This window comes from Oncorhynchus masou, chromosome 19 (genome assembly GCF_036934945.1).
Source record: "Oncorhynchus masou masou isolate Uvic2021 chromosome 19, UVic_Omas_1.1, whole genome shotgun sequence".
Lineage (NCBI taxonomy): Eukaryota > Metazoa > Chordata > Actinopteri > Salmoniformes > Salmonidae > Oncorhynchus > Oncorhynchus masou.
In genome coordinates this window covers 26,839,885-26,911,973 of record NC_088230.1, presented here as the reverse complement: position 1 = coordinate 26,911,973, position 72,089 = coordinate 26,839,885, and the positions used below count along the sequence as shown (strand labels likewise).

The following is a 72,089-nucleotide window of genomic DNA, read 5'->3' as shown; positions in this document are numbered from 1 at the left end:
GTAAGGGACATGTTTTTTAATAAAGCTTTGAGTTTGCAGGTACCTAAAAAAGTGGGTATTGGGAATATCATGGTGAACCCTCAGAGTATAGAATGAGACGAATGTGTTATCAACAAATTGGTCACAAAAAAACACCAGACCGTTCCTATGCCAGAACTGGAATGTTGTGTCAATCTGCGACGCTGGGTAGAGATGATTAGATGTTCATGGAGAGAAGCTGCTTGCTTGTTTAAGGCTAAAGTGATTTTAGAATTGGGACCAGATTTTAAGGGAGTTGTTGACAATAGGGATTCAAAACATGGGTGCCAAGATTCATGGGCAGTGGGGAGCACAGAAGCGAGACAGGAGAAGTAGGATGGCTTGACTGTAACTCAATGATGGCCCAGGCTGGACCATCCTTGTTTACAAATGCAGAAACCCAATAAAGACATTTAGAAATATTTGTTGACCAGTAGTAGTGTAAAAAATGGGGAAGGCCCAGCCCGACAGCGAGCTTAGATCTCTCTAGATAGACAGTACAAGTCAAAAGTTTGGATACACCTATTCATTCATGGGTTTTTCTTTATTTTGACTATTTTCTACATTGCAGAATAATAGTGAAGATATCAAAACTATGAAATAACACATATGGAATCATGTAGTAACCAAAAAAGTGTTAAACAAATCTAAATATATTTTATATTTAAGATTCTTCAAATTAGCCATCCTTTGCCTTGATGACAGCTTTGCACACGCTTGGCATTCTCTCAACCAGCTTCACCTGGAATGCTTTTCTAACAGTCTTGAAGGAGTTCCCACATATGCTGAGCACTTTTTGACAGTTTTTCCTTCACTCTGTGGTCCAACTCATCCCAAACCATGTCAATTGGGATGAGGTCGGTTGATGTGCCTGGAGGTGTATTCGGTCATTGTCCTGTTGAAAAACAAATGATAGACCCACTAAGTGCAAACCAGATGGGATGGCGTATTGCTGCAGAATGCTGTGGTAGCCATGCTGGTTAAGTGTGCCTTGAATTCTAAATAAATCACTGATAGTGTCACCAGCAAAGCACCCCCACATAATCACACCTCCCCCATGCTTCATGGTGGGAACCACACATGCGGAGATCATCCGTTCACCTCCTCTGCGTCTCACAAAGACATGACGGTTGTAACCAAAAATCTCAAATTTGGACTCATCAGACCAAAGGACAGATTTCCATCAGTCTAATGTCCATTGCTCATGTTTCTTGGCCCAAGCAAGTCTCTTCTTATTATTGGTGTGCTTTAGTAGTGGTTTCTTTGAAGCAATTTGACCACAAACGCCTGATTCATGTAGTCTCCTCTGAACGGTTGATGTTGAGATGTGTCTGTTACTTGAAATCTGTGAAGCATTTATTTGGGCTGCAATTTCGGAGTCTGGTAACTCTAATGACCTTATCCTCTGCAGCAGAGGTAACTCTGGGTCTTCCTTTCCTGTGGCGGTCTTCATGAGAGCCAGTTTCATCGTAGTGCTTGGTGGTTTTTGCGACTGCACTTGAAGAAATGTTCAAAGTTCTTGAAATGTTCCAGATTGACTGACCTTCATGTCTTAAAGTAATGATGTAATGTAATTTTTCTTTGCTTATTTGAGCTGTTCTTGCTATAATATGGACTTGGTCTTTTACCAAATAGGGCTATCTTTTGTATAACAGCCCTACCAAGTCACAACACAACTGATTGGCTCAAACGCATAAAGAAGGAAAGAAATTCCACAAATGAACTTTTAACAAGGAACACCTGTTAATTGAAATGCATTCCAGGTGACTACTTCATGAAGCTGTTGAGAGAATGCAAGAGTGTGCAAAGTTGTGATCAAAGGCAAAGAATAGCTACTTTGACGAATTGCGCACGGTGTCCCCAGTTCACCTGCATAGCCCAGTGCGGGCTATTCCACCTCGCCGCACTTGCAGGGACGACCGGGAGTATTCAACCATGTAAGGTTGTGCAGGCTCTGTGCTCAAGAGCTCCAGTGCGCCTGCACGTTCCGGTCTACCCAGTACCACCTCCACGCACCAGCCCTCCGGTGGCAGCTCCCCGCACCAGGCTTCCTGTGCGTGTCCTCGGCCCAGTACCACCAGTGCCAGCACCACGCATCAGGCCTACAGTGCGCCTCGCCTCTCCAGCACTGTCGGAGTCTCCTACCTGTTCAGCGCAGTCAGAGCCTTCCTCCTCTACAGCGCTGCCGGAGTCTCCAGCCTGTTTAGCGCTGCCAGAGCCTTCCTCCTCTACAGCGCTGCTGGAGTCTCCTGCCTGTTCAGCACAGCCAGAGCTGCCAGTCTGCATGGAGCAGCCAGAGCTGCCAGTCTGCATGGAGCAGCCAGAGCTGCCAGTCTGCATGGAGCAGCTAGAGCTGTCAGTCTGCATGGAGCAGCCAGAGCTGCCAGTCTGCAAGAAGCCGCCAGAGCTGCCAGTCTGCAAGAAGCCGCCAGAGCTGCCAGTCTGCATGGAGCAGCCAGAGCGTCAGTCTGCATGGAGCAGCCAGAGCCGTCAGTCAGCATGGAGCAGCCAGAGCCGTCAGTCAGCATGGAGCAGCCAGAGCCGTCAGTCAGCACGGAGCAGCCAGAGCTGCCAGTCAGCACGGAGCAGCCAGAGCCATCAGTCTGCCAGGATCCGCCAGTCAGCCAGACTCTTCCAGATCCGCCAGTCAGCCAGGATCTTCCAGATCCGCCAGTCAGCCAGGATCTTCCAGACCCGCCAGTCAGCCAGGATCCGCCAGTCAGCCAGACTCTTCCAGATCCGCCAGTCAGCCAGGATCTTCCAGATCCGCCAGTCAGCCAGTCAGCCAGGATCTGCCAGTCAGCCAGACTCTTCCAGATCCGCCAGTCAGCCAGGATCTTCCAGATCCGCCAGTCATCCAGGATCCGCCAGTCAGCCAGGATCTGCCAGAACTGCCAGCCAGCCAGGATCTGCCAGAGCCAACTACCTGCCTGAGCTTCCTCTCAGTGCTGAGCTTCCTCTCAGTGCTGAGCTACCCCTCAGTCCCGAGCTACCCCTCAGTCCCGAGCTACCCCTCAGTCCCGAGCTACCCCTCAGTCTCGAGCTACCTCAGTCCCGAGCTCCCCCTCAGTCCCGAGCTCCCCCTCAGTCCAGTGGGGTCCTTGGTGAGGGCTAATAGGCCAAGGTCGGTGGCGAGGGTCGCCTATCTAAGGACGCGAGGAAGATGGACTAAGACTTTGTTGGAGTGGGGTCCACGTCCCGCGCCGGAGCCGCCACCGTGGACAGAAGCCCACCCGGACCCTCCCCTATGGGTTTTTGTGTGCGGCCGGGAGTCCGCACCTTGGGGGGGGAGGGGGGGTTCTGTCACGCCCTGGTCTTAGTGTTTTGTGTTTTCTTCCTTTATTTGGTCAGGCCAGGGCGTGACATGGGTTTTTGTATGTGGTGTGTTTTGTCTTGGGGTTTTTCGTAGGTATTGGGATTGTGGCTTAGTGGGGTTTTCTAGCTTAGTATATGGCTGTCTGAAGTGGTTCTCAATCAGAGGCAGGTGTTTATCGTTGTCTCTGATTGGGAACCATATGATGATTGTCCTTGTTACTGTCTATGTGTTACTTTGCACCAGTATAGGCTGTTTCGGTTTTCGTGTTACGTTTCTTGTTTTGTAGTGTTTGTGTTTAGTTGTTTTTTTTATTAAACATGAATCTCAATAGCCACGCCGCATTTTGGTCCGACTCTCTTTCACATGAAGAAAACCGTTACAAACAATGACATTCATTGTACTGTTGAATGGGATGGCCAATTTAGAGGACAAAACAAAACTTAACTCACACATACACAAAATAAAACAAAATCCTATTAGGTGGTACATGTATAAGAAGACAGCATATAGTCATTACAAGCAGTGTAGTTAAGCCAAAGATAAATATTGAGTGGAGTACAGCACAGAGTAGCAGCAGATCGTCAACCCAGTTATGAAGCGGGACTAGACCATTTATCCAGTATCGGCTGCCATATTTTGTAGAACATTGGACTTCTATTGGAGGTATTGTATTGAATATTTTCCATATGTATTACATTCCCTAAATCCCGTAACCACATTTCAAAGGTAGGTACAGTCTCCAGTTTCCAAAATTGCAATATGAGCCTTTTGGCTAATAGAGTACAAAGAGAGACAGCTTTCCCTTCGTGGTTATTCCCATCAACTGTACCAAACAGAGCGGTCAATGGGTCTGGGGCTAGAACTCTATCAAAGGCTCTAGAAAAGTAATCAAAAATGAGAGCCCAGTAAACATGTAACTTAGGACATGTCCAGAATAAGTGGGTCAACGTCAACTCATCCTGCTTGCACCTCTCACACAGTGGTGAGGTGTCCTGGGAATATTTTATGCAGTTTCACTTTTGAGTAATGTAACCTGTGTATCACCTTAAACTGTACAAGGTTGTGTCTGGCATTCACTGAACTGTGGTTTATATTCCTGAGAGCTTCTACCCAGTCCTCATCTGAGATTTCTGAACCAAGTTCTTGTTCCCAAGCCCTTTTAATGGTGTCTGTGGATACCTCTATGTGGGCCTGTAGCACATCATACAGTCTAGAGACCGACCCTTTTGAATGGGGTTTGACAAGGATCAAGCTATCTAATGTAGGACTATTTGGCTTCATGCCATACTGTGGGATATGTGTCCTTACGAAATTCCTGATTTGGGAGGTATCTGAAAAAATGTGTTGTTGGCATGTTGAACTTTTCCTGTAATTGTTGAAATGAAGCTAACTGACCATCTATGTATAGATTACCAATTGTTGTGAGCCCCTTCTCCCTCCACTGTGAAAACACCACATCATCCAATGCAGGGTGGAAAGCATGATTCAGGCAAATCGGGCTGTCAATGTATACAGTGGGTATGTTAAGAAAATACCTCATCTGTTTCCAGATCCTAAGCGTATGACAAATGACTGGGTTAGAGTCATAAGTGGATTTGTTCACGTATGATGGGCTATTAACAAGTGCAGGGAGTGAGGAGCGTTGACAGGAGGCCTGCTCAATCAAAAGCCAGAAAGACACAATGTTCAGATTAGCAGCCCAATAATACAGTTTAAAGTGAGGAAGGCCAAAGCCCCCCTCTATTTTGTACTTGCATAAATGCTTCTTTGAAATTCTGGCTGCCTTGTTATCCCATAAAAATGGAGTTACTATTGAATCCAGTTTCTTAAAATAGCTTTGTGGTATGAAATTGGGTAGACATTGGAAGAGGTATAGAAACCTGGGTAGGACAACCATTTTAATAGCGTTTATACGACCAACCAAGGAGATAGGCAGAGTTTTCCAAAAATCTATATTTTGTTTAAAACCTGTTAAGGAGCGTGTGAATTTTTTCAGCTTTTTGTTAAAAAACGCACAAAATTTCAACGTCCTGCTACTCATGCCAGGAATATAGTATATGCATATGATTAGTATGTGTGGATAGAAAAAACTCTGAAGTTTCTAAAACTGGTTAAATCATGTCAAATCAAATCAAATCAAATTTTATTTGTCACATACACATGGTTAGCAGATGTTAATGCGAGTGTAGCGAAATGCTTGTGCTTCCAGTTCCGACAATGCAGTAATAACCAACAAGTAATCTAACTAACAATTCCAAAACTAATTTCTTATACACAGTGTGTCAGGATTTGGCCAGGGTTGTTCCGGGTTTTGGTCACTAGATGCCCCCATTGTGCTTTTTGACCTTATGTTTTTTCCCTTGTTCCCCATTATTATTTGCACCTGTGCCTCGTTTTCCCCTGATTGTATTTAAACCCTTAGTTTCCCTCAGTTCTGTGCTCTGTGTTTGTATGTTAGCACCCAGCCCTAGTGTTCTGTGTATTCTTGTCGATTCCGGTGGATGCTCTTGTGGAATTCTGTTTTGTTTTTGAGTATCTCTTGAGGCTTTTTTGTGCTATTCCTACCACCTTTTGGATTTGCCATTTTTGTATTTAAGAACTTCTCCTTTTTTTTTAACTTTATTAAATACACCGTCTTAAGTACTGCTGTGTCTGCCTCATCTTCTGGGTTCTGCTGACTATTCGTGGCTCAGTTGGTTAAGTGACTGTTTCTCACTCCGGAGACCCAGGTTCGTAACCGGGTCCTGACACAGTGTAAGGGGATAAAGAATATGTACATAAAGATATGAATGAGTGATGGTGCAGAGCAGCATAGGCAAGATACAGTAGATGGTATCGAGTACAGTATATGCATATGAGATGAGTATGTAAAGTATGAGTATGTAAACAAAGTGGCATAGTTAAAGTGGCTAGTGATACATGTATTACATAAGGATGCAGTAGATGATAGAGTACAGTATATACGTATACATATGAGATTAATAATGTAGGGTATGTAAACATTATATTAGGTAGCATTGTTTAAAGTGGCTAGTGATATATTTTACATCCTTTCCCATCAATTCCCATTATTGAAGTGGCTGGAGTTGAGTCAGTGTGATGTCAGCAGCCACTCAATGTTAGTGGTTGCTGTTTACCAGTCTGATGGCCTTGAGATAGAAGCTGTTTTTCAGTCTCTCGGTCCCAGCTTTGATGCACCTGTACTGACCTCGCCTTCTGGATGATAGCGGGGTGAACAGGCAGTGGCTCGGGTGGGTGTTGTCCTTGATGATCTTTATGGCCTTCCTGTAACATCGGGTGGTGTAGGTGTCCTGGAGGGCAGGTAGTTTGCCCCCGGTGATACGTTGTGCAGACCTCACTATCCTCTGGAGAGCCTTACGGTTGTGGACGGAGCAGTTGCCGTACCAGGTGGTGATACAGCCCGCCAGGATGCTCTCGATTGTGCATCTGTAGAAGTTTGTGAGTGCTTTTGGTGACAAGCCGAATTTCTTCAGCCTCCTGAGGTTGAAGAGGTGCTGCTGCGCCTTCTTCACGATGCTGTCTGTGTGAGTGGACCAATTCAGTTTGTCTGTGATGTGTATGCCGAGGAACTTAAAACTTACTACCCTCTCCACTACTGTTCCATCGATGTGGATAGGGGGGTGTTCCCTCTGCTGTTTCCTGAAGTCCACAATCATCTCCTTAGTTTTGTTGACGTTGAGTGTGAGGTTATTGTCCTGACACCACACTCCGAGGGCCCTCACCTCCTCCCTGTAGGCCGTCTCGTCGTTGTTGGTAATCAAGCTTACCACTGTTGTGTCGTCCGCAAACTTGATGATTGAGTTGGAGGCGTGCGTTGCCGCGCAGTCATGGGTGAACAGGGAGTACAGGAGAGGGCTCAGAACGCACCCTTGCGGGGCCCCAGTGTTGAGGATCAGCGGGGTGGAGATGTTGTTGCCTACCCTCACCACCTGGGGGCGGCCCGTCAGGAAGTCCAGTAACCAGTTGCACAGGGCGGGGTCGAGACCCAGGGTCTCGAGCTTGATGACGAGCTTGGAGGGTACTAGGGTGTTAAATGCCGAGCTGTAGTCGATGAACAGCATTCTCACATAGGTATTCCTCTTGTCCAGATGGGTTAGGGCAGTGTGCAGTGTGGTTGAGATTGCATCGTCTGTGGACCTATTTGAGCGGTAAGCAAATTGGAGTGGGTCTAGGGTGTCAGGTAGGGTGGAGGTGATATGGTCCTTGACTAGTCTCTCAAAGCACTTCATGATGACGGAAGTGAGTGCTACGGGCGGTAGTCGTTTAGCTCAGTTACCTTAGCTTTCTTGGGAACAGTAACAATGGTGGCCCTCTTGAAGCATGTGGGAACAGCAGACTGGTATAGGGATTGATTGAATATGTCCGTAAACACACCAGCCAGCTGGTCTGCGCATGCTCTGAGGGCGCGGCTGGGGATGCCGTCTGGGCCTGCAGCCTTGCGAGGGTTAACACGTTTAAATGTTTTACTCACCTCGGCTGCAGTGAAGGAGAGACCGCATGTTTCAGTTGCAGGAGTGCTACGGGGCGGTAGTCGTTTAGCTATAACAGAAAGTCTGTTGCAGGCAAAACCCCAAGGAAATCTGTTCACAAAAAACACACAAAAAATATCACTCCGCAAGTCTCTGTATTGTCTATGGCAAGAGAAAATAGATAGGATCCAGTTTGCAGTTCCTACAGCTTCCGCACGTTGTCGCCAGTGTTGGGAATTGAGTTGAAGTTAATCCTTGGTGAAATGAGAAATAGGCACTTCCTGTCATCGAGTACACAACAGAAAGTTATGGAAGAGAGAAAATCGTCCATGATTTGTTGACTTGCTGCTATTGAATACAGATCGCTCCCTGATCAATTTGATCGATTATTAACGTTTACTAATACCTAAAGTTGGATTACAAAAGTAGTTTGAAGTGTTTTGTCAAAGTTTATAGGCAACTTTTTTAATTTTAAAAAATGACGTTGCGTTTTGAAACAGAGTTTTTTTCCTGGATCTGACGGTCTTCATAAATGGACATTTTGGGTATACATGGACCGATTTAATCGAAAAAAAAAACCAATTGTGATGTTTATGGGACATATAGGAGTGCCAACAAAGAAGCTCGTCAAAGGTAATGAATATTTTATATTTTATTTCTGCGTTTTGTGTAGCGTCAGCTACGCAAATTATTTTGTTTACGTCCCCTTCGTGTACACAGATTTCAGGTATGGTGCTGCTAGCAGCTGTCGTCTCTTTGGCTATGCCGGATTAAGTGATATGACATGCTATTCTATAAAATCTTTTCTCCGTAATTAATATTACCTGATTGAGCTAATCATGTAAATGTAATTAACTAGAAAGTCGGGGCACCACGAAATAATATTCATAGAGCTGTTATCTTCTGACTAAACTCTTAAAGACCTAGTAATATTTTACATCAATAGCAGTCAATATTAATCGTCACCTTAATTCAGTCTCGTCTGAAAGTTGTAAATTCTTGGTTATATTCACGAACCCTGGCTAACAAGTTGAATCAGCAATACAACATTGGGTTTAATTATTTATTTACTAAATACCAAACTTCACACAGAATTACATATACACCGAAAGAATCATACCTTGATTACAAATTACGTCATAAAGGAAAACGTCCCTGGCGGGCGGAACAGATATGACAGCTGGTTACACAAAGAAAAGGGGGATTGGTTTGAGTGAAAGAGCGGGAAGACTGAGGAACAAAGGGAGAAGCGATGTCTCTATCATAAATACAGTATCTTATGCATTCTAAATTACCACCCATTTGGAAAAGGAAAATGCAATAAATATTTACTCTGAGCTGCGCTTCGGTAGGTTGGTGGTAGATGAAAGGCTGTGTCCTTTGAAGAATGTTTCTGCTGGTAAATTGGATACGTTGTAGTAACAACGTTGTGTGGTAGATGGGATACTCTGTCTGTTCTTTCCTAGCCCAGGTTTGCAGCTGCTGTTGCTAACTCAACGGCTAGGAAGTATCACTTCTGTAGTGAATAAGAGTTCAAAGTACATACCATTTGCAACCAAAGCTCACGCTGAGGTTGGCTTTGTTCTGTAGTTGACTTCTGAACCATTCTGATATCGGATCATCATCCTAACATCCTCGGAACAGATAGTTATTTGCCCTTTTAACGCAGAGGCTGCAGACCTCACATACTTGGAACAGGAGGTTACATTTTCATCAAGGAGCGAGAAAGGTGTGTTTCAAAAGTTTTATAACCCATGTCTCTTCACAGGGGCAGGCCACTGATTGAGCAGAGCCCTAACCTTATGAAAACCCAAATCTCTCATTTGGAAGCTAAAATTAAATTTCATCTCTTTACTATTAATTTCATATTCAAACATTTAAATTGAACAACAATTCCATGTGAATCCGATAACTACAATGTGCAGACTTTCCACTGTAGAGTTTATGTAATCTTATCATTGATGAGAATGTCTCGGATGACAACCGAACTGACATCGTATTCATCAAGTACCACCGCATATGTTCAATTGGTCGGATTACCAGAATATAGTTCATTTCCCCCCACCTTCTGATGTTCCCAGAATCTCTATGTTAACCAATGAGTTTTCAAATGTCACATCAGTAGGTTAGAGAGAGGAAAAAGGGGTGAAGAGGTATTTATGACTGTCATAAATCTAACCCCAGGCCAACGTCATGACACAGCTGATTGCCGAAGCTGATGAAATAACAACTTGCCAGCTTTCTCTCCGTGTTCATAAAATATCTGCCTCGACTTAAACAGAAGCTGCTCCATTTGTTTAGTAGAAAGCTAGTCAAATTCCGATTGGTGTAGCAGTCTCTCTTTGTAGAGTTCAGGAGTTGGAGAAGAGGCATATCTGTTGTCCACATCTAGAATGAGTTGGGATAGCTCCAATAAGCGTTCAGTTCAATGTTGTTTGTTGTCATGCGCTGTGTATGAAATATTTTGGCCCCTTAGATATGCTTTTAGCGACTCCCACACAGTAGAGTGAGACACATCAGGGGTGCAGTTGATCTGTAAAAGACATCAATGAGAGATTATATGTATTTTTTAAAGGCACTACAGGATAATAGTAGTGGGTCAAGTCGCCACATGCGTTGTGACACAGTACTGTCCGGAAAGCGGATATCTAGCTGGACAGGGCTGTAGTCTGAGATAATGATGCTGTGATATTGGCTATAAGTTACAAAAGGAAGAATTATATTGTCCAGCAGGAAAAAGTAAATCCTAAAGTATGAGTGGTGGACTGGATAAAAAAAAGCAGTACTGTTTAGCAGTGGGATTCCTCCTCCTCCATGGATCAAACAAATGATATAATTCTAGAAATTAGTTGATTACTGCACCTGACTTTGAAATTATATTGTTGGGCTTCGGTCTGGATCTGACTAGACTTGGAAGTAATACACGATTGAAATCTCTGCCCAATATTAAATGATGAGAGTTGAGGTCAGGAAGTGTCGCATTGAGGTCATCCCAATTAGAACCATAGAGGTTAGCCAGAACAACCTGTGTCTTAAACAATTTCCCCATCAGTATAACATATCTGGCATTGGTATCTGAAATTACTTTGGAGGAGACAAACGGGGTGCCTTTTCTGATAATGATGGCTGCCCCTCTGGCCTTAGTAACACATTTGGAGTAAAATATTTGGTCGGCCCATCCTCTCTTTAGTTTATCATGGTCGCTGGACAGGAGATGGGTCTTTTGGAGAAAAACAATGTCCAGACTTAAAGACTTAAGATGAGCATACAGTCGGCTACGCTTAACCACATGGTTAATTCCTTCAAAATACTTCTTAGGGATTGGCCCCTTTTTTCTCCACTTCCTGTCTGAATGATGTGCCCAAAGTAAACTGCCTGTAGGTCAGGCCCTGAAGCCAGGATATGCATATAATTGGTACCATTGGAAAGAAAAAACTTTGAAGTTTGTAGAAATGTTAAAATAATGTAGGAGAATGTAACACAATCGATATGGTTGGAGAAAATCCAAAGAAAAACCAAACATAATTTTTTTAGGAGAGAGACCAACCATCCTCTTAGAAATGCAAGAGATATTGAAAATTATCTCCCTGGATACAATTCCTATGGTTTACACAGGGTGTCAGCAGTCTATGATCAAGGTTTCACGCTTGTAACTTCAAAAACAAATAAGAAATATCAGTTTTAGTAGAAAACACAGTCTTGGAAATTCGTGTTTGCGCGCGTCATGAAGACATTACGCACCTGCTAAAATCGGTTTCCTATTGAACATACATCTTTCCAATATAAATATTATAGTTTGATTACATTTTAGGGTAACTGAGGAGTAAATAGAAACGTATTTTGACTTGTTGAAACAAAGTTTAGGGGTAGATTTTCGGATTCCTTTCTCTGCAAGTTGAACGAGTGGATTACTCAAATCGATGGCCCCAACTAAACAGACTTTTTTGGGATATAAAGAAGGATTTTATCTAACAAAACGACACTACATGTTATAGCTGGGACCTTTTGGATGACAAATCAGAGGAAGATTTTCAAAAAGTAAGTGAATATTTCATTATTATATGTGAATGTATGAAACCTGTGCCGGTGGAAAACAATTTTGATGTGGGGCGCCGTCCTCAAACAATTGCATAGCATGTTTTCGCTGTAATAGTCACTGTAAATCGGACAGTGCAGTTAGATTAACAAGGTTTTAAGCTTTCAGTCGATATAATACACTTATGTACATAAATGTTTAAAATCCATAATATTTATGATTATTTATTTGAATTGCGCTCCATCCAGTTTCACCGGAAGTTGTCCCGCTAGCGGGACACCGATCCTTAAAGAATTTTAAGTTCCAGCTGATAAAGCAAGTGGGGCATTGAGTATGTAAATTAGGCATAGTCATAGTAATTAGAAATGAATGTTAGTACAATCACATGGTGTGCTGAAAGGTCAGAATAATAAAATAATAGGAAAACAAAAAACAAAAAACAGCTAAAAAAAATGAAATACCCAGAAAACCTTGGACCCCTATGCTGGCCTTCCCCTTGTTGGAATGTTGCATCTACCTCTCCTAGACCAGAGCAAGATACTACCATGTTCAACTGAACCTCAGTAGAGCCCTATCCAGGGTGAACATGATCAAATTTACACATAGGGAAGGGATTCTGGAGGGAACCACCTCAGTTTTCCAATGTATCTTATGCAATATGCATATTTGAAGGATAATAAAACATATATATGAAAAAGGAGGTGTATGTTCCGCTCCTATACATACCATCATTGTTCATAACATTAAGTTGCTTGAAGAATAATTGTCCTTTTTGTCAGCAGAGTGTAGGCACGTTTCTAATCAAGAGAGGGGTTCACTAGTTGGTCCTTAGTTGCGGTAGCATGGCTAGTGTAGGGTCAGGGGCAGAGTACAGGCCTACAATGGCTAGTTAGTCGTATACCGCCTGTCCTCCTGTGGATGTACTGTAGGTGCGCGACCACTTATTCTTTGTCCCTGGTTGGGTCCACAAATGTCTTATCTTCAGCACTGCTGGGTAGAGAATGCCGAACTTGGTGTCTCGGTAGCGATGTAGGAGCCCCCTCACCTCGTTGAAGGTTGACGTCTTCTTCATGACTCCCGCCATGTAGCCCAGGTAAATGTGACTCTGCTGGCCATCGTGGGTGATGGGAGGTTCTCGTGATACCTTACGGAAGACATTCTCTTTCTCCTGAAGGTAGTGGAATTTGACTACAATGGGTCTGGGCCGCTCCCCATTCTTCACTGCGGACTGTAAGCTTCTGTGCGCACGGTCAAGGGTAGGGGCGTAATCGGGGCCTAGGATTTTCTGTAGCAGTTTAGCTATGAACAGGGTAGGCCGAAATCTATGGTCTCGAGTCCCTCCCTCATGCCAAAAATGTGACCGTTCCCCCGGCGCTGCCTGTTCTTAAGGTCCTCGACCTTACTAATAAGTTTGATGACATCTGATGATAGCCGGGTGACTTGCTATTCCAGTGACAGCACTTTGTCGGAGTAAGTATTTGTGGCTCCCTCCAGGCTATTCAGACGGGTTTCCTGTTTCGCTAGGTCTTCTATAACACAGTCTTTGTGTTGACCTCGGTGGCAAGAGTGGCTATTTGTGCAGATAGGTCAGTGGATAGTGACTCCACCTTAGCTGGCACGGTCTGTTCAGACTTAGTGATAGCCACAATTTCCTTGGCTAGGTCGGGGGGGTCAGAGTCCGTGTCAGTATCCGGTGAGCCTAAGGCTTTAGTTAAGGCCTGCTCTTTTGTGGCTCATGAACGTTGTTGTTTCGACATTTTACGATGAATATAACAAAAATGTCAGGAAAACATTGCCAGATTTGTGAATTGTATTTGATTTCTAATATAATTTTACAAAATTAACATGGTAGGGGAGGTGTTGTGAAATACTAATAGTCAATTGTTTGCCCTGGAGAGGAGCACAAAGAAAACCCGTCTTCACATGTTGCTGCTCACCAGTGCCCCCCGTGTCTTTTTTAATATCAAGGAATATTTCACTTTCTCTGGTCCTAGGAGTAACAACATGAATTGGTGCATGAGTCAGAAATAATGCAGGGCGACTTGAGTTTCTCCCTCAGCTGGAAGTCTGTGTCCCCTTCTCGCAGTGGAGGGAGGGAGAGCTAATGGACGTGACCTCACAGCTGCTCCCTCCCCTCAGACTGACCATCAGATGCAGGCCATCAGTCCAGTAAAAAAAGCTAATGATTATGCTCACTCAGCTGTGCCTCACAAGTAATAAATCAAATGATCTATTACCAGTGTGATTATATACAGTGCCTTCAGAACTTATTCATACCCCTTGACTTATTTCTCGTTTTGTTGTGTTACCGCCTGAATTCAAAATATATGCACAATACCCCATAATCACAAATTCGAAACATGTTTTTAGAAATGTTTGCTAATTTATTGAAAATTACATTTACATAAGTATTCACATCCCTGAGTCAATACTTTGTAGAAGCACTTTTGGCAGTGATCACAGCTGTATTTCTGGGTAAGTCTCCAAAGATTTCCACACTTGGATTGTGCAACATTTGCCCATTATTCTTTTAAAAATTCTTCAAACTCTTTCAAATTGGTTGTTGATCATTGCTAGACAACCATTTTCAAGTCTTGACATAGATGTTTCTGTAACCAGGCCACTCAGGAACATTCACTGTCTTCGTGGTAAGCAACTCCAGTGTAGATTTGGCCTTGTGTTTTAAGTTATTGTCCTACTGAAAGGTGAATTCATCTCGCAGTATCTGGTGGAAAGCAGACTGAATCAGGTTTTCCACTAGGATTTTGCCTGTGCTTAGCTCCATTCCGTTTATTTTTTATCCTTTAGAACTTAATGATGACAAACATACCCATAACATGATGTAGCCACCACTATGCTTGAAAATATTGAAAGTGGTACTCAGTAATGTGTTGAAATGGATTTGCCCCAAACACTTTGTATTCAAGACAAAGTGTATTACAGTATTACTTTAGTGCCTTTTTGCAAACGGGATGCATGGCACTGAACCTACATTTTTTTTAAAATATGATTTAAAAATGTTTTGAGAATAACAACATTGGCAAGGCAGTTCAAGGGTAGCCAATATGCAGTGATAATGTATTTGGCCTATAGCCTACTTCACATTGCTACAGCACTTAACGTTAATGGGATTGATATGACAACAGCCAGTGAAAGTGCAGAGCGCCAAATTCAAACAACAGAAATCTCATAATTAAAATTCCTCAAACATACATGTATTTTATACCATTTTAAAGGTAATCTTGTTGTTAATCCCACCACAGTGTCCAATTTCAAATAGGCTTTACAGTGAAAGCACCACAAATGATTATGTTAGGTCACCACCAAGTCACAGAAAAATTCAGCCATTTTTCCAGCCAAAGAGAGGAGTCACAAAAAGCACAAGTAGAGCTAAAATGAATCACTAACCTTTGATGATCTTAATCAGATGACACTCATAGGACTTCATGTTACACAATACATGTATGTTTTGTTCGATAAAGTGCATATTTATATTTTAAAATTCTCAGTATACATTGGTGAGTTATGTTCACTAGTTCCAAAAACATCCAGTGATATTGCAGAGAGCCACATCATTTTACAGAAATACTCATTATAAATGTCGATGAAAATACAATTGTTAGACATGGAAATATAGATACACTTCTCCTCAATGCAACCGTTGTGTCAGATTTCAAAAAAGCTTTACGGAAAAAGCAAACCATGCAATAATCTGAGAACGGTGCTCAGAAAACAAATAGAGATATCCGCCATGTTGGAGTCAACAGAAATCAGAAATAACATTATAAATATTCACTTACCTTTGATGATCTTCATCAGAATGCACTCCCAGGAATCCCAGTTCCACATTAAATGTTTGATTTGTTCGATAATGTCCATCATTTATGTCCAAAGACCTACTTTTGTTAGCACGTTTGGTAAACAAATCCAAAGTCATGAAGCGCGTTCCTTAGTTGCAGACGAAATGTCAAAGAGTTCCGTTACTGTCTGTAGAAACATGTCAAACGATGTATGGAATCAATCTTTAGGATGTTTTAAACATAAACCTTAAATAATATTCCATTTGTCTTCAGAAAAGCAAAGGAGCGAGAGCTTCCTCTCATGTGAAATGCGTGTGATCAGCACGTGACTGCTGGCAGACCTCTGACTCATTCCCCTCTCATTCAGCCCCCCTTCACAGTAGAATCCTCAAACCGTTTCTAAAGATGGTTGACATCTAGTGGAAGCCTTAGGAAGTGCAACATAACCAATATTCCACTGTGTATTCAATAGGGGCTGGTTTGAAAATCGACCAACCTCAGATTTTCCACTTCCTGTTTGGATTTCTTCTCAGGTTTTTGCCTGCCATGTGAGTTCTGCTATACTCTATATAATAATTCAAACAGTTTTAGAAACTTCAGAGTGTGTTCTATCCAATACCAATAATAATATGCATATATTAGTAACTGGGACTAAGGAGCCGGCAGTTTACTCTGGGCACCTTTCATCCAAGCTACTCAATACTTCCCCTGCAGCCATAAGAAGTTTTAATGTTTCATAGGCTTATGTTTTTTAAGTAATGTTTTTAAAAGATCTGAGTGGTAGATCTCTGCTTGCATTTTAGCTCAAAGTGATATTGACTCAGCAAAGGTTGGTGACCACTAGTCTAAGTAGAGTTAGCATAACTCTGCTGAGCCGAGCATCCCAATGCCACTAGGCAGGAGGGGAAAGGATAAAGAAGATATCCTACAGCCACTGAGTGCTGGATGACAGCGGAGCTGAAGAGACAGAGCTCATCACACATGATAGATGGGCTCTTGTGACTGGAGTCATTAACTTGGTTTGACGGCTAGCTCGTAGCTGTCACTGCAGCAGAAGAGGCTCGGCATGTGGGCTAGATAAATCATAACACCACTGAGATTACTGGTCCATTTCTTACAAAATAATCTGCTGTGACAGATGAATGGAGGAGTTATGTAATTGTGGAGGATATTATAGAGTGGGACGTGTTAACACACGTAAAGTAGCTACAGTACATCAAGCCATTTTCACATCTTAATCTACTGTGCTGTGGCATACAAGTTTCATCAGTCACTTAGTCAGTGTGTCTGTTGCAGTGTATCTGTCATTTATTTGTTCTTGACAAACAGGGCAGTTTAGATAGCAGCAGGCCTATTTCCCTCACTCGATGGATCCCACTGTAGATGATCCTCAACATCAAAGTTACTTCAATCTGAAAAGTCTCACTGAAAGTTTGTGAGTTTTCTCAGTTGGACATGTTCTGTTTTTTTGTCAGTGTCTCTCTCTATCTTGGCAGTGACTAAAAGGCGATTTGAATCGGTGAGCTCTCCAAAATTATTTCGGCCGAGCTGGGTTGTTTGTTTGATGTGGAGGCAGTCTCCCTACCATTCAATCAGCGAGCTACAGAGCTGGAAACTACACCCCTCAAGCAACCATTCACCCCTATCACAGCTCGCTGAACTGAGTCATTTGCAGCCAATGCAGGGTCAGTAGGCACTAAAGGCAGAGACTGATAGCTTCCTGGCAGGGTTCGAATCTGGAGCAGCAACTAATTTCACCCTCTTCATATCAACTTCAGATCAAATACAGTATGCAACCAGCAATTCGTCTCGATTCATCTCACCCTGTTGATATCAACTTTAGATCATATAAGAAACCTTCAATATCTCAATACATTTTCTCATTACACGTCACCATGGGAAACATTAAAATGTGTTTCTTTTGCTTTGTAATTATCCTCAAAGGAGGAATAGGTTAGCTACTCTAAATTCACATGACAGAAGTAAAGATAAATAAAAATGCTGAGCTTCCCTTTTCCCCTCTGACTCATAAATTATATGAGATACAAGCTATGGGTCAGCAGGTAGCCTAGTGTTTAGAGAGGGGAGCCAGCAACTGGAGGGTTGCCAGTTCAAATCCCAGATCTGAAGGGAAAAATCTGTCTGGAAATGCTTTGGCAACTGGAGGGTTGCTGGTATCAAATCCAGCTCAATGTAACATCGGTAGGTTTATGCTACTAAGTGATATTCAAATTTTCCCTGTACCCATCATGAGGTTGCTACAACCTAGCCTATGAAAGTGTACAACATAGGTGCACAGGCCAAGAGAATTTTGAGTAATCAAGGTGACAGACAGCGACACATTCAATACTGCCTTGCACGCTCTTGCCTGCATCTAGCTGATCTAGGGTGTAATCATTAGTCCAACAGTTGCAAATGAGAGTTTCTATTAGACAAATTCAGGTATGTTTATTCTCGTTTCGTTCTGTTTGCTTCCGTTTATGAAACGTTTTTTCAACAGATTTGGTGGAATGAATACACCCCTGATCACACGCAAACAGTTCACTTTCATAGCAGCCACATAAAAACAGTATGATCACTTTGCTCATAGTATATAATATTCCTTTTGCAACTATATAAGCGCTCTCCTCCTCTCACCTTTTCCCTTCGCTTGTGGACTTCAGTGCACAACACATCAGCTGTCTGTGAGCAGGTGAAAAACCTTTTCAAGCCAAACCTTCATATCATGACCGCTAATCACAACACACAGCCTACATCGTTGTCATATCATAGACAACTAGAACTACTAGTACTTAAGCGTAATAGACCCGCTACAATCATGCAGACTGTGTACAGTCAGAAAGCAACTTAGCAGTTACACCGGCAGGCCCGGTGGCAATACATTTATAAATCCAAAAGCTTAACTTGACTTGGAAGAGTTCCATTGTTGGATAGTCATAGCCAGCTAGCTAACCCTCTCTGTTTGAGCCAGGTGTTTGAGTAAGTTAAACTAGCTAGTTGCATTTGTTAGCGAAGTGAACGTTTTTAAATGTTTTAAATACAGCCAAATACAGCTCTCTCTCTCTCTCTCTCTCTCTCTCTCTCTCTCTTCTACTTAATTTTGAACAAATTAATTTATTCAAAACTTTTCAACTATTGTCTTTACCTCTCTTTGAGTCAACTCCTCACCACATTGTATGCACGGCAGTCCTAGCTAGGTGTGGCCTATGCTTTCAGTACTAGATTAATTCTCTGGTCTTTTGATTGGGTGCACAACATGTCAGTTCAGGAGCTCTGATAGGTTGGCAGATGTCCTCCAGAAGTTGTCATAATTACTGTGTAAGTCTATGGAAGGGGGTGAGAACCATGAGCCTCCTAGTTTTGGATTGAAGTCAATGTACCCAGAGGAGGACAGAAGCTATAGGCTACTAAGGCTACTGACCTTTATTGCAAAACAGTGTGTTTTCATCAATTATTTGGTCAAGTGAATATATTTAGTGTTGTTTTATCTAATTCACTGAGGAGGATGGTCCACCCCTTCCTCCCCTTCCTCCTCTGTGGAGCCTCCACTGTGTATGTATGTATGTGAGTCTTTCGGGGGGGGGGGTGTTATAAAGTTATGTCTATAATGATGTCTCTATAACATACACTCCCATGAGCATAGGATGAGGCCAAGTGGGATTTTGTAGATACTGTGCATGCACAATAACAGCTTATATACAGACCAACAGCTAAAATAGAAGCTTTGGACAACACAGGTGGTAGAGTATTCAGGTTAGATCACTGCCAGCACGCATCGCTTAGGAGAGAACATAGAGCTCAGTACAAAGGCAGAAAATAGGATTCTGAGTGTGGGGACTGCAGGCGAAGGTGTCATGTAATACAGGAATTATTAAACGGCAGTCAGACAATTAGTCAGTCAGTCAAGGAGTCAGTCAGTCAGTTAATTGTTCAGTCAGTCATCAGTCAGTCAGTCCATTGGTCAGTCATCAGTCAGTCAGATAGCAAATCACTCCGTCAGTTATTATGAGTCAGCTAGTCAGCCAGCCAGTCAATCAGTCAGTCAGTTAGTCCACTGGACTCTAGCCTTGATTCATTAGGAGCCTGAAATTGATTATCTGCTTATTTTATAGATCTAAAAATGATGTCACAAGTCCATCCCTCCTTCATAATAATAATTAGGTCTGTGCTTACATTTGTCCTAGAAGTGTGTATTATATGCATGTGAATTGGAAATGTGTTTTTTGGATATCATATCTCACGGCCAAGGATCAGCCATTATTGACTGCAATACTGGAGCAATTAGGGTTAAGTGCCTTACTCATGGGATTCGGCTCTGGGATTCAAACCAACGACCTTTCAATTATTGGCCAACACTCTTCACCGGTAGGCTACCTGCCACCCATGCACATTTTTCATATGATAGCACAGTATGAGTCAACTGAATCTGAAGTACAAAAGACACCCTGCCTCTATAATCCCAGTGTGATTCTAAATGGGTACATTTAGAAGGTGCCCACAGCATCTGTTAATTCTTGCATACACAGTGGGCGTCTTCTGCCAAAACAATAAGCCACACCATCATCCACACATCCGGTCTCTGAATTTCACATGAAATAATAATAGCCTATACTAAGTAAGATTTGCAACACTGAGAAGTGCCTCGAAGGAATGAGAAATGGAAATACTTTAAAAGCACCACTGAAAATGAGCCTCATTACATTTCTCTTGCTATCGGAAGCATTTTCCACAGTGATGTTCAATAATTCAAATGGTCTTTAAAGTCGTGTTCGATTATTAACTCAGTAGCATTCTGACAAAATGACTGTTCAATGTTCACACCTGGCATATGCCATAACACACTCTACTAGCCCTTCAAATGTATTAGCATTCAGAACATGGCTTTATCTCCTCTCCACAATGATGAGAAAATGATACAGCAAGCAAATGTTTTAACTATTTCCACATCATGATTTAACAATATCACACCTCTACAAGCTTTTGGCTGGAATATAGCAATTGACCCGAATCACAATTTGTAACACAGTCTGTTCTGAATTATAACCTTCTGTTGTCTAATAATGTTAGCTTTTTAATTGCACTTCCATCTGTTTGAAGTGCAAACTCATTATTACCCTTCTACCATCTTGTTTTCTCCAAGGAAAATGGCCGTACCCTTAGATTCCATTTATCTTTTTATTTATTGTATTTCACAACAGCAGCAGTGATTTGTATTCCATTGGGATAGACCTTTACCCACAGGATCAAGGCAAAAGCTGTGCATTCCTTATGAGCAGAGAAGTTTTACTGTACAGCAGTAGCTAATTTGGATGAAATATAATGAACAAAAATAAAAACGCAACATGTAAAGTGTTGGTCCCATGTTTCATAATCTGAAATAAAAGATCCCAGAAATGTTCCATATGCACAAAAAGCTTATTTCTCTAACATGTTATGCACACATTTGTTTACATCCCTGTTAGTGAGCATTTCTCCTTTGCCAAGATAATCCATCCACCTGACAGGTGTGTCATATTAAGACGCTGATTAAACAACATGATCATTACACAGCTGCACCTTGTGCTGGGGTCAATAAAAGGCCACTCTAAAATGTGCAGTTTTATCACACAACACAATGCCACAGATGTCTCAAGTTTTGATGGTGCGTGCAATTGGCATGCTGACTGTAAAAATGTCCACCAGAGCATTAGCCAGAGAACAGAATGTTAATTTCTCTATCATAAACCAGCTCCAGTGTCATTTTAGAGAATTTGGCAATCCGTTCAACCGGTCTCACAACTGCAGACCACGTGTAACCACGCCAGTCCAGGACCTCCACATCCAGCTTCTTCACGTGTGGGATTGTCTGGGACCAGCCACCCGGACAACTGATGAAACTGAGGAGTATTTCTGTCTGTAATAAAGCCCTTTTGTGGGGAAAAACTAATTCTGATTAGCCTGGCCTGGCTCCCCAGTGAGTGGGTCTGGCTCCCAAGTGGGTGGGCCTATGCCCACCCAGGCCCATCCATGCCTACGCCCCTGCCCAGTTATGTGATGTACATAGATTAGGGCCTAATTAATGTATTTCAATTGACTGATGTCCTTATATGAACTGTAAGTCAGTCAAATCGTGGAAATTGTTGCATGTTGCATTTATACTTTTGTTCGGTATAGAATTTCCATTACATGAATACTGCAATAGTATACAGTAGTACCTCATGAACATAGTTTGCCATTATAAAGCAAGTACTGTCGATCAAGATGGTATATCTGTGTGTAGCTGTTTTGAGTCGTTTATCTTCTTTGCTGTTACGATTGCATCTCTGTAGTTTACAGTGGTTGGATTCCTCAAAAAGTTAAGTTTACCAATCAAGTTTGAATGGCTTTTTAACAGCTTATTATCTCTGTTAATTCTGCTATTTGATCTTGCACTTAACACATGCAGTCTTGAGTGGAATATAAAGGGCAAGCATGCTGAGACATCTGTGAAACATGATCAATATGAGTAATGGTACTGTAGGTGAAGAAATGTGTTAGTTGTCTGTATTCTTGTCTGTCATATTTGAGTTTGATTTGTATAATTCTACCAACAGTATTCTGTAGGCTAATGCCCATAATCAGGTTGCAGCAGAGTGAACACCCGCAGGCAATGTAAGCAGCTCCATAGCAAAATATAATGAAAATGACATAAATAAATACATTTACACACATACGTACACATACACACATACATATATATTACAATGCATACAGATATAAATACATTGATTGAGGCTTGTTTAACAACAAGAGGTCAGCTTATAGTCCAGTCTGAAGTAAACAACATTACCCACAATAAAGTAATAGAGTAACGATTATTTACATTAACTATGAGATGAAATTAGGGTTGTTCTTTTATCATAAACTTCATACTGATCTCGTTAAGGAGTCGAACCAATAGAAAACATATAAGAAATGGAACAGAAAAGGTCTCTGTAGACTGTGTCCCAATTTGATCTCCTTCCTCTCAAAGTATGCTGGGAAATTCCTGGGTATAAGAAAGGAAAGTACTGGTATAAGACATATGGTGGAATGATTGAATCCGACTAGCCCATGTCTCCAACAGTCCAATGATTTTAGAGTTGTTGGAGGTAGTGAACAAGTGTACACTTCAGAAGAAAGGATATCTTATTGGGACAAACTCTATATTTTTGTCTAAGGGGGGGGGGGGGGGGGGCAGAATCTCAGAATCTTGTGCTTATAATTTCCTCATACCAGTTAGCCTACAGTAACTCTGTGTCATACAGCGTTGGTCACACAGCAGGCTTTCCATGCATGTTTAAATATTAAACGTTAAATCAAACCTTGCTGGTCCCATTGCAAAGTCTACTGATTTCCAACACATACTCCTTAATATTAACCTTTGATATAATGGGAAAAGTCCTTATCAAAATGTTGATTTAGGTTGGAATACGAATTGTATAGGGTGGGTTGTAATCTCATGACTGCCAATCATAAGGAAGGCAGCAGAGATTATAGCCTATGATTTCTGGATAGATTGTTCAATAATGGCAGTGATAGATCAATACATTCTGGTTTTGCAAAATAATCCCGTTTCCAGAATATGACTGCAGGCCATGTACTGCATGCCTGTGAAGTAGGCTATAATATAATAATTATTATTATAATGTCGCTAGCAGTGATAGATCAATACATTCTGGTTTTGCAAAATAATCCCGTTTCCAGAATATGACTGCAGGCCATGTACTGCATGCCTGTGAAGTAGGCTATAATATAATTATTATTATTATTATAATGTCGCTAGCAGTGATAGATCAATACATTCTGGTTTTGCTAAATAATCAAGTTTACAGAATATGCCTGCAGGCCATGTACTGTATGACTATGAAGGATATAATGTAATTAAAATAATAATGTTGCTAGGCGTTTCGAAAGCATGCAAGATACAATACTGCACATGTTTACAGGTTGATGATGACGGAGAGTTAACATGTTGCAATTATTGGCGAGGTGCAGTTTGACATAGCTGAACAAAATGTAGTGGTATTGGCAGCCTTTTATGTCTGGTAGCCTATTTTCAGGACCTGCAATATCTGAAGCGTATTAGTTTGTGGAAAGCCTTTTTGAAATCCTCATTGGACATGGTGTATATGATGGGGTTTATTAAAGAGTTAAGGTAACCTAACCAAGTAAATATGTCAAATAATTCTGGATAGAAACATGACGCACAGACTGGAACCACTAAGGTGTAAATGAAAAACGGTAGCCAGCATATGATGTAAGCTCCGAGAATGATCCCTAAAGTTTTAGTCGCCTTTCTTTCCCTGGCAGCTGAGATCCTCTTCTTCTCCAAGAGCGCGTCGGATACAGTGACTTTCACATAGTTCACATTGGCAGGTGAGCTATTAGCTTCACAAGAAGAGGCTTCGTTCGTCCCGTAATTTAGAGAGACTGTTGATGCCACAGAGTTTGTACCTGGCGAGTTTGTTATCAAATGGGCAGAGGTGAGTCTTTTCCCCGGTTTATTATTAGACGACTGTTTCAAGATCCTCTTTCGGGCTTCCACGTAGATCCTACCGTAAAGGGCTATGAGTAACAGCGTGGGAATATAGAAGGCTCCAAAAGTGGAATAAATTGTGTAGAAAATGTGATCAGTGTTCACATTGCAAGTGGTAACTTCCTCCGCTTTCACCTGACGCCAGAAGAAGGGCGGTAGTGATATAGAGATGGCAATCACCCAGGCAGTGGCGATCATCCCCGCGGCGCGCGCTGATGTGCGCTTCTTGGTGTACTCAACCGCGTCTGTTATTGCCCAGTAACGGTCCAGCGCAATTATACACAGATGAAGAATGGATGCGGTACAACACGTTATGTCTGAAGACAACCATATGTCGCACATAACTTGGCCCAAAGTCCATGTTTGACTCACCGTGTATAGCGCGCTGATTGGCATCACCAATACCGACACCAGAAGGTCTGTTAGGGCGAGCGATGCTATCAGTAAGTTTGCAGGCGTATGCAGTTTTCTGGATTGATAAATAGTAGCAATAACAAATGCATTTGATAATGTTGTTGCAAAAGTTATTAGGGATAATGTAACTGCTAAACCAGCTTGAAAAGTCAAACTATCCTTCTCCTCCTCTCCTCGTGTCGTTAAATTGACATTGGTATCATTAGTTGACATATTCCAGAACTCTCCATAAATAAAAGACATTGGCTTCAACTGACTGGCGCGCTCCATTCCTCGACACTTTTTTGACAGATGTCATCGAGCGTTGAAGAAAACCCTTCAAAAAGGGAGCACTAGGACTGCTTAACCAACGTAAACGTTGCATTTCTTTTCATCTTTTCCTGGTTAAACGCAGCTCAATCCCCATCGGTGTCCATCAGTGGCACGTTGATTATCAAACAACCACAGGAAGAAAATGTGAATCCTTCTTCTTGAAATATCCTTACTGTCTTGACTTCCCATTTATTTACTTTATTGTTGGTTGTATATTCAGCTTTTCAATTAAATGTAAATATGAGAAGAGCAGTTCCATTATATCCAATACTGATTGTCGTTAGTTTGCACAATTAAACAATTAAACGAATTATGTATCACAGTATCATTAATTAAAAGGAAAAATAATGATCTATATTAGTTTGTGATCTTTATTCGTTGTTCTTTGAGTCTGTTCATCTGCTCTTCAAGGCACTGTGTTGGATCTGCTGCGCTTCAGAAGTTGGGCTCGGGCGAGGCTTCACACTTGGCTTTATAGAGAACGCACGCGCTGTCAGAACCCTACAGATATCATCGATTGCACCCCCCCCTCTCTCTCTCTCTCTCTCTCACTCTCTCTCCCTCTCTCTCTCTCTCTCGCTCTCTCTCTCTCTCTCTCTCTCTCTCTCTCTCTCTCTCTCTCTCCAGGCTGATCAAGTGGTTTCATCTTCCAGGTCTTAATGCCCTTGGATTTAGTATACATCATAGCAAGAAAAACTATATGACATGCATATATTGTTATAGTAGGATATCTGCAATAGGCCTAACTAACATCTTCAAAAATAAAACTTACATTTACAATGCACTCGGCCACATAACTGGGATAAAGTGCAACGCCAGAAAACTGTCAATCAGAACCTTGGATAGCTCCACTCCGGGAGTCCACAGACAGCTCCTCTTTAACGTTTCTTATGTCATTCGTTTATTAACAAAAGTCAAGTCACGACTTGTGATTATTCTGCTTATCATGTTGTTGGTGATATTATTATAGTGTATTTAGATTATAGAATACTGGTTGTGCTCTGTTCTCTCAAGAAATCAAACAGACAGACGTTGCAGGCTGTATAAATTAATGACAATGTGGCAACCTCTCTGCACTATAGCCTACTGCTTTAGGCCTTTAGGGAGCCACTGGACAAATGATTACAGTGCTCCAGTCAGACCTGCAGGGCTCCAAAGTTCATGCTGTAGGTGCAGGCCTATGTATATGCTGAATCAATGTAAAACCACAATGGCATAGCCCAGGGATGATCAATTAGATTCAGCTGCTTGCCGATTTTTTTCTTGAGCAGATGGTAAAGAACAAAATCAATCACGTGTCTGCCTGTCTTTTTGTATGGCATATATAGCCTGTATTTTTTATCTCCACATGTTGAAAATTGAGAGTTGAGACTGAGATGGGTTTTGTGAACTTTGTGATTAACTTTTTGTAAATTATTAATATGTTGGTGCAAATCTAAAGGGAAGCCAATCTCTTAACGTTCATATTAGTTACATCCTCACAATCCCTCAAGTCACTCTATAATAGAGGAAATCAATTGTGCACTGCATATTGAACATTTTTTGGTTCCCTTTTGAGTAAAGAAGTTGAAGCCAATAAATCTCTATAGTCTATCGTGTGGAGATTTTATGTCTAGCTCCATTTTCTACCTTCACTCTTCTTAAACTTCACTTTTAGGTGGGGCATTATGAATCTTTATTAGGCAGTCATTTTCAATAAAATTTGATTTGGTGTTCATTCTATTTCCCCACCCAGGTGTTGCACAGAGTCAAGCTTTAGAGAATAGATAATAATCATCATAATCTGTTTGTGAGAGAAATGAGGTCAAGCAGTTTCTTATTGGATTTCCATTGAAATACACACTTTCTGCAATCTTGTGGAATTTGCATCAGCATCAAGGAGGCGAGCTTAAATGCTAATCATGACCCATTGGGCAAAAACTGGTTGAATCAACGTTTCCACATAATTTCAACAAAATAACGCAATGTGATGAAGTTGAAACAATGTGGAAAACTGATTGGATATGCAACAAGTCATACAATTAAGGGAATTTAGCATTTTTTCACACAACCTTTAACCTAAATCTAATGACATGGTGAAATTGTTTGTTGATTTCACATTGAATTCACGTTAGTTGACAACTCAACCAAATATAAATCAGAAGTGAACATTGAACGTCTGTGTGCCGAGTGGGGATTGACCTAGTAGATTATCACTAGCATCTTCACATATGGAACTAATAGGCATAATCATGTCAATGTGTAAACCTATTAAATGTAATCAATAGAGGATGTTTATCATAACTAGCCTATTTATTGAACGTAGATTGGATGCTAGAAACATGACCGTTCTGAAAATCGTTTCTTTATGAAGAGAATCCTGAATATCATGGGTTAATTCATGTTGTCAAATCAATTTGTTTCTTTAATCAGCTCAATTTAGACTCTAATACATTTTATGACTGGGACACAACTTCTCCCCACTCTCTGTTGTAACTGAGAAGGCCTTCTTTGATCAGTTGTTTACTATGTTAAGGTATGTGTCTGTAGGTCTATCTGACACTGGCCAAGGTCTTGTTCCATCATGGCTGGTATGATAGTGACAGCGTCCTTGCTGCTTTCCTTTGTCACACCTTTGTCACTGTGAGTCAAGAGATGGCCTTGAGGATAGCAGGGGGAAGAAGGAGTTCTCAGGGTGTTGCAGCACCCCCTGAAAATCAGATTTTTTTATTTATTAAAAAACAACATTTCACGAAAGTAGTGCACTGAGCCTTTACTAGTCCTGTATTAGAAGAGCGATATAGCTTTCTGTAGCACAGACCCAAAAAATGTACAGCGTCCAAATATATCTCGGTTTATTGCAGAAATCGTGCATGCATTGGATTACAATGCTGGTGCAGTAAAATAACCCAGTGCAGTTTAATGAATTACAGTGTAGGCTAATCCAAGTGTAGGCTATGACAAATTGTATATACAGTGCATTCGGAAACTATTCAGACCGCTTGACTTTTTCCACATTTTGTTACATTACAGCCTTATTCAAAAATTTATTAAATTAACCAAATCCTCATCAATCTACACACAATACCCCATAATAATGAAGTGAAAAGTGGTTTTTATACATTTTTGCAAAGTTATTAAAAATTAAAAACAGAAATACCTTATTTACATGAGTATTCAGACCCTTTGCTAATGAGACTCAAAATTGAGCTCAGGTGCATCCTGTTTCCATTGATCATCCTTGAGACATTTCTACAACTTGATTGGAGTCCACCTGTGGTACATTCAATTGATTGGACATTAGGTGGAAAGGCACACGCCTCACGGTTAACAATACAGGTCAGAGCAAAAACCAAGCCATGACATCAAAGGAATTGTCCGTAGAGCTCCGAGACTGGATTGTGTCAAGGCACAGATCTGGGGAAGGGTACCAAAAACATTCTGTAGCATTGAAGGTCCCCAAGAACACAGTGGCCTCCATAATTCTTAAATGAAAGGAGTTTGGAACCACCAACACTTTCCTAGAGCTGGCCACCCGGCCAAACTGAGCAATCGTGGGAGAAGGGCCTTGGTCAGGGAGGTGACCAAGAACCCGATGGTGATTCTGACAGAGCTCCTCTGTGGATATGGGAGAACCTTCCAGAAGGACAACCATCTCTGCAGCACGCCACCAATCAGGCCTTTATGGTAGAGTGGCCAGACGGAAGCCCCTCCTCAGTAATAGGCACATGACAGCCCATTTAGAGTTTGCCAAAAGGCACCTAAAGAACTCGAACCCTGAAAAACTAGATTCTCTGGTCAGATGAAATCAAGATTGAACTATTTGGCCTGAATGCCAAGCTTCACATCTGGAGAAAACCTGGCACTATCCCTACAGTGAAGCATGGTGGTGGCAGCATCATGCAGTGGGAATGTTTTTCAGAGGCAGGGACTGGGAGACTAGTCAGAATCTAGTGAAATATGAACAGAGCAAAGTACAGCGAGATCCTTGTTGAAAACCTGCTCCAGAACACTCAGGATCTCAGACTGGGGTGAAGGTTCACCTTCCAACAGGGCAACAATTCTAAGCAGACAGCGAAGACAACGCAGGAGTGGCTTCGGGACAAGTTTCTGAATGTCCTTGAGCGGCCCAGCCAGAGCCTAGACTTGAACCCAATCGAACATATCTGTAGAGACCTGAAAATGGAGAGACCTGACAGAGCTTGAGAGAATCTGCAGAGAAGAATGGGAGAAACTCCCCAAATACAGGTGTGCCGAGCTTGTAGTGTCATATTCAAGAAAACTCAAGGCTGTAATCACTGCCAAAGGTGCTTCAACAAAGTACTCAGTAAAGGGTCTGAATACTTATGTAAATGTCATATTTCTGTTTTTTATATGTAATAAATTAGCAAACATTTCTAAAAACCTGTTTTTGCTTTGTCATTATGGGGTATTGTTTAAAGATTGATGAAGGGGGAAAAACAATAGAATACATTTTAGAATAAGTCTGTAACGTAACAAAATGTGGAAAAAGTCAAGGGGTCTGAATACTTTCTGAATGCACTGTAAATGGAGAAGGTTAAAACATGGTCAGCGCAGATCTAAATAGTGGCACTAAGTCTCGGAGTGAACAGGGGAGTGGTCCATGGTGCTGTCATTCAAGATCCTTTATTTACCCTGTTCATAATGAGAACGGGACAGTTTTATTTTGGCTTCTGCTCAGATGGAAGAAGCCAGCGGGACCACAAGCAGCACATGACACCAAGACTACAGACCTACCGCAGATCTCACTTGCAGTGTAGTCTTCTTTTTTTATATGAGGTAGCGGCAAAAAATTGTACCAACAGATGTAGCCTATTGAAGAGCCCATCAACCCTGTTCCTGGAGTGTTACCATCCTGCAGGGTTTCACTCCACAGTTGTAACTAACCCAATTCATCTTATAAACCAGATAATTATCGGAATCAGGTGTGCTAGATTAGGATTGGAATGCAAAACATACAGAATGGTAGCTCTCCAGGAACAGAGTTGGATATTCCTGTTATAAAATGTGCATAAAATGCATCCTCCAATTGCAATGTCTGCCTATGGCCACACATATTGTCTCAAGAACATGTTCTATTTTAATACCCTCAGACACCAAGTTAGGCATACCTCATTTCAAAATAGGCCATCATGAAAGACCCCTCCTGTCTCAGCCTCCAGTATTTATGCTGCAGTAGTTTATGTGTCGGGGGGCTGGGTCAGTTTGTTATATCTGGAGTACTTCTCCTGTCCAATTTGGTGTCCTGTGTGAATCTAAGTGTACGTTCTCTAATTCTCTCCTTCTCTCTCTCCTTCTCGGAGGACCTGAGCCCTAGGACCATGCCCCAGGACTACCTAACATGATGACTCCTTGCTGTCCCCAGTCCACCTGGCCGTGCTGCTGCTCCAGTTTCAACTGTTCTGCCTTATTATTATTCGACCATGCTGGTCATTTATGAACATTTGAACATCTTGGCCATGTTCTGTTATAATCTCCACCCGGCACAGCCAGAAGAGGACTGGCCACCCCACATAGCCTGGTTCATCTCTAGGTTTCTTCCTAGGTTTTGGCCTTTCTAGGGAGTTTTTCCTAACCACCGTGCTTCTACACCTGCATTGCTTGCTGTTTGGGGTTTTAGGCTGGGTTTCTGTACAGCACTTTGAGATATCAGCTGATGTACGCAGTGCTATATAAATACATTTGATTTGATTTGATTTGATTTGATCATCAATGTCCATCGGGAATGATAATTCTTCACGTTTTACTGGTGAAACTGCATCACCTGGTACTCGAAATGTCCCATAGGTGTATTGAATCCAGTCAACCACTCGTCCCCCTCTTTGATCCGAACCAGATGATACGCATTGCGTAGATCAAGCTTCGTAAACACAGTAGCACCCTGTAAAGAATCGAAAGCGGCGCTCATCAAGGGCAAGGGGTACTTGTTCTTGACCGTAATATCATTCAACCCCCGATAATCAATACACGGTCGAAGAGAGCCATCCTTCTTACTCACAAAAAAAATCCAGCTCCCAGGGGTGATAACGAGGGACGAATGAGACCTGCAGCAAGAGACTCCTTTATGTAGGTCTCCAGGGCTTCCCGCTCAGGTCGAGAAATACTGTATAACCGTCGCTTGGGAAAGGCAGCTCCAGGGAACAGCTTAATTGTACAATAATAAGGTCGGTGGGGAGGAAGTGACTGAGCTTTCTGCTTACTGAACACCTCACCCAACTCGTGATATGTTTCAGGAACCAGGGACAAATCAGGAGGAGCAGACTCACTGACCCGACTGGGGACAGCATGAGAACAGGCAGTCCTGAGGCAGTTAGCATGGCACTCAATGCTCCAACTAGTTACCTTACCAGTCACCCAATCGAACGAAGGATTGTGTTCTCTTAGCCAGGGGTATCCAAGAACCAGAGGAACATGGGGGGAAGGCAAAATGAAAAAAGAAATAACCTCTGAATGATTCCCCGACAACAACATCTTAAACGGTTCAGTCCTCATAGTGATCCGTGCCAGACTACTGCCGTTCAGAGTGGTTGCTTCAATGGCTTCCGGTAATTGCTCCTCGGAAAGCCCCAGCTGTTCCACTAAGTCGGCATCAATGAAGCTGTCATCGGCACCTGAATCGATGAAAGCGTTAATCGCTAAACTCTGACTCTTATTTATGAGGGTAGCAGGAAAACGAGGTCTGACAGGGCTCTTGAGAGGTTGAAACTGGCTCGCTAACAAACCTCCCAAACTTAACGAGCCGAGCAGTTTAACGGGTGCTGAGGACAAACGGAGATGTAATGTCCCAAGCTACCACAGTAGAGGCAGCTGTTGGTCTCACATCTACGTTGGCGCTCGTCCTTAGTTAACCTGTGCCGCCCCACTTGCATAGGTTCAGGATCTGGCGGCAGGACTCCTCCACTAATCCCGTGTGAGGGAAAATGATCAACCCGTTCTGGTCCACTTTCTGACCCGAATGGTAACCGAGTCTCAGATTGATTAGATGGACCCCACTGCTTCTCCCTCCTTCTCTCTCGGACTCTATTATCTACCCGAATAGCTAAGGTGACCAAACTATCTAGGTAACTAGGCTCTGGATAGGAGATCAGCTCGTCCTTGAGTTGCTCCGACAACCCCTGGTAAAAAAATGCTTGTAGTGATTCCTCATTCCAACCACTCTCCACAGCCAATGTCCTGAATTCTATCACAAAGTCTGCCACACTGCGAGCTCCTTGGCGAATAGAGAACAAACGTTTAGCTGCGTCCTTACCTCGGACTGGATGGTCAAAAAGCTTTCTCATCTCTCCCGTGAACTCCTGGTATGAAGCCATGCAGGTCTCCTGTCGTTCCCAAACGGCTGAAGCCCATTCCAGAGCTCTTCCACGCAGCAGTTCAATAACAAAGGCTATCCTAGCCTTGTCAGTGGCGTAAGAATGGGGCTGCAGATCAAACACTAACCCACACTGCATAAGAAACGAACGGCATCTTCCCAAATCCCCTTCATATTTATCAGGCGTCGGTACCTTGGGTTCACGGAAGGAAACCGCACCAGACACGGCAGGTGAGATGGGTGAAACAGGTGGTGAATGAATTGCCGGCAAACTGAGCTGATCCTGGATTTGTGTCAAGCTAGCAGATAAGTTCTGGATTGAACCCGCTATCTCCTGTAGCGCCGTCTTGTGTTGTCCCAATATCTTCCCCTGCTGGGTAATGGCATGGCAAACGGAGTCCAGGTCCGCTGGGTTCATCCTTGGCCGGATCGTTCTGTCACGTTCTTTCAAAATCGAACCCAGAAGCAGACCAGGACAAGGAGAGTAGGAAGAAGGTGAGTATTTATTTACAAGTGAATATGAATGGGTAGATATATCCAGGTGGCGTAGCGGGCAGCGGTGGTGAGTTGATGGGAGTAAATAGGTGGATCCAATGGGGTAGCGGAATTCTCCGACGACCAGGCGGGAATGGGGTAAATGATCCGGGTGAGTAACTGAAGACAGAACAAACGGAGGTAAGTTTAAGGCAAGCAATACGTAAAAAACAACAAAACAAATTCTATCTAACTTGAGGCTGATACTATGGCACGACATACTGTTCATGGCTAACGATCCGGCAGGGAATGGATGTCAGGTCAGAACTTTTGAAGGGGAGAGGTGATGATCAGGACAGGTGTGCAGATTACTGATGGGATACAGGTGCGGGTGAACATCGATCTCCCAACAAGCTAATTCGCCCGGCAACCAGACAGGGTGCGTTCCAGGACACCGGAAACACACTCCAGGACAGAAACACAGGCAAACAGACTCAGGAAGCGGGATTTGTGACAAGAATAATACAGAAGACATCCCAACTATGCAATAACACATATGGAATCATGTAGAAACCAAAATATTTGTTATATTTGAGATTCTTCAAAGTAGCCCCCCTTTACCTGGATGACATATTTACACACTCTTGGCATTCTCTCCACCAGCTTCATGAGGTAGTCACCTGAAATGCATTTCAATTAACAGGTGTGCCTTTTCAAAAGTTAATTTGTGGAATTTCTTTCCTTCTTAATGTGTTTGAACCAATCAGTTGTGTTGTGACAAGGTAGGGGTGGTATATAGAAGATAGCTCTAATTGGTAAAATACCAAGTCCAAATTATGGCATGAACAGCTAAAATAATTATTTTTGAAGTAGTGGATATGTTCAGTAGTGAAAACGATTGCAGTTAAGATCAATAACATGTGTGCGCGCTCTGAAACGATTGACTGCGATCATCATGCGCGAGAGGCTAACCAACTACCAATGAACTATCTAGCCAGCTAATGTGCTCCTATACAAACCGACAGTCCAGGTGTCAATATCTGATATTGCATGACATGGTTAACATTAGCTAGCTAAAATGACCGTTGCGGTATTCCGCCTCATCGGGTGATGAACTCGGCTTGATGGATCACAAAATGGAGCAAAATCCTCCTGCTAATGTTACCGATGGTGAGCAAGCTAACGTTTGGTTAGCTAGTGGTAGTTTGTAGCATGACTCGTTTGTTTGTTTTAACCTCTTGAAACTCCCCATCCCGGATCCGGGATTGTGACTAAGCCTCAGGCTCATTAGCATAACGCAACGTTAACGATTTCTGAAAATCGCAAATAAAATTAAAATAATGCGTTTGCTCTCAAGCTTAGCCTTTTCTTAACAACACTGTCATCTCAGATTTTCTAAATATGCTTTTGAACCATAGAAATTGACTAATTTGTGTAAGAGTATGCAAAGCTAGCATAGCATTTTGTGTAGCATGTAGCACGCAACATTTTCACAAAAGCCAGATAACCAAATAAATAAAATCATTTACCTTTGAAGAGCTTCTGATGTTTTCAATGAGGAGACTCCCAGCCACATACCAAATGCGCAGTGTTTCCTGAAAGCGTCTTTGTGTAGGAGAAATCGTTCCGTTTTCTACATTGCGCCTGGCTACCGAAACGAACCGAAAATGCAGTCACCTACAACGTGAAACTTTTCCGGATTAACTACATAATATCGACCGAAACATGGCAAACGTTGTTTGGAATCAATCCTCAAGGTGTTTTTTCACATATCTCTTCATTGACATGCAGTTCGTGGAAGCTTGCTTCTCTCTCTGTGCCCCATGGAAAAATACTGGCAGGTGACTTTTGCGCACCAATTTCGGCGCAGGACACCGGGCGGACACGTGGTAAATGTGGTCTCTTATGGTCAATCTTCCAACGATCTGCCTACAAATACGTCACAATGCTGCAGACACCTTGGGGAAACGACAGAAAGGGCAGACTCATTCCTCTTGCGTTCACAGCCATATAAGGAGATCATGAAAGACAGAGCCTCAAAAATCCTTGTCATTTCCTGGATGCCAAGTCATCTTGGTTTTGCCTGAAGCTCACGTTAAAGGGCACGCACAGAGAAGATATTTGTATTTCTGGACACGTCAGAGTGTTTTCTTTCGAACAGTAGCAATTATATGCATAGTCGAGCATCTTTTTGTGACAAAATATCTTGTTTAAAACGGGAACGTTTTTCTTCCAAAAATGAAATAGCGCTACCATAAGTGTAAGAGGTTAACCAAGGTTTATTTACAATTTCCAGGGTTGTGCAGCAATTTATCGAGACATTGCTGGGCTAGTAGCCGGCTTCTTGCAAACGTTGTGCTAACAGTTGCTAGCTTTTTTGTCGAAGATGGCTAATAATCTCGTCCCCCGTCTGGGGCCCAGGCTAATTGCGCTAGTTAGTGTAGGGGGACGTGTCTAGTAGTGAACATGATTAGGAGATAGCTAGCTAGGTAACAGAACAACATTGCATAGCTACTTTGACAAGATAATTGTTTTCGGTTGCTTTCAGGCATAGACATTGCGGAATGGGGTGATCAGAAAGCTCAACACGCAGAAGCTGTTGTCCTAATAAAGAGTAAATCTTCCAGGAGATGTGGTCGACAGCACGCAGAACATTTTATCAGGATGAGGCCTGGAAAACCAAAGCCCAGGGCACGTATAGAACAATGAGACCGATATTTCACTGAATGTATAAATGTGAAGTATTCGCTTGGCGTTTAATACTATTATTATTGCTGTTGGCCCCACCATTGTTGTTATATGTATACTTTGACAATGTAAGTAATTTAACTTGCCATGTCAATGAAGTCTATTGAATTTAATTGAGAAAGCCCACTGGCGAGCAGTAAGGAGATTGGAACGAGATAGATATTGGCCAACATTCTGCACATTTTCTAATAGATTAAACATTTGATCTCAATACAGTTTTCTGTTCCCAAAACTAGAATCTGTTATGAACAGAGTGAATTGATGTTTGTACACTTTACCCTTTTTGAAAAAGTTGTTTAGAAGGGGTGCAAAGGCTAAATGTAGTTATTTCACAGGGTGGGCGTTCCCTAACGTAAATATGCAGATGATGCTAGAACGCACCAACAGGATCTCGCTTGATCTTGCTCTGCCCACTATGGCTCATTTGTTCCCATTGAAAACGACAGACCGTGGTCTATCTTGGTTTGGTTATGAAAATCTGTGCCCAGGGCAACCAGGAGGAAATGCTTAGACTGCGACAAGAGCTCCTACTCACCCAGATGCTTTCAAAGCCGAAGAACACCAGTGGAGCAGGTGCTGGTGGGTCTCTTTCATCCATCCCCTCCCCCTGCTAGCTAACCACCTCTCCCCCAAGTGTGACTCATAGTACACCTCATAATATTTAAAAATGTGTCACTAAGATTGGTCAATCACATATACAATACAGTAGGCCCATTGTACTTTAGAGCTGCTGGAGATGCCCAGAGCCACAGTGGCTCTACAGCTTTGTACTGCCACGGTAAATAGCCTCCCTCCAGTTTATTATTTTGTTCAATTGATGAACAGCCTAATTCATGCTCATTAAATGTAGCTCATTGTCAGTTAGTAAAGGACTGCTCTGCATGTCTGGCATGGATGGTAATTGGATTACAATGTCTATGTGAGGAGTGGACAAGCTGCTGTTTTCAGAGTCTATCTATTAGCCTGGTGTATTATTGAACAGAAGGGCATTGTTGCTAATGCATCTAGCTCATTAATGAGGTTATGGACACACAAGGTTGCTTTGGAAACAAGGCCCATCGTCCTTTGATGTGCAAAAAACATTTAAGAATGCGGCTATATAAAATTACACAAGGTGACAGTGGATTGCTATAAAGGTGAGAGAGACATGATTGAATGAGGTTTAATAACATAGCTAATTGGGTGAAAACAGCAATGTTTTAGATACAATGCTTCATTCAGTGTCACAGAATATAATGAGGCTGACAATGAGATGTGAATGGTGATCCTAATAAGCTCATGTCTGTCTGACTTGGTGCAACCTGCAGGCGATGGTTTCATGGGCTCTCTCAGGACCTTGTGGGCCCAGGCTCGTTGAAATATCAGCTCAACTCAGACATGGACTCTGGCTGTGGGACAGAAAACAACAGACACTGCAACCCACTCAAGACTCTGCAGAACCACCCAGTGCCCAGCCAGCCTTCCCACCTGTCACCACCATGGCTCCCCAGATACCATTCTCCAGTCTGTGTGAGTTAGGCCCTCGGGGAAAGGCCATGCTGCTCTGTATGCAGTTCCTCCAATGCCTATGTTGGCTGAACAGGGTGGGAGAGGTGGAAGGTGGAGGTGATGGGAGCAGAGGCTGGAGGGCTCAGCCTGGACAGGGAGGAGATGGGGACAGGTTGGTGGTGGAAGACTCAGTGTGCCAGCTGCTGTCCTGTGTGGTGGCAGCTAGGTAGAGATGCCAGGGCCCTGCCCCCTCACTCACTGCTCCTGCGGCGTCCCTAGTGGCAGCTCAGGCAGTGGACCACTGGCTCTCCCACAGACAGCACTCCCTGAAGTTTGTGGCACACATGGAAGATGCCCTGAAAGAGCTCACTGAGATGGGTGGATCCGCTTTGGGAAAGTCGTATTCCTGGTCATAATGTTGGTAAGTTGACGCTCTTATATCCAATAGTTCCTCCCGGCTCTATGTAATAAAACTTAAGATTTCCTGGGGTAACAATGTAAGAAATAATACAAACAAAATACTGCATAGTTTCCTGAGAACGCGAAGTGAGGCGGCCATTTCTGTCGGCGACATCTCTAGCAATTTGGCTTCTATAAACCAATGAGGAGATGGGAGAGGCAGGACTTGCAGTGCAACGCAGATGCTCGTTGGCGCGTGCATTAACTGAACAACATAGATTTCTACATTTATTTTGCAACTCTCGCGCACGTGACGCGAGCGGTGTAGTTAGCCTTGTTATATACCGCACCCCCTCGTGCCTTATTTCTTAATTCTAAAACTGTATACCTATATTGTTCTCATTTTAATCTCAATGTGTAAGATCTTCACATGACTAAATGTAATGTCAAGTTGACCTGAGATCGATAAATTCATGACCCTCGGAAAGAAATGAAGGTCATCAAGTGGCATTGAAGTTTATAGGTGCTTATATCGCCAGCTGTTAACCTTTATTCAAAGCCCACCGAAGCTATAACTGATGAAATGGCCTTTGCTTTGACCCATGACACTAAAATCTAATGATCCACACACAGTTTATAGACAGCCATAATTTGTCCCACTGGGATATTGAGGGGAGAATGGTGAGGTTGGTAGAGTGCTTCTGATATTCATTCTTCATGTACGTTTATAAGATAATACATTTTTCTATTTTAATGTAACAGCAATGTATAACTCCTCCCAGACTGGTGATATTGTAGGAGGAAGTAAAGAAGTGCATGGAGAACAAGTGTGATATGAGATATGAAATGGGGGAACAGGCCTGGCATTTTAAACAGCACCCCACCCGCTGTGTGTAATGACTTATGCGTTGACTGGCATTACCAATACTTATTAGCTTCTGAGGGGACAGACAATCACCTTAGTGTCAACAGGCTTGAATAAAGGCTGTCACAGTTGAGTTGTGAAGGGCGTGTTGTCCCTTTCTAAATGAAGATTAATAGGTGGGAGGATACACAGTGTCTGCCATAATTATTGACACAGTGACAATCTTCGGTTTTGTTTTGGCTCTACTCCAGCACTTTGGAGTTGAAATGATACAATGATTATGGGGTTAAAGTACAGACTGTCCGTTTTAATTTGAGGGTATTCGTCTATATCGGGTGAACCGTTTAGAAATTACAGCACTTTTTGTACCTAGTCTCCCCCATGTTAGGGGACCAAAAGTATTGGGATAAATTCACTTATATTTGTATTAAAGTAATCAAGTGTAGTATTTTGAAAATAAGAATTTGTTCTTAACTGATTTGCCTAGTTAAATAAAGGTCAAATAAAATAAAAATAAATTACATTTGGTCCCATATTCCTAGCATGCAATGATTACATCAAGCTTCTTGGATGCATTTGCTGTTTGTTTTGGTTGTGTTCCAGATAATTTTGTGGCAAGTAGAAATTAATGGTAAATACTGTATTGTCATTTTGGAGTCACTTTTATTGTAAATAAGAATATAATGTTTCTAAACACTCAACATTAATGTGGATGGTACCATGATTATGGATAGGCCTGAATGAATCATGATGAGTGAGAAAGTTAGATGCACAAATATCATACCCCCAAGACATGCTAACCTCTCACGATTACAAAAACAGGGGAGGTTAGCATTTTTGGGTGTTTGATGTTTGTGGGTCTAACTTTCTCACTCATCATTATTCACAATTAATTCAGGACTATCCATAATCATGGTAGAATCCAATGATTTGGTACCATGAAAATGCCCTAAAATTAAAGCTGACAGTCTGCTCTATAACCTCATATTCATTGTATCATTTACAAATCCAAAGTGCTAGAATACAGAACCAAAACAGGGTTGCACATTTTGGGGAATATTCAGAGGTGGAAACTTTCAGTGGGAATATATGGGAATTAACAGAAATATATGGGAATTAGCGGAAATATATGCAAATTATATATATTTCTTCCAACTGCTTACACAAGTTTTCAAAACTGTCTCCTTTTTTTCAAAACTCTACACACAATTCCCAAAACTGCACACAAAATGCAAAATGCCTCTCATCTCCTTCAAAATGTAACACTGCATTCAAAATGCCTTAAACACATGTCAGAATGAAGCATTTGCATCAAATGGCAAACACTGCTTTCATAATAGTACATTTTTGGATATACCATGTAAACACTGTTCTTCTAAATCTAAATCTCTTTGGTCTTTCATAGGCTTATATCTACATTTCAATACAATGTTCTACAGTGAAAGTCATCTGCTGAGAGGGGTAACAAGTACACTGTAAACACCAATGCAATGTAGAAACAGAAAATATTTATTAGGCCAAACATTACTGTTGTATACAGTAGCATACAACAAAACCATAAACATATGTAAACCAAAAGTATATTCTTTAGAATACAGTAAAGAACACAATTGTGTGTGGGGTCCCGGGGGGTCAGTCCAGGAATTGGTAGGGGGGGGGGCAGTCACCAGTGCGAAGCTACGCTTCATCTCTTCTCGGGCCTGGGTCTGGCCACTATAATTCATCAAGATACGTTTTCGTCAAGATACGTTTTCTCTTGCCAAACATCAAGGAAAGTATCTCCTAGCATGGTGTATCCAACCTTGGACAGAGGTAACCTCTCAGACCCCAGATGCGTCCTCCATTGCCTGCAGAAGCGGCATGCGGGCATAGGGTTGGCGATCATACACTTTCCAGCGCCAGGCTGAGAAGAATTCCTCTATGGGATTTAGAAAAGGTGAATATGGGGGTAGGTACAAAACTACAAATTGTGGATGGGTGGCAAACCAGTTTTGGACCAGAACAGCCCGGTGAACATAATATTGTCCCATAAAACCCCAAAGCTTGCAGGCTTCTGATCTGGATCAGGGACAAGCATTGTGTAATTTGCACCCAGAAAAGTGAGCATATGGCCGGGGTTGTACGGACCCAGTGTGGCATTGTGGAGGACCCCGTTTTGAGTGATGGCAGCACACATAGTTATATTACCCCCACGCTGTCCAGGGACATTGGTAATTGCCCTCTGTCCTATTACATTTCTTCCGCTGCGCCTGGTTTTGGTGAGGTTGAAGCCAACCTCATCCACATAAATAAATTAATGGCGAATTACATGGGCATTCAGCTCCAATACTCTGTAACAGACAAAAGGATATACAGATGAGTAAATATGGTATGTCTGAAGTACTGGAAGTAGTGTTGCATACATACCTCGACAAAGTCAGGTCGCATATTCTTGATTCTGTCAGACTTTCTCTCAAATGGCACCTTGTAAAGTTGTTTCATCTTCACTCTGTGCCGTTGGAGGATGCGTTGTATGGTCGACAGGCTTACAGCATTGATGTTGTTAAATATGGTGTCATTATTCAATATATGCTCTCTTATCTCTCGAATCCTAATTGTATTGTTGGCCAAAACCAACATCTGTACATCTGTAAACAAGTGTCCTCATCCTCCATGATGTCTTTGCTTTTCCACTCAAATACAGTTTCCATCCAAACACAGTATGTGTTCAGCATAGGTACTGTAAACAATGTACAAAAAAAGGTAGTACAGCATTGATAACCAACCTCATTCAATCAATGCAGTGCAGTAAATGGATGGCTTAGAGTTATAAATGTTTATGCAATACTATGCAGTCATGCGTATTTTACAGTACATTACTGTAATGCTACAGTTTTTTTTGATTGCTTAAGCATAATTTTCAAAACAGGGCCCGTGTTTTCAAAATACTACACACAATTAGCACAACCACACACCCAATCAGCAAAACACTACTATCCTTTGCAAAATTAAACACTCTTGTAAAAACTATACACTTTAAAAAAAACACACTTTGTTACTATATGAAACACACACGTTTCATATTACTATACTCTGTTTGCACGAGTAACACTCTGCTGTGATAAACCTAAAACACTTTTAGCACTTCTACTTCCCTATGATTAGAGTAGGCTACTATCAACAAAGTACAAATATAATGTAAATTCACCAAACACTACACAAGACCAATGTTGCAGACTGAAGAAACTAATTTATTTCTCAACACGCCCAAAATTTTGACATGTAGATTCATAACACTGTAACCAAACGTCACTTTACGTATTGTAAGTTAAAAATATATATATATATAAATAACTAGACATAGCTGGTTCTGGCCAGAGAATTTCATCAACATCGCAGGCAATGTTGTCATTAGCAAGACACCTTGGAAAGAAACGTCTTGAATGACGAATCCATCCTTGCATTGCTGCTACCTCCATCTGGTCACAGGCCTCCTCCATGGCTTGGATGAGGGGTACCTCAGCCTGGAGACGGAGATCATATACCTTCCACCGCCATGCCGAGAAAAACTCTTCTATAGGGTTGAGGAATGGAGAGTATGGTGGAAGATATAGGACGGTGAAATGTGGATGTTGCTGAAACCAGTTCTGAACCAGAGCAGAGCAGTGGAAAGACACATTGTCCCAAACAACAATGTATTACATATGATCGATTTGATTTTCTGCTGTTATGTTGTGCAATTGGTCTAAGAATGTAAGTATGAGTGCTGTGTTGTAAGGGCCCATATGGGCATGGCGGTGGAGGACCCCATTCTGTGTAATGGCTGCACAGAGTGTTATATTACCCCCACATTGCCCTGGGACATTGACTATAGCCCTGTGGCCAATGATGTTTCTTCCCCTCCTTCGTGTTCTCGTCAGGTTGAACCCAGCCTCATCTACATAAATTAACTCATGCTGGATCTCCTCTCCATCCATTCGTAAAACTCTCTGAAAAACAGTCAGTCAAAATTGTGTAGTTCAGTGTAGATCTAGTATACATATTACAGTACAGTAAAAGATTATGAGACAGTATGCAAGATCACACTGCTAAAGTGAATACACACCTCTGCATAATCATGCCACAGTTGTTTCACCCTTTTGGAATTGCGCTCGAAAGGCACTCGATAAATTTGTTTCATTTGAATATGTTTTTTTTTTTAGGATGCGTCCCAGTGTTGATGTTGAGACCTGATGGATATCGTTGAAAATGGCGTGGTTATTGACAATGTTAGCTTGGAGCTGCTTGAGTGTTATAGCATTGTTGGCCAAAACCATGTTTACTATCTCCCTCTCTTGCTGTTCTGTGAACATAGGAGGCCTTCCCCCTTGTTGTCCCTGACCCTCAATCCTATGTAGAAAAAAAACAGTATACAATAGTACAGTAATTTCACAGGAAAAGGTAACAGAAGTGCTGATAGTGCATAGAATACAGTACTGTAAGCAGTTATTGAAACCGTGCAGATGTTTTTGATATGATGATATTTTTACAATACCTATTTTCCAGTCGAAATGTTTTCATCACACTTGCCACTGTATATCGGCTTAGATTTGGCTGTACTCGCAGTCCAGCCTCCCTCAGCGTCAGGCCGTGGTTGACAACGTGGTCAACCAGTGTTGCGCGGATCTCATTTGTCAGATTCGGTCCTCTCTGAGCACCTTGTCTTCCTCTTCCTCCCTTTCCTCCTCCTCCTCGTCCTCCTCCTCATCCTCCTTGTTCTCCTCGTCCTCCTCGTTCTCCTCCTCGTCCACCTCCTCATCCTCCTCCTCGTCCTCGTCTTACTCTTTCTCTGACTCTTTCCATTGTACTTGAAGACCGATGAACTCACCTGCTGCTTTTTATAGTGCTTATAAACCTGATTGGTGTGTCTACAATTAAGCAAACGAGTGTTTGCACACCTTATGACTGTGTTGAACCAATTGGTTGGACGGTGTGGTAATTTGACAGTCAGTGCTTTGGTATTGCAAGGACGTGACATCATGATAGATTTTTGTGTGTAATGTATGTTAAGTGTGTTTAGTGTTTTGCAAATCACTGTGTGTAGAGTTTTGCAACAAGTGTGAGGTTGACAATATGCTTATAGTTGTGCAAATATGGGCTGATGTTTTGCTTCTTGAGTGTAAGGTTTTGCTAATAGTGTACTACTTTTAATTTTAGTGTTTAAGCAATCCAATGAAACTGTAAAATAGTCATTAGATAGTTGCATACCTGTTCTCATTTCTGAAGGTTCGAATTATGGACGCCACTGTAAATCGACTCAAGTTGGGCTGGACTCTCATTCCAGCCTCTCTCATGGTCACACCGTAATTGGTGAGTGATCAGTTAAGCTATTAGTGTTTGCTGTCACGCCTTGGTCATTGTATTTTGTGTTTTCGTTATATATTTGGTTAGACCAGGGTGTGACATGGGTTTATTGTATTGTATTTTCATATTGGGGTTTGTAGTAGTTGGGATTGTAGCTGATTAGGGGTGTGTGTGTTTAATAGGTTTGGCTGCCTGAGGCGGTTCTCAATCAGAGTCAGGTGATTCTCGTTGTCTCTGATTGGGAACCGTATTTAGGTAGCCTGGGTTTCGCTTTACATTTCGTGGGTGATTGTTCCTGTCTCTGTGTTAGTTTCACCAGTCAGGCTGTAATAGGTTTCACGTTCCGTTTGTTGTTTTGTATTATTTAGTTGTTCATGTATAGTTCGTTCGTTTGTCTTCACTAAATAAACATGAGTAACCTACACGCTGCATTTCGGTCCGACTCTCTTTCAACTAAAGAAGAACGCCGTTACATTTGCACATGTGAGGAGTGTGTGTGTGACTTGGTGAATAAGTGTTGCATTTTAATTGGTTGTGTTTGGAAAAGGAAAGCAAGTCACTTCCTGTTAGACTTTTGTGTTTTAGGTAGAGAATTGTGTGTAGTGTTTTGAAAAAAGTGTTTTATGCAATTGACAACTGAGTCAAAGGCTGAGAAATAGCTTATGGTTTTGGATACTTGGTGTGTAGTTTAGAACTTTGAGTGAGAGGTTTCAAAAAGCGTGTGACATGAAAAGATTTTGTGTATAAGCAGTTGGAAAAAACTAATACCATTTAAATGTAGATGTTTTTTGGATATATTGGATATATTTACCATATCATATGGAGACAGAAGCATATACCTTTTACCTTATCATAAGTAGACATACTTGCAAATGATTAAATCCTTCCAATAGAAATACAAAAAAAAAACATTTAGTTACGAATTGAACTTTAATTAAATGAGTTCACATGGGATGATTTCACTGAACAACAAAATAAAGAGAATAGTGAATTATCCCCAATGATCCATCGCATCTCCCAAAAATGTTTTCAACATACAATGATAGTCTAGGCTTCCATCTCAGGCTTCCATGTCTTCTCCCTGGACCTCCTCAATGTCCACCTCTTGAACATCAGACTCTGAGGCCTCATCTTCACTGTCACTTTCCAACCATGTTGAGGATGGCTCGTTGTCAGGCTCAAAAAGCCTAAAATTTTCCCAGGTGGAAACCAATCTTTCAACCCTTGTATTGGTCAGCTTGTTGCATGCTTTGGTGTGTGTTCCCAAACAAGGACCAGTTGCGCTCTTAGGCGGGTGATGTTGGTGGGATTTGGAGGATGATGGAGGCAACACGGGAAAGAGCCTCAGATCCACAAAGTCCCTTCCACCAGGTGGCTGATGTGATATGTTGGCACGACTACTATCTCCATCCCAAAGCCCTTGCTTGGAAGTGTACTTCGCCAGACTGCCAAGAACCTTGCCCTCATCCAGGCCAAGGTGACGAGACATGGTAGTGATTGCACCATAGGCCTAGTTGATTTCTGCACCAGACAGGATGCTCTTGCCAGCATACTACAGTTAGGGACCAACATGTACGCTGTGGTGTGTATGGGCTTCAGGCAGAAGTCACGCTTTTTGATGTGTTTCGGAACTGCAGTTTCCTCTGCTTGTAGCAACAGTGAAGTGGGAAGGGCAGTACGGATGTCTTCTCTTACATCTGGGAGCAGAGTCTGAACATCAGACAGGATGGTATTGTCTCCCTCAATCCGCGCAATGGCTACTGCTATAGGTTTCAGGAGTTTCAGGCTGCTTACCACTCTCTTCCAAAATACATCATCCAGGAGGATCCTCTTGATGTGGCTGTCCATATTGGCAGACTGTGAAATGGCCATTTCTTGGAGAGACTCCTTCCCCTCCAGGAGATTGTCAAACATGATGACAACACCACCCCGACGGGTGTTGCTGGGCAGCTTCAATGTGGTGCTCTTATTCTTCTCACTTTCTTTGGTGAGGTAGATTGCTGCTATAACTTGATGACCCTTCACATACCTAATCATTTCCTTGGCTCTCTTGTAGAGTGTATCCATTGTTTCAGTGCCATGATGTCCTCGAGGAGAAGATTCAATGCATGAGCAGCACAGCCAATGGGTGTGACGTGAGGGTAGGATTCCTCCACTTTAGACCAAGCAGCTTTTATGTTCGCAGCATTGTCTGTTACCAGTGCAGATACCTTCTGTGGTCCAAGTCATTGATGACTGCCTTCAGATCATCTGCAATGTAGAGATCGGTGTGTCTGTCCCTTGTGTCTGTGCCCTTGTAGAACGCTGGTTGAGGGGTGGAGATGATGTAGTTAATTATTCCTTGCCCACGAATATTTGACCACCCATCAGAGTTGATTTCAAAACAGTCTGCCTTCTCTATGATTTGCTTGACCTTCACTCAAACTCTGTTGAACTCTGCATCCAGCAAATTAGAAGATAAAGTATGTCTGGTTGGAGGGGTGTATGCTGGGCGAAGAACATTCAGAACATTCAGATATCTCTTCCAATACACATTGCCTGTGAGCATCAGAGGTGAACCAGTTGCATGCACAGCTGGAGCAAGACATTCATCAGCATTTCTGACTACATTCCTTCATTGAGTCAAAAAAACTTCTGACTCCAGGAGGACCATGAGCTGAGGACCAAAAGCTCACAGTTTGTTTGATTGACTGAGGAAGGGTAATGGTTTTAGTCATTGCTAACAGTTTTGTTGCTGCACCGTTACGATGCAAACAGATAGTGCCAGATAGTTTTGTGCCAGTCTGTTATAGGGCCGTTCCAGTGGCCACATAGCGATGATGTTAGAGTAGGCTTTATGTTGTTTCAGCAGGAGTGTCACTGCTGAGTATTATTTTTTGGAGAGGGAGGAGGGGAGATGGAGGGGGCCTCATAGTTCTGTCCTGTTACAGTAGATTCTAGGTGGTGCTAGAATACGCTGTATGCAGGAGGAGTGTCACTGCTGAGTATTATTTTTTGGAGAGGGAGGAGGGGAGATGGAGGGGGCCTCATAGTTCTGTCCTGTTACAGTAGATTCTAGGTGGTGCTAGAATACGCTGTATGCAGGAGGAGTGTCACTGCTGCTGGGAATTCTTTTTGGAGATGGAGTCATCGTAGATACCGTAGGAGTTGTTGAAATGATTTCCAGCTCCATCCTGTAATTAGCGTAATAGCTGCTGCTGCTACTGGGGCTTGTTGATGTCATTTGCGATTGTGGGCGTGAAAGTAGTGGGATCCACCAGTGCTGTGTGATTTTCTATTTTTACCCCTCATTTAATTTAAAGTTGATTCATTCAAATTAACCCCCCCCTGGGAAATTACGCCAGATCCAGCCCTATTGCTGGCTAGAGCACATTGTACAGTAGCTTTACCTTTCTGCTGGTTAAATATGTGTTTACCATGTTAGGGAATGGTGGGTTTGTAACAACTGGGTTGATCCACCAATTTGATACCCTTTTAAATTGTGTAAAAATACAATTAAAAGGGGGGGAATAAATAATTGCCTAAACTAAGTGTCTATGAAGTGCCAAATAAAGTAACAGGGTTGGCTGTAACAAGGTTGACGGCTTAATCTTAATTCAGACATAAATCCCCTTGTGAAATTATTGCAAGCTTCACTAAAACATTTCAATTATAAAAATATAAAAGCATTTCTAGCCTATTTACAGTGTATTAGGAAAGTATTCAGACCCCTTCACTTTTCCCACATTTTGTTTACGTTACCGCCTTATTCTAAAATATAGTAAATTATGTTTTTTTTCCACAAATCTACGCACAATACCCTATAATGACAAACCAAAAACAGGATTTTACACATTTCTGCAAATGTATATATATTTTTTTAAAGATCCCTTATTTCCATAAGTATCCAGACCCTTTGCTTTGAGACTCGAAAGCTCCGGTGCATCCTGTTTCCATTGATCATCCTTGAGATATTTCTACAACTTGATTGAAGTTCACCTGTGGCAAATTGAATTGCTTGGACATGATTTGGAAAGGCGCACACCTGTCTATATAAGGTCCCACAGTTGACAGTGCATGTCAGAGCAAAAACCAAGCCACGAGGTCGAAGAAATTGTCCGTAGAGCTCCGAGACAGGATTGTGTCGAGGCACAGATCTGGGGAAGGGTACCAAAACATTTCTGCAGCATTGAAGGTCCCCAAGAACACAGTGGCCCCCATCATTCTTAAATTGAAGAAGTGGAAACAGCAAGACTCTTCCTAGAGCTGGCCACCCGACCAAACTGAGCAATCAGGGAAGAAGGGCCTTGGTCAGGGAGGTGACCAAGAAACCAATGGTCACTTTAACAGAGCTCCAGAGTTCCTCTGTGGAGATGGGAGATCCTTCCAGAAGGACAACTATCTCTGCAGCACTCCACCAATTAAGCCTTTATGGTAGTGGCCAGAAGCCACTCCTCCGTAAAAGGCACATGACAGCCCACTTGGAGTTTTCCAAAAGGCATGTAAAGGACTCTCAGACCATGAGAAACAAGATTCTCTGGTCAGATAAAACCAAGATTGAACTCTTTGGCCTGAATGCCAAGCATCACGTCTGGAGGAAACATGGCACCATCCCTACGGTGAAGCATGGTGGTGTCAGCATCATGCTGTGGGGATGTCGTTCGGCGGCAGGGACTGGGAGACTAGTCAGAATCGAGGGAAAGATGAACAAAGAAAATTCAATGTTTGTGTACAAAATATCAAAGGGATGCAAAAGGCACTGTTATCAGTTGATGTTATTCTTCAATAACACAGACCCCAAAGCAAATCAGGGGGAGAAAAATAGGTTTATTCAAAAATAACAAATCATAGATTTTATGCTAGAAAGTAGATGGTTGATATTCATTCTTCCCTGTCCTCAATGATTCTCCACAGAACAAAGTGACAGGATGTACTTTATAACCCCCAAACCTAGCCTGTCGTTGATCAATTAAAATTCCTTGCAGTAAAATTGGGCCAATGGCAAATAACAAGTATCCTGTTTCAGGCTCAATGTATTGACGATTCAGACCAATGAGATCTTGCCACATGTAGCTAGGAGTCCAGGACTGAAACCCCTACACAGATTCTAACCAGATGTTGAACTGAAAAACAGCTATTTCCATTGATCGTTAATTCCCTGTTGACCTCTAGTCCTCTGCGTTGTGTATTATCTTAAAATATTCTTACAGCACTAATTCAGTGGAATGACCCAACTGACACAAGTATTCATGTTCATCAGCATCTTCACATGGGGCATCGCTGGAGGAAATCCTTAATTGAAGTGTATGTTGTGTTACTATTCCTGTTCTATATTGCGCTTTAGGCAATATAAATTCAAATTTATCATGTGATCGATTTTTGGTTCCAAGCACCTTTTCATTAGTTTACACAAGTATTTAGACTTGAACATTTTATGTTCCGTTACTGCCTCTGAATATCTGCCTGATATGTTGATCAAATCTCTACCTTGTCTTTGATAACACAATGTATTCTCTATCCATGGAAATACAGATGGACAGTTTCCTTGATGATGAAATTAGGTTATAGAGGCCTCTCTCAATAGGCAACACTCATAGCCTATATATAATTTAAACTGACTGCAGCCCCCAGCCTTGGTGATGATGATGGCAATGCTGGGGCTCTTGTGTCTGAATGGATTCCTTGCCCCTCTGTCTGTCTGTAATGGCTCCGCAGCTGTCTGGGACTGAGGACTAGAGGACCAGAGACAGGCCAGTCTACTCTAGTCGTGGAGGTGAAGCCGAAGTGAAGCGCCCAGACAATGAAATTGCATATCTTGACTCCCCAGAGGCGTCAGCCAAATGTCACTCTCATAGCAATACTAGCTTTATTTCATGACTGTATTTCATTTCAGTCTTTGAGAATAACACCCAGCTTGGTTTTCTGTCTGGTCACGTACTAGTCTCACTTTTACTGTTTTATCATGCCCCCCTTTTTCTCTGAGGGAGCTCAGTTATTGGCTGTCTCTCTCATGTGAAGGCTTACATTGTCTAGTTTATTCTCTTGGCGATGTGGAACCTTGGACCTATAGTCTCATCTGAATATGTCTTGTATCATAGTATTTACAGTAGCCTATTGTATAGCATCCACACTGTGTAGAGGTGACGTTATACTGTCACCGTTCTCATCTCTGCTGTTCCAAACAAATCCTCAGCCTACAGATGTATTTGTGTGTGTCTGTCAGCTTTGGGAGAGAGAATCTCAACACTACAGTGCTGAAAGCAGGGTGGGGGTACAGTGTTTTCTGTGATTTATCGTCATTATAGATTTGTTGGACCAAAAAGTACATCTCCCACCCTGATGAAGATCCTATACACTGTACTAGAGCTAGCTAGCACTGATGGAGCAACTCTGGGTTGATCAATGCAATCTTGTTTACTGTAATCGCTGCTCCCACCTCATGCTACTACATGTCTGGGTTTTTCCAAACAAAATGTAATCCCTACAGGCCTTTGTTCGAAAAAGAAAAGGTGATGGTATCTCACAAAACATCATCTAATCCATAATCTCACCCCCCTCTCTAAGGCCAAACCAAACAAACTGCTCTTTTGTTTGACTCATACTGTAGGTGACAGCGGACACAAGTAAATCCACTGAACTGACAGGCGTTTAGGTCTTTGTAACCCGGTGTGGATCAGCACAGTGGCCAGGTTGAGTGATAGGATATGATGGGTGGTGTGAACGTGTGTCCTCCGTCAGTTTCCAGGTTGAGTGATGGGGTATGTGTTGGTGTGAGTGTTACTGTGTCCTGTGTTTAAGTGTGTCCGTCTGGCCTCTGTCAGTTCCAGGTTGAGGAGAGGCTGACAGAGTGTTTGACCCTGCTGGGAGGGAACAGCTTGCTGAGGTCCCTGCTCATCTGTCATGTCCTGTCTGAGATCAACCGGCTAGCAGAGCACGTCTTGATCACCTGCCAGGTAAGGACCAGAACACACACGGGGGGAGGATGTTACAAGTGTATAGGATGACTCAAATCATTTATAGTACTGCATATTGTGTACATGTAGAGTACTCTCTCACACACACACAAAGGTAAGTTCCTTGAAGTAAATGTTGAAGAAAAAGTTGTCAGTGGTCCCCACAGCGCTAGTCTGACTGACTCGGGACCGGTACCCCCTGTATAAAGCATCGTTATTGTTAATTTTATATATTTTTTACTTTAGTTTTATTTAGTCTATTTTCTTAACTCTTATTTTTCTTAACTGCATTGTTGGTTAAAGGTTTGTTTGTAAGCATTTCACAGTTGTATTCGGCGCATGTGACTGATACAATTTGATTATCCTAGCCTTCATGGTGTGACGATGGGTGCATTTCTCTGAATGCTAGTGTATACAGACAGCCCTGCCGCCAGCGGTCCTGGGGAATTTTAATGTGTGAATGGGGAAAGGAAAGCCGATTATTATTCTCCCTTCCCTTGTCGCTTTACTCCCACAGTAGAGAGACAGTCAGTCATGCATGTTTGTGGGTCTTTCCTTACACCCTATACAGAACAGCCCTTATTGAAGCAGCCCTGAGCAAAAGCAAAACTCACATTGCTGCTGCATCAAGTGAATGAGAAAATATCATTTCTGTCACATCAGATTTCTTTATAAAAACGACCTTTTCTCTGCCGAGAATATTGATGTTGGGTTATTTAAGTACACTGGCTGCTACTATAGCTGTAGCAGTACTGAGGTATAGGAGAACATTTATGAAATACACTGAATAATTAATCTGCAAACTGAACTTCCTGATAAGGAACAAACCACTGTAATTTGGTCTAATGATAATGTATTCAGATCATCTGTAATTGCTCACTTAATTTTTTGTATTGTTGACTTGCCTAGGACCCCTCTAACATAGTCTTGATACTTCAAAGCACTTTAAAGCCATTGTGCCCTTGGATAATTGTAAGCACTTGACCCCCCCCCCCCTGCTCTCATCCCAAAATAAGTGGAGGCTTAAATTGCTTTTGAAGACTTCTACCGTTTGAAGACTTAGGGCTCAGACACAGCAATAGCGTTTGCTGGCCGAGAATAGTTAGCACTTCTGAGTGTAATTTGAGAACCGAGTCCTCACTGATTTCACATGTAGAATCGCATGAAAAATGTCGACAGTCAAGCGTCACCAGCGGGTGGTCCCTAAAACAGAACGATGTGGATCTAGTGTTCATCTGCAGATCATTCAGCACCGCTGTGTTTTAGGGACCACTCGCTGTAGACGATTGACTGCCCGTCATTTTTCACACGATTCTACAAGTAAAATTGGTGCGCACTCGGTTTGCCAGCAAACGCTACAGCTGTACGGTAGCCCTTTAGCCATCAGACTGGCTAATGAGTACACCCCCCTGGGAGTATGGAATTCCATGGGTAAGTCCCAAACTGCTTGCTTACCTTTATATTGTACCACTTTTGACCTGGGCCCATAGGGCTCTGATTAAAATTAGTGCACTTTATAGAGGGAATAGTGTTCCATTTGGGACACAGACCCTGTAATAGGGTTGAGAGGGCTGAGGTGCGCTCAACAGAAGACCTTGAATGGGCTGTTGGCTTGCATTAGCACTGTGGTACATTACAACTACAACAGGCTTCATTTGGTTTACAAGCTTATCTGTGTTGTTGTTGAACGTTTGCATGAAAATGGAGACATAAACCAAGGACAGGCCTCTTGTGGGTTGATTAAGAGGCTTGGAATATGCTCTCTATGCAATAATACACAAATGCTTTGGAGAAGGGGCCAGTTCGTTGAGAGCTGAGCTGCGTGATTTGCATGGATATCTACAGATGTATGATCTTAGTCTGGGACCAAAAAGCTCCTGAACAGCTTCTACCCCCAAGCCTTAAGACTGCTGATTAGTTAATCAAATGGCTACCTGGACTATTTACATTGACCCCCTTTTTATGCACTGACTCTCTTGCACTGGCTCTATGTACACTCACTAGAGTACCCACACATACTACACTGACACTCCAACACACACACACACACACACACACATAGACACTTAAACCTTTCACATACACTGCTGCTACTCTGTTTATTACCTGTCCTGATTGCCTACTCACTTTTTCCCCTATGTACATACCTCAACTACCTCACACCTCTGCATATTGACTCGGTACCGGTACTAATTGTATATAGTCTCATTATTGTTATTCTGTGTTACTACTTCCTTATTTTTAGTTAGACAACAGAAATTCTCAAAGATAAATTTGCATCCTGCAGCTCAAACTCCAAAAAGGTCTGAGTCCATGGAGAATAAGAGCACTTCCTCCCAGCTGCCCACTGCGCTGAGGCTAGGAAACACTGTCACCACCGATAAATCCACGATAATCGAGGATTTCAATAAGCATTTCTCTACGGCTGGCTATGCTTTCCTCCTGGCTACCTCGGCCAACAGCTCCGCACCCCCGGAAGCTACTTGCCCAAGCCTTCCCAGCTTCTCCTTCTCCCAAATCCAGATAGCAGATGTTCTGAAAGAGCTGCAAAACCTGGACCCGTACAAATCAGCTGGGCTAGACAATCCGGACCCTCTCTTTCTAAAATTATCCGCCGCCATTGTTGCAACCCCTATTACTAGTCTGTTCAACCTCTCTTTCATATTGTCTGAGATTCCTAAAGATTGGAAAGCTGCCTTGGTCATCCCCCTCTTCAAAGGAGGTGACACTCTAGACCCAAACTGTTACAGACCTATATCTATCCTGCCCTGCCTTTCCAAAGTCTTCGAAAGCCAAGTTAACAAACAGATCACTGACCATTTCGAATCGCACCGTACCTTCTCCGCTGTTCAATCCGGTTTCCGAGCCGGTCACGGGTGCACCTCAGCCACGCTCAAGGTACTAAACGATATCATAACCGCCATCGATATAAGACAGGACTGTGCAGCCGTCTTCATCGACCTGGCCAAGGCTTTCGACTCTGTCAATTACCGTATTCTTATCGGCATTCTCAACAGCCTTGGATTCTCTAATGACTGCCTCGCCTGGTTCACCAACTACTTCTCAGATAGAGTTCAGTCTGTCAAATCGGGGGCCTGTTGTCCGGACCTCTGGCAGTCTCTATGGGGGTACCACAGGGTTCAAATCTCGGGCTGACCCTTTTCTCTGTATATATCAATGATGTTGCTCTTGCTGCTGTTGATTCCTTGATCCACCTCTACGCAGACGACAGCATTCTATATACATCTGGCCCTTCTTTGGACACTGTGTTAACAAACCTCCAAACAAGCTCCTTCAGTGGCCTCCAAATCCTCTTAAACGCCAGTAAAACTAAATGCATGTTCTTCAACCGATTGCTACGTGCACCCGCACACCCAACTATCATCACTACTCTGGACAGTTCCGACTTAGAATATGTGGGCATCTACAAATACCTAGGTGTCTGGCTAGACTGTAAACTCTCCTTCCAGACTCATATTAAGCATCTCCAATTCAAAATGAAATCTAGAATCGGCTTCCTATTTCACAACAAAGCCTCCTTCACTCATGCTGCCAAACATACCCTCGTAAAACTGACTATCCTATGGACCCTCGACTTCGGCGATGTCATTTACAAACTCAGACTGCATCCAGTTTGCTGAGTAATCACATTGCCATCCGTTTTGTCACCAAAGCACCATACACCACCCACCACTGAAACCTGTATGCTTTCGTCTACTGGCCCTCTCTACATATTCGTCGCCAGACCCACTGGCTCCAGATCATCTATAAGTCTTTGCTAGGTAAAGCTCCACCTTATCTCAGCTCACTTGTCACCATAGCAACACTCAACCGTAGCACGCGCTTCAGCAGGTATATCTCGCTGGTCATCCACAAAGCCAACACCTCGTTTGGCTGCCTTTCCTTCCAGTTCTCTGCTGCTAATGTCTGGAGCAAATTGCAAAAATCGCTGAAGTTGGAGACTTATATCTCCCTCACTAACTTTAAGCATCAGCTATCTGAGCAGCTCACCGATCGCTGCAGCTGTACACAGCTCATCTGTAAATAGCCCATCCAACTACCTACCTCATCCCCATATTGTTTAATTACATTTTTTATGCTATTTTGCACACCAGTATTTGTACTTGCACATCTATCACTCCAGTGTTAATTTGCTAAATTGTAATTACTTCGCTACTATGGCTTATTTATTGCCTTACCTCCTTACTCCATTTGCACACACTGTATATAGATTTTTCTATTGTTATTGACTGTACTTTTGTTTATCCCATGTGTAACTCTGTTGTTTTGTGTTGTACTGCTTTGCTTCATCTTGGCCAGGTCGCAGTTGTAAATGAGAACTTGTTCTCAACTGTATTTTTTATTGTATGTTTGTTTATTCCATGTGTAACTCTGTGTTGTTTTTTGTGTCGAACTGCTTTGTTTTATCTTTGCCAGGTCGCAGTTGCAAATGAGAACTTGTTCTCAACTAGCCTACCTGGTTAAATAAAGGTGAAATAAATACATTTTAAAAATTGACTTCTTATGGCTGGGGGGCAGTATTGAATAGCTTGGATGAATAAGGTGTCCAGAGTAAACTGCCTGCTACTCAGGCCCAGAAGCTAAGATATGCATATTACTAGTAGATTTTGATAGAAAACACTGATGTTTCTAAAACTGTTTGAATGATGTCTGTGAGTATAACAGAACTCATATAGCAGGCAAAAACCTGAGAGAAAAAACAGGAAGTGGGACATCTGAGGTTTGTAGATTTTCAAGTCTTTGCCTATCCAATATACAGTGTAAAATTTGGTCCGATTGCACTTCCTAAGGTTTCCACTAGATGTCAACAGTCTTTATAACCTTGTTTCAGGTTTATACTGTGAAGGGGGAGAGAATAAGAGCTGTTTGAGTCAGGTGTCTGGCAGCCTTAAGTTCGGTCTCGCGCGCACCTGTGAGAGTTAGCTGCGTTCCTTTTCCTTTCTAAAGAGAAAGGAATTGTCCAGTTGGAATTTTATTGAAAATGTATGATAAAAACATCCTAAAGATTGATTCTATACATCGTTTGACATGTTTCTACGAACTGTAATGGAACTGTCGTCTGAACTAAGTGCCTGTGCCGTGTGAATTTGGATTTGTGAACTAAGCGTGCAAGCAAAAAGGAGGTATTTGGATATAAATGATGGACTTTATCGAACAAAACAAACATTTATTGTGGAACTGTGATTCCTGTGAGTGCATTCCGATGAAGATCATCAAAGGTAAGTGAATATTTATAATGCTATTTCTGACTACTGTTGACTCCACAACATGGCTAGTATCTGTATGGCTTGTTTTGGTCTCTGAGCGCTGTACTCAGATTATTGCATGGTGTGCTTTTTCCGTAAAGCTTTTTTGAAATCTGACACAGCGGTTGCGTTAAGGAGAGGTATATCTATAATTCCATGTATAACACTTGTATTTTCATCAACATTTATGATGAGTTTTTCTGTAAATTGTTGTGGCTCTCTGCAAAATCAGAGAAGCAAAACATTACTGAACATAATGCACCAATGTAAACTGATATTTTTGGACATAAATATGAACTTTATCGAACAAAACGTACATGTACTGTGTAACATGAAGTGAGTGTCATCTGATGAAAATCATCAAAGGTTAGTGATTAATTTTATCTCTATTTCTGCTTTTTGTGACTCCTCTCTTTGGCTGGAAACATGGTTGTGTTTTTCTAGCCAAAGACTAGGTGCTGACCTAACATAATCATATAATGTGTTTTCGCTGTAAAGCCTTTTTGAAATCGGACACTGTGTTGGCATTAACAACAAGTTTATCTTTTAAAATGGTGTATAATCCTTGTATGTTTTGAGGAATTTTAATTTTGAGATTTCTGTTTGAATTTGGCGCCCTGCACTCATTGGCTGTTGTCAAATCGATCCCGTTAATGAGATTTCAGCCATAAGAAGTTAAATAAATAAAATCTGGCCTACCTGGTTAAATAAAGGTGAAATAAATAAAGAAACTGCATTGTTGGAATTCAGCTCATGTGGCAAATATATTTAAAAACATGTTTCATTGGTTTGATTTAGAATTTTAGCCAGTTTGCTACAGCAGGAAAATAATCCTGCAGCAACAGGAATCGTGAATTATAATTAATGGAATTTTAGGGGTTGTAGGGGTTGATACATTTTTCGTTAGGGCAAATCAAATCTGATATTTTAAAGTGGAAATTACAAACTTCAAGTCTTTTTAAACCTCGAATACTCAACAAGTTAGCATATCCTGCTCTGTAGGAACATTCTCAGCGACAAAAGAGTGATCAACTTAAGATCCTACATATGTAGAGCTGTGTTTGAGTCCTGGGAAATAAAGTTTGAAGACTGAACACATTCGAATCTAGCCCTGGCTCTAAGCCCAGGGCCCATCTGTCTGTCTGTCCACCCCAAAATCCTCTTTTTTGTTTTTACCAATAACAGAAAACAGACTGCACTTACTGTCTTCCTCTTGACAAAGTCCTCAGAATCAGTTTATTCTCTAATGTTTGAAATTCAGTCCGAAATCACTCCCACTAGAGTATGATCGAGTCCAGTTTATTGGACATTTAGGCTGCTTGAAAATGCTTTGGATTGCCTATAATGGAGAAATTTTAAAATCACTGAAATACCCAGCTGCAGTGTGATCACACCTGAATTCCAGGGTGGAAACATTTGAACAAACAACGCCATAGTATTTCATTAGTGAGCAAGCTCTATTTTCTAGCTCTGGCCACAGGGACTCTGTGTCCAGAATTGTGAGCCAGACTTAAAGTATCTGTTACAACTGGCACCCTTTTACCTATATACTGTACTACTTTTGACCAGGGCCTTTTTTACTTTTAATCACCCGCAACCTGCATTGAGAATGACAGCTGGGCTAAGGAAACTACCTAAATCATATAAACTGGAACAGCCATCTCAGTAACAGCTGCAAAATGTCCAACTAACAGATTGGATTTCTTTAGAAAATGTATTATCTTTTTTTGTAGCATAAGATTAAAAATCAACCAATCAATGCACATAAAAAAACACAAGTACTGAAACAAACAATTCTGAGAAATCAACCTGCAATAGAGCATGCTGGGAAATATGATAATGATGGGCATGGTTGAGCAAACATGAATTTGTAATTTACCAACTTTAACACATTAGCTCAAATTCTAGGCCTTTTGAAGTCCTCAATTCACATAGTAATGTTGATTTAAGCCATGGGTTAAGTTGGCTTTTTTTTTAGATTTGTTGCCTTCATCAAGCTTCGAGCAGACTGAGCTCACTTCGAGCAGAGTTTGTTGAGTAAATAAACTTTAACAGATTAGCTCTGATGGGTTCGGATTTCTCAACTTTAAATATTATTAATCATTAGTTATACTAGAGACATGACATTTACATTTACATTTAAGTCATTTAGCAGACGCTCTTATCCAGAGCGACTTGAGGGGTGCCATAGTCTTGGGTCTACACCAAAAGTTCATGGTTATGTGTAGGAGGAATGTACATGGTGGATGCAATTAAGCTTGAAATGTAGGGAAGGCAATCACATGTTGGCAGGCACTGATAAAGGTGGAGAGCTGTGGATTGGTGAGGAAGGGGGTCGAGGTCAGGTCACATTAAGGGAGAAGGAACAATTTATTGCCTGTTTCACTTAACTTCCTGCCTAGCAATCAAGATGTCATGCTTAGAGAGGAGAAGGAGACTCCGCTCAAATTGGGGTGTATATATACTACCACTGGTGGAAGTCATATTTATGTCAGTTCAGCTGTTTGATCCTTTGGGGTGAATAAACTTGGTTGGAGCTTTCATGGTGTCCATCAATTTCTTACTCTGATATTTAGAACAGCTCCAATTATTGTCCTTTTTTATGTCCACCCCACAGAATAATGCTGATTAAGCAATTGGTTGAGTTGGCTTCTTTCTTTTTTTTACAGAGAATGCACCATACCCATGACCACTAGAAATGGGAGGTAGGCAAGGTATCCCCATCTGTCTGTTTAGGCTAGACCCTTCCCAAGGTAACACAGGCCAGGGTTGCCCAGGGACCAAAAAAATGCTTGTATCAGCCATGTCACTAGTTGCATCCTGCTTTTCTGTTAATGTAGCTGTCTAGAAACAGCAAATTATAACACAGTTCTCAGGACGACAGGGAGATGATGCTCAATTATGTTTCAAATTGTTTCAACGATGAGTCGGAGCGCTACATAATCTGGTTGTACTCTGAGAAGAAGTCATTTGGGATGAAATGGTTGGATAATTATTTTGTTGCCCGGTGGACATTGTAAACATGATTACTATGACAATGATATTGTTTCTAATGTGTTTTTCTACAAGTATGTGCCGTAGGCTATTATGTCTAGCCTTATACTGACCCAAAGAGGGCGTTTGCCGTAGGTCTTTAGTAATGAAAATCAATTAAAGAATGATTACTCTTCTTAAGACATTATTATTTCATTGGCAGATTTAGAAAGGGAGTAGGGTTGTTCCATCACAAAGTTTAACACAGTCAGGCTCCAGTTTGCAGGCAGAACGCTGTGGAGGGCTGTCTGACAGCCGTGAACCCCATGTGCGCCCCCACGGTGGCGGGTGGGCGGGCTGCCACTACCCTTCAACCAGTGTAGCATACAAATAAGCCCAGCCATCTGGGACCCGTGTTGCTTTGTCACAGGCCATGACAGTCACACACAGTACAGAATAACCACAGCCCATAGGACAAACAGTACAAACACTCACTCTCCACTTCTTCAATAGCACTAGAACACTGAGTGTAGGCATAACTGTGTGTGTACCCTCTGTTGCCCTGCACAGGGGGTCGGACTGTGCTTTATGTAAAGTTAAAATCATGGTTCAATGGCTGGCCGAGTCATTTTGTAATTAGTACAAACAATATTTACCAGAGCCATGTATTTAGATATATGGCTCTGCTATTTACTGATGGTTGTCATTTTCCTCTTACTAAATCAGGGGTTACTCCAAGGACAGACCCCATAGCCTGAACATGATCTATCGGACTTGGGGTCCAAGCAGCAAACATTTGTATTTTGTCTAATTTAGACCTCAATTAGTCGACTGGTCGATTGTTTGGTTGATAGGCTGTTGGTCAACCAAAATTTCTTTAGTCGAGCAGTCAGTCACAATTGATTGGTCGACGGAACAGACGACTCTCGGTCGGCCAAGATTCTTTTAGTCGGGGACAGCCCTGGTCTAATTAGTGCTAGCTAGCCCAGTCTTAAGTCTGGAACAATGGAACAATACAGTTTAAGAAAAATACCTAAAAAAGAAGAAATAAAGTAACAAATAATTCAAGAGTAGCAGTAAAATAACAATAGTGAGGCTATATACAGGGGGTACTGGTACAGAGTCAATGTGCGGAGGCACCAGTTAGTTGAGGTAATTGGCTAGCACCAGTTTTATTTATCGGCTTAATTCTTTTATAGGCCAAAAGTCGACTATTACCAGCTAACGGAAAGCCTTGACAGGTGTTAAATTCTGCATTGGCTTTGATACTCTGGTTGGTTAGAGATGATCCAATTGCTGATGACTTTGTTTTGTACAACATTTTGACATCACCGCAAATTACTTCAATGATTGCCGTCTCAGACTGAAGTATGTAGTGAACGATAGAGCAGCGGGAAAATTCAGTTTGAGCCATCAGGCAAAGAGCTGGAGGAAATGAGCGTCAGAGCTTGTTTCTTGTAAAGGGCAATGCAATGGCAGCTAAAAACGGTTCTATTTGGCTCCAGAAAACGACAGTAAGCAGACCTCCTTAGTTTTCATCCCTAAATGTCACCGGCGCGATATCTGTACTTCAAACACATTTTTATTTACCATAGCCTAAAAGCCCACACAGTAATTAGCTTCCCCTTTCATTACTGGGATAGAGTAGGCTAATCTTGCCTGAGTTGGGGAGGATGACCACAGAAAGTTGAGTAGGATAATCTTCCCTGAGTTGGGGAGGATTCAGACTGCCCCAATCTCTGAAAGTTGAGAGCGTAATTATGTCGTCATTGTCAGTTTGAGATTTGTCATTTTAGAGACATTTTTTATAGAATTAAGAGCAGCCCACTACCCGTTGCATTTCTCAATGACTCTTTCTGATGCAAGCACTTTCATCATAACATCCTGTACATGTCGCCATGGCAGCCTGAAAGCTTGTGCAGTTATGCACATGTGCATAAGCTATTTCAGCTGCGGGACACTGCCTGCCATACCACGACAGACTCAGCAGCTGAGACTCTAACCACACACACACCACACACACACACACACACGTCCTCCATTAGTTAGTGATAGTCAGAAACCTTGCTTAGTACATGCCATACCCGCAGTACATCAGGATATAAATATAGCCACCCTCTGAGGGGGACCCTGCCTATGCCCTGGGTTTACTGTAAAGAGACTTGTCAGGACAAATATTCCTCTCTCTCACACATGTGCATGAACACACACACACACACACACACAGAGGGTGTCCTGCAGGACCGGAGACATTTACAAAGACAAACTCCTCTTTCTAGGTGCATTATTCCTACCAGAAAAAAACGAAGTCCTTTTGTACTAAAACAATTGGTCGTCATTTTAGCTTTTAACTCACTGTAAAACTCATACAAAGGACAGTGAGGTCAGTGATTTCCAGCACGTCTGAGTCAGGAGTAGTGTAATAAGTGAAGAAAGACACCGTTGTTTAAGAACGGCTTCCGCACCAGTGACGCACATTTTTCGTTAGGGCAAATCATGTCTGACATTTTTAAATCGGAAATTACAAACTTTATTAGCCTTTTTAAACCTTAAATATACTACAAGTTTGCATTCTGTACTGTGCAGGAAAATTTGCAGCCACAAAAGAGTGATCAAATTAAGATCCTACATCTGTAAGGAATAGTTATTTTATCTGCTCTGGGCACTTCTAAAAGGAGAAAGTGACGAGTAGACTGTTCGTGAGGATATCAAACTCATATAGCCTAGTAATGCATGGTCCTCTGCCAATTTATCCTCTCCTGTTGGTCAGGAGAAAAACAGTGTGTATGTTCATGTCTCTGTGCCAGCAAGCTTGTGAGCATGAGTAAGCATGCTTACTTGTACATGTTTGCGTGCATCCGCGTAGTTGTCTCTGCATAAAAGTCATGTTATTTTGGCATTGTTTATGTTCCCAGCTGACATGCACTGGGCTGAAGCCCCATATATTGTATCCAGCAAGCATTCGTGGCTGAAGCATATTGTTTTCCTTACGCTGTAAGCAGCCCACAGCTGAATGTAATTGGGGACCCCTCCTATCCAGCAAGCCTACAAGGCTGCTAGGGAACTTGACTTATGGCTCCCAGCATTTCATGATGCTGATGGTCATTATAACTCTGGCACTTCTGACTGAGCTATGTCTCTCATTATACATTTTTGTCTCATACATTTACGAGACGTTATGTGTGTGTAGGCTATAACAAACTGCCGTCTCACTCTCGCTCTTATTTATATATATATATTCTACACAGTTTGTGCTTCCTGCCTATTGCTTTTCCGCCCAGGCCAGTGACAGGTTTGAAGAACGATCAGATTAGGAGTTGCAGCAGAGGGATTGCTAGACCATTAAATAGCCGGGATCAAAGTTGTCCTCAGCCCCTCAAAGCAGCAGAGATGTCATTAGAGCTCTAACCGAGGGGGAAAATCAAGCTGTTTGATCAAAGTCATGTTATGAGGAGACAAAGCCCGTAGTCACCTGTGCGCCGGTCTGCAGTCCTAGATGGACTCTCACACACTCTGCTGATGAGCACTAGAGCAAACACGTGACAACCTCTCTAGGCCGACTGCAGAGAATATATAGAAGCACAATCATAGACCCTGAAGTGATTTCCTACTTCTGTGTCTTTACTGAGAGCCTTGTTAAATAACATGGCCATTTTTATTTCAAAGTTTGCATTACATTTTCCAAACAAATCTGTAATTGAAAACTAAAGAAAAGAGCTAGGTAAGCTGATGCCTCTCTCTCGTTGCACTCCACAAGGAGACTGCCTGTTATGCGAATGCAGTAAGCCAAAGTAAATTTCTAGCTAGCATTAAACATATCTTATAAAAAACAATCAATCATAATCACTAGTTAACTAGACATGGTTGATGATATTACTAGATATTATCTAGCGTGTCCTGCGTTGCATATAATCTGACTGAGCATACAAGTATCTAAGTATCTGACTGAGCGGTGGTAGACAGAAGTAGGCACGTAAACATTCATTCAAACAGCACTTTTGTGCGTTTTGCCAGCAGCTTTTCATTGTGCGTCAAGCATTGCGCTGTTTATGACTTCAAGCCTATCAACTCCCGAGATGAGGCTGGTGTAACCGAAGTGAAATGGCTAGCTAGTTAGCTCACGCTAATAGTGTTTCAAACGTCACTCGCTCTGAGCCTTCTAGTAGTTGTTCCCCTTGCTCTGAATGGGTAACGCTGCTTTGATGGTGGCTGTTGTCGTTGTGTTGCTGGTTCGAGCCCAGGGAGGAGCGAGGAAAGGGACGGAAGCGGTACTGGCAATACTAAAGTGCCTCTAAGAACATCCAACAGTCGAGGCGGAAGGGTAGCCTAGTGGTTGGAGTGTTGGACTAGTAACCGAAAGGTTGCAAGTTCAAATCCCAGAGCTGACAAGGTACAAATCTGTCGTTCTGAACAGGCAGTTAACCCACTGTTCCTAGGCCATCATTGAAAATAAGAATTTGTTCTTAACTGACTTGCCTAGTTAAATAAAGATATAAAAATAGACAAAGGTTAATTAAATACATAGAGGTATAGAGGGAAATAGTTCTATAATAACTACAACCAAAAACTTCTTACCTGGGAATATTGAAGACTCATGTTAAAAGGAACCACCAGCTTTCATATGTTCTGAGCAAGGAACTGAAATGTTAGCTTTCTTATTCTCCAACAATTTGTTTTGCATTATTTAAACCAAATTGAACATGTTTTATTATTTACTTGAGGCTTAATTGATTTTATTGATGTATTATATTAAGTTAAAATAAGTGTTCATTCAGTATTGCTGTAATTGTCATTATTACAAATAAATACATTTTAAAAATCGGCCAATTAATCCGTATCGGCCTTTTTTGGTCCTCCAATAATCGGTATCGGCGTTGAAAAATCATAATCGTTCGACCTCTACTGGGGAGTATTACCATACCCTCTCTCTGGGGGTCTCCTATGTGCCTTCTCAAAACACAGAAGTGTCTAGACTACAAGTACACCCCCCTGGACAGGATTCTAATCAGTCGCAGGGCTTTACCCCCAATCCATCTCCTTAATGCTGAGTGCAGAGAGCCATCCGGCCCATTCTTTGTGTTTGGTGTGACTCGACCAGGAAGCTATGTGTCATCTGTTTTGTGGTACTGGGTACATGAGTCAGGGTTCAGGTTGCACTGTGTCCTGTCCTGTCCTGCCACTTGCTGGCTGCCTGGGAGCTGAACCGCAGGACTGATATGTTGAGGGCAGACAGACTGACTGCACTGACTGACTGCTCTGGGCTTTTTATGAATAAACAGACCTGATAAAGAGAGCAGAGATGCCTGGGTAAGTACCGGCCGGGGAGAGAGGTGACTGAGGAGAAGGTGGGCTGGACTCACTGTGGTGTCAGGCCCTCAAGCAGGTGGGCAGGTAGGCAGAGGAGGCTATAGCGTGTGGAGTATCTAGCTATCAATACACCGTTATTTGGGGAAATGGATGGAGTATTGAATAGTGCAGTTCAACCCATGTTGTAATAAGCCCCTCAGAAGGTTGATGTTACACTCATCCAGTGAGTCAACATCTAGATATTCACTACATCACATCGGTTCTGACTGAGCCAAGACCTCAAGAGACTGTTTCCTAAAGAACTGCAAAGTCATTTTCTTCCACAGAGAATAGCCTAGATTTGAATAGTGTGGATTTTGAGACAAGCTTAATAAGGAGCTTGATGTTTTTTTTTGTCTTGTAACAAAGTAAATGTTCTCACACTAGAAGCGGTCAAGTTGCAGTCGTATAGAACTCGGAGAATGCAGTCGTGGATGAGATGAGATCGATTAGCTGTCAGAGAAATCGTTGTATTGTCAGTCCACCGCCTTGAAAGACACTCTAACTAGTGGCTTTCTCTGAGGGAGAAGAAAAATCAATTCCTTGTCTTAAGCTGGGGTGATGACGGCAGTGTGAGCTAGTGTTGTCCAACTCTGTAGTGCTGGCTACAATAGGCCAGATCAGATGGCTATCAGGAAGGGTTTTATTCACTAAGCCTATCTGCTCTGCTCTTCTCTGCGCTCCACAGTTTACACAGACCTCATGACATAAAATGGGATTGTAAAGACAGGACCAACTGTCCTGGCAAGAAGCCATTTTTAGGGAGCGGTTGTTGTGTTTTTGCTGAAAGAGATTTATTGTAACTTATTGTTATTTATGGTCCAGGAGATGTTTTTGGTCATATTCACACCTCATAGCTGCACAGATCATTTATCTGCTTGATGATGCTTATGATTGACTTTCACAGCAGAGTATAACATTATTTACAATACAGTGGAGTACAATGCATTATAACACATGTTCATGATTGAAATGAGAGTTCAAAAGTTCACTTTTTGAATGATTTGAAATGGGTACTGGTTATCTCTTGGCTGCTGAAATAAGGTGACTTATGCTAAGTGTAAGCCTAACAACCATTCTTTCTTGATAGCCAAGTGACCTAGACCCCAAAGGCTATTCAATTTACAAAATGGGATTTAAAAGTTTAGAAGAGTAACCCTCCAATAATGCTGCCTGCTGGAAAGTTTTGTTTGACATTTGAACTCTCTACTATTTTGGATTGTACAGCGAATCTGCCACAGAAACAAGCTTGGTCGTTTTGATGAAATGGCGCTTAGGTAAAGTTAACAGTGTTTGTGATGAGAATGTCTATTTGCTTTTGTGTTGTTGGCTCTGTTCTGAAATGAGCAAACGCTACCTGAGTATATTATACATCCGCCAAAACAGACATTCTATATATAGTCTCTGTATATTGTTTCATAGTTGACTAGATGTAGAGTACTTTAAATATTAGATTCTCGGCATCACTGGTCTATCCACAGTGCATATTCATTCTGTTCAGGCCACATTGGAGGCTGTTTTACCATCACCCATTTTAACCATCAGTCGATCCCCTTTTCTGTCCTTCTCTAGCAATTAAATATTTTTGTAATGATTCCCTAGCCAAAATCTTGAACAGCCACATTACTTCAGGAAGGTTGTGTTTTAAGTGGCCAGTGACAGCGTAGCCTGCTGGAGTTAGTCAGGGCACCACCAGGCCCGTTTTTCTTCTAAATATGGTCTATTAAAGAGATTCAGAGGGATAACAGAACAGAGAAGATATCCAACTGATCCCAAATGAGTCCCACTTTCAAGGAGTGAGGCTGCAGTGGAGCAGGTTGAGAGCTTCAAGTTCCTTGGTGTCCACATCACCAACAAACTATCATGTTCCAAACACACCAAGACAGTTGTGAAGAGGGCACGATAAAGCCTATTCCCCCTCAGGACACTGAAAATATTTGTCATGGGACCTCAGATCCTCAAAAGGTTCTACAGCTGCACCATCAAGAGCATCCTGACTGGTTACATCACTACCTGGTATGGCAACTGCTCGGCCTCCGACCGCAAGGCACTAGAGAGTAGTGCGAACGGCCCAGTACATCACTGGGGCCAAGCTTCCTGCCATCCAGGACCTCTTTAAGAGGTGGTGTCAGTCAGAGGAAGGCCCTAAAAATTGTCAAAGACTCCAGCCACACTAGTCATAGACTGTTCTCTCTGCTACTGCACGGCAAGTGTTACCGGAGCACGAAGTCTAGGTCCAAAGTTCTTCTTAACAGCTTCTACCTCCAAGCCATAAGACTCCTGAACAGCTAATCAAAGAGCAACCCAGACCCCTCTTACACTGCTGCTACTCTGTTTATTATCTATGCATAGTCACTTCAACTCTACCTAAATGTACATATTACTTAAATTACCTTGACTAACCAGTGCCCCCCTCACATTGACTCTGTACCAGTACCCCCTGATTATAGCCTCGCTACTTTTATTTTACTGCTGCTGTTTAGTTATTTGTTACTTTTACTTTCAAATTTTTTTTTTACTTAAAAAAAAGTTTTAACTTCTTAAAACATTATTGGTTAAGGGCTTGTAAGTAAGCATTTCACTGTAAGGTCTACACCTTTTGTATTCGGCGCATGTGACAAATAACATTTGATGTGATTTGAAATGGCACTATATTTGCTATATAGTCCACTACTTTTGACCAGGACCAATAGTGCTCTGGTCAAAGGTAGTGCACTATGTGCAGCCATTTGGGACAAAAGTAGTGCACTATAAGGAATTTGGATGTAGACAAGTCATGGGGCTTCATTTGTCAATATTGGCTAGGACTATTCTAAAATACTACTAAAATGCTACTTACGAACAGAGTTTATAATGTTCATACGCATAGAAGTGTGATTTATCACAGTCCCACGAGCATCATAAATCAAATCAAATCAAATTTTATTTGTCACATACACATGGTTAGCAGATGTTAATGCGAGTGTAGCGAAATGCTTGTGCTTCTAGTTCCGACAATGCAGTAATAACCAACAAGTAATCTAACTAACAATTCCTAATCTACTGTCTTATACACAGTGTAAGGGGATAAAGAATATGTACATAAGGATATATGAATGAGTGATGATACAGAGCAGCATAGGCAAGATACAGTAGATGGTATCGAGTACAGTATATACATGTGAGATGAGTATGTAAACAAAGTGGCATAGTTAAAGTGGCTAGTGATACATGTATTACATAAGGATGCAGTCGATGATATAGAGTACAGTATATACGTATGCATATGAGATTAATAATGTAGGGTAAGTAACATTATATAAGGTAGCATTGTTTAAAGTGGCTAGTGATATATTTACAACATTTCCCATCAATTCCCATTATTAAAGTGGCTGGAGTTGAGTCAGTGTCAGTGTGTAGGCAGCAGCCACTCAATGTTAGTGGTGGCTGTTTAACAGTCTGATGGCCTTGAGATAGAAGCTGTTTTTCAGTCTCTCGGTCCCAGCTTTGATGCACCTGTACTGACCTCGCCTTCTGGATGATAGCGGGGTGAACAGGCAGTGGCTCGGGTGGTAGATGTCCTTGATGATCTTTATGGCCTTCCTGTAACATCGGGTGGTGTAGGTGTCCTGGAGGGCAGGTAGTTTGCCCCCGATGATGCGCTGTGCAGACCTCACCACCCTCTGGAGAGCCTTACGGTTGAGGGCGGAGCAGTTGCCGTACCAGGCGGTGATACAGCCCGCCAGGATGCTCTCGATTGTGCCTCTGTAGAAGTTTGTGAGTGCTTTTGGCCGAATTTCTTCAGCCTCCTGAGGTTGAAGAGGCGCTGCTGCACCTTCTTCACGATGCAGTCTGTGTGAGTGGACCAATTCAGTTTGTCTGTGATGTGTATGCCAAGGAACTTAAAACTTGCTACTCTCTCCACTACTGTTCCATCAATGTGGATAGGGGGGTGTTCCCTCTGCTGTTTCCTGAAGTCCACAGCACACTGGTACGAGAACTTTTGACAAATACCAATTGTTCTCAGTGCATGTGCATGACTATTTACATTTTGAAACACCCCTAATTAACCATATATGGTCAAAACCATCCCTTTAATACCCTTTACAACACTGTATCATGAAATAGCCTACAAAGGTGCAACTGAAAAAAACAAAGAAAAAAGGCTGTAGTAGAGGTGCTAGTGTCAGATTATTTTTATTTAACCTTTATTTAACCAGGTAAGAACCATCGAAGTTAAAACCTATTTTACGAGGGCGACCTGGCAAGAAGACTAAACAGGGAAGGAGCAGCATGTACATAAAATACTAAATACACACAAAAGACAAAGTGTCATAAGTTACAGATACATTTGAAGATTAGAAACAACTGCAGCTATCACAATCCAATTGAGTACAACCAAGGTTTTATTGGGCTCGCTCAGTTGTGGTTTGACCAGTAAAACTGCTACAAAGAGAAGACCATTAGGACAATTCAAGTTGCTTTACAATGGCAAATATACTTCAAATGAGTAGGCAACACACCAATAAGCCATCCATCCAGCTGTAGAGACAGCTTCCTGTTGTAGGCATATTGCTGATCTGCAGAATGAACGAGCCGTACATTACACCTGGTCACCTTGCCACCACATTCAGCAACGTTTTTTGAGCATCACATAATAATGGAATCCTTTTCTGTTCGTTTTGGGATGGTGCTTTTATGGCGATGTGGGCGTCATCTGTTGCTCCGTTTGTAGGCTATTTGGGAACCCATTGATGACAGAGAAACCCCTCTTGACTTTAACCTGCTGTGCGATGGTGTCTGGAAATTGTATGTTAGTTCATTTTGCTGAAGATTGCATCCAAAACATTAGCTCATCGAGGGATGTGAGATGCCGATAGCACTTTGATGTGCAACAGAATAGCATATATTTCTGAAATCCTCACAAAGATCCTATATGATTGGTTTTGGGAAACGGTATCTTATGAGCTCTCTGCGAAATGCAGCGTGTGCCAAATCTTCCAACAGAGCAATATCAGCCATCTTTCATTTCCCATTATCTCAGTCTTTTATAGTATTTCAATGATGGTTTCACTTTCACACGTGCCCTGTGAGTCTCCTCTGAACAGTTGATGTTGCGAAATGTCTGTTGCTTGAAGTATTTATTTGGGCTGCAATTTGGTAACTCTAATGAACCTCTGCAGCAGAGGTAACTCTGGGTCTTCCTTTCCTGTGGCTGTCCTCGTGAGAGCCAGTTTCATCATAGCGCTTGATTGTTTTTGCGACTACTCTTGAAGAAACTTTCAAAGTTAATTAAAATGCATTCCTAGTGACTACCTCATGAAGCTGGTTGAGAGAATACCAACAGCTTTGAGTGTTCAAAGCTGTCAAAAAGTAGAAAATAGTACAAATAAAGAAAACCATACTTTAGTAGGTGTGTCCATACTTTTGACTGGTACTGTATATATTTTCCCATTCTATACCCTTTAGACAGCTCTATTGTGCCTCCCACATCACTGTGTTTCTTTCTCTCACTCTCAATCTCTCTCTGAATTCTCTTTATTTCTCTCTCTGTCTCTCTCTGTCTCTCTCTGAGATTGTGATAGCTGGCTCTGCAGTCAGGAGACTACATACTGTCCCTCTCTCTAACGGTAACGAGCCCCAGGTCTAATCAAACGGACAATTTGAATTTAGCAAATTTACTGTACTTATTATCGTTGCAAATGCACTGATACAGGGAAATGATATGTAGCCTGTCAAGATATGTTGCATGAATTCACAATGGAAATACAATTACATCGGAAAAAAAATATTTTATTATTAGTCCTACGCTCACAATTTCACAAATGTATCTCTTTCTCCCGCAATCTGTCTCGTTCGCTCTGTTTTCCCCATCGTCTCACAAATTCTCTTTTTTTTCTCTTGCTTGCTCGCTCTCTCTCGCTCTCTTTCTCGCTTTCTCTCATGCTCTTTCTCGCTTTCTCTCGCTCTCTTTCTCGCTTTTTCTCGTGCTTTCTCTCTCTGAATTTGAGAGCTGGCTCTGCAATCAGAGAGAGGGACCGTATGTACTGTCCTAAAGGTAATGAGCCGATTTGAATTCCGTTCAGGGTCCACTTCATTATCTCAATCCTCTGATGCTATCAAGGTTTAAGCACATAATGATGAGAATCCCTGTAGAGTAGGGTTGGGCGATATCCAGATTTAATAAACTGTATCGACCAAGCCTACTGTAGAGTAGACAGACAGATAGATCCGGTGCAACACTGAAGGCCCCTCACAGTGCTGTGTTGAGAGGTAGGATTCCTGGTGCTGCCATTTATAGAAGCACCAGGAGACCAATCCAAGGCCCTACTAATGACAGTAGCAGAAAGTTACTTCTTCCTGAGGGGAGAGGAGTGACAGAATAGTGCACAGAACCCCCACTGATCGAGGTGTTGCAGTACATTTCGGGACTTCCTCTACATTTTGTAGTATTAATATTAATATGATGCAACCTATTAGGGGAATGGATTGGGTTGTGAAACATTTCTAAGCGTTTTGAATTCTGTAGTCATTTGATCATACTTTCCCAGGTTGTTGTGGTTTGGGAATGCACCTTTTAACAGTAGGACAGCCACCTGAGATGTGACAGGAGACGTCATGGCGGCGGCAATATTGAGAATAAAACATGAGCACCCCAGGGAGGTGAGGTGTATATACGTGCTCTAACCCTGATGGGCTCTGAGTGAGCCTGAAAGGAGAAAGTATGCCACATCCTGTCAGCTCTCTGGAGGCTGCTCGCCTGGAGCCGCACCTGACAGCCATCTGGCTGCTAATGTATTCACTGGCACTTGACACACACACACACACATGCACACACACACACACGCAAACGCTAACCACAGACACACACACAACAGTCACATACACAAACACTACAAACACAAATAGCACACACAACTACACACACACACACATACAAACATATGCACACAGTGACTTCTTATTGCCTCAAAGTACACGTCTTGCATAAGTCCAACTTTTTGTAGTTCACTTTTTGTCAATAGTTTTTCTGCCTTTAACTTCAGTTGAGTAGATCATTATTTCATTGCCTGTACAATTATATAGCCGAACTGTATCTTTTATTGCAGCTTTCCTTGAGAGGTTGAGTACAAATATTAACAATGAAGAGCGAGATGCCTTTAGCTTGTTCTTTATTCCAGACATGTAGTTTACTTTCATTTCCTGTGTGGTGTGTGTTTTCCAGGGGGAGAGCAGTGAGGGGTCTGTCCAGGTTGACGTGTCCCAGTATGAAAACTCCTTCTACCTGGTCTGGCTCCTGGAGCAGCTCCTACATGGACCTCCAGGGGCCGCCTTGCGGCCAGGACACCAATGGACATTGGAGCACAGCGTCCTTCTCCTGTCTGACTTCCCCTGTTTAGCCTACATGTGGAGGATAGGGGCTCTCCTCGCCCCCTCTGTTCCAGGAACGAGCATGGCGCCACCACGGCCACACAGGCGTGTAATTCCACCTCCAGGATGTTTCCACTTCAAAGGGCTGCAGAAGTTGGTGCAGATACAGTCAATTTGACTGACATGACAGGATTGAAGAGACAGGACTTAACAAGACTGGAGAAGGAGGTGGTGGGAGGTGCGTTAGTCATTGAGGTTGGCTACCTCTTCAGAAGAATAATCTATAAATAGTGTGGTGCTAAACCAAAGCCTGTCATTATTCTTGTTGGAAAAAGTGTGGCAATTAAGCAATAAGACCCGAGGGGGTGTGGTACAGTATATGGCCAATACACCACGGCTAAGGGCTGTTCTTAGGCACAACTCAACACGGAGTGCCTGGACACAGCCCTTAGCCGTGGGGGTTTGTGATATCGGGGCGGCAGGGAAGCCTAGTGGTTAGAGCATTGGACTAGTAATTGAAAGGTTGCAAGTTCATATCCCCGAGCTGACAAGGTACAAATCTGTCATTCTGCCTCTGAACAGGCGGTTAACCCACTGTTCCTAGCCTGGCATTGAAAATAAGAATTTGTTCTTAACTGACTTGCCGAGTTAAATAAATATATGGCAAATATACCAAGGTGCCTTACTGCTATTA

The 72,089-nt window shown here is 42.2% G+C and overlaps 1 protein-coding gene and 1 pseudogene across 1 annotated transcript; one reads left to right on the top strand and one right to left on the bottom strand.

The window, feature by feature from the left end:
- Nucleotides 1-23,510: 23,510 nt before the first annotated feature.
- Nucleotides 23,511-24,914, bottom strand: LOC135505585 (5-hydroxytryptamine receptor 1D-like). The gene has a single exon (XM_064924652.1). The coding sequence runs from the start codon at nucleotides 24,878-24,880 to the stop codon at nucleotides 23,717-23,719; it is 1,164 nt and encodes a 387-aa protein (XP_064780724.1). The 5' UTR covers nucleotides 24,881-24,914; the 3' UTR covers nucleotides 23,511-23,716.
- Nucleotides 24,915-36,763: 11,849 nt separating this feature from the next.
- On the top strand, nucleotides 36,764-71,573 carry LOC135505641 (meiosis-specific protein MEI4-like; annotated as a pseudogene).
- The last annotated feature ends 516 nt before the right edge of the window (nucleotides 71,574-72,089 follow it).

Coding starts and splice junctions, on each gene's coding strand:
- LOC135505585 (XM_064924652.1), bottom strand. CDS start 24,880: ATGGAGCGCGCCAGTCAGTTGAAGCCAATGTCTTTTATTTATGGAGAG.